We start from the raw sequence: 72,089 nt of genomic DNA, 5'->3' as shown, positions 1-72,089 counted from the left end.
AAAGATATGTTGCAAGGCTTGCTTAATCTCTTCGTCGAAATAGTAGGCTATTCCAAGACGTTGGATTGTGTCGATTAGTTTTAAGAGTTTTGTATGTTCCATTGGAACATATAAAGCTGCCAGTATATCTTTTCTCACTTCTTCCTTCAGATCACGGACTATTCGATTCATATCATCTTCCTCGGCTTGCTACATTCCATCATGAATCACCATTGATTAGATTGTAATAAACAAGCACATATAAAAAAAATTGTTTGTAATACATTACACACCTCTTCATAAATTAGAAACTGGTCTCCCCAAACACTAGGATGAAAGTTGCCCGTGGGACGAACAAGTTCCTCTTGCCTAAGAGGCATGCTATCATGTGACATGTTTATATGTTTGAATTTAGTTTGGGTTGGTGATAACATATAAGAGTTCATGGATATTTATAGTTTATCACACCATACACTTTAAATTAATTTGTAAAATCTACTTTAATAAATTAAGATCTATCATTTTTTTTTTGATATGGGAAATAATTTTATATTTTTCTACTCTTTTTGAAATTGTTCTTATGCAATTAGACAATTAGACATTTATATGATTATTTTAAATTATTTAATATTCATTACCTTTTTATTCACATGTTATCTAATAAATAACACCTTATAATAACTAATATTATTAAAATATTAATTATGTATATAATAACAACATTCTGTTTATGACTTCTTATATTTATTATGTATGCTTATCAATCTTAAAGACTTTCTGATTTATCATCTCTATTGTTTAACCAAAAGGAAATCAAAGAAATCATTTTATCTCACTGTATGTTAAATGGAATTAACTTTTAATTTTAATTTAGAATATTATTAATATCACCATTACCTCTCACACCGATACTAGTAATCATTTCCAGAATTTATTATCAATTTCATATTTAATAACATAAATTTAAAGTAACATCAATTGATTATTTTTTTTAATCAAGCCATATTGTACACAAATCTCACAATTAGAAATAAATTATTCATCTTTTACAAACTTTCATATTTAATTTTCTTAATTAACCCGTGTAATATATACATCTCACACCTAGTAATTTTAAAAAACCTACGTAACTACCCGATCCGATGTAATTAATACCATTGAAGCCTAACATAAATAAATTATTTCTTTTCTTCTATAGTTCTATACTCCATATCCGGATACAAGATTTAGGATTCAGATTTATATAGTCATTTTCTAAATTTACAGATATTTCGATATTTGATATTGGAAACATTTAGTTTTTAAATAAATAATAATTCAAAGTTTAATAGATAAGGAGAGTTAGGGGTTTGGATGTACTGTGATGACTTTATTTATGTCATTTCATTTATTTTTTAAGTTTTTATTTAAAATAATTTTTATAAAATATTATTTAATGTAATTTATTATATTTTAGAGAATTAATTTTTTTGAATGTTTAGTATTTTTCTATATTCGTATCTGGAATTTCAAATATTGAATTTTGAACACCCATGCACCCGCTTTACCATTAAGCGAATACGGAATTGCCAATATTATTTAGCTTATACACTTCGTTAGTAAAAAGCGAGAAAAAAATGAATAAGTTTGAACCCAAGACCTCAACCAAGCTAATCGTTTACCATAAAGTCAATGGTTATATATATATATATATATATATATATATATATATATATATATATATATATATATATATATATATATATACAATAAGCTTATAAAGTGTATTCAGGACCTATCAAACATATAAATGTACCACTAAGGCCCAATAACATGAGAGAGACAAAAATTTGCCCATTTGTTACATTTATTGCTTGTTTTAGTTCAAAATTTAACAAAATGGCATAAAAGCCCACTTTTTATAAAAATGACATTTTTTGCCCATGAAGTCAAAAATTTACAATTAAGGCCCAATTTTAGTAAAATTAACATTTTAGGCCCCTTTTTAAAACAAAACATACATTTAAGACTAGTTTTTGTAAAAATAACATTCTTAACTTACTTTTGTCAAAAATATCATTTTTGGCTTGATTTTAATAAAAAGTATATATTTTCGGCCCATTATAGGTAATTTCATCTTTTTGGCCTAAATTTTTATAATTTTACATCTTTAACCCTTCTTATCAAAAATTTACATTTTTGGCACAACTTTGTTGAAAATGACATTTAAGCCCATAAAAGAGCAAAATTTACAATTTTTGAGCCCATAACCGTGAGAAGCCTAAATAAGGCCCATTTATTAAAATGTTAACATTTTTAGTCCTTGTAAGGTCTCAAATGTCGACATTAGCCATGTTTAGCAAAGATTTCCTTTTGAACCCCTTACTAGCCGTGAGTTATATAAATAACCCATTCTTTTGTCAATTTGTCACCTTTAGCCCTTTTTATGAAGTTTGTCTTAGTTTTAAGTAACTTATATGTATTTTAAACCTTTTTCTTGTATGATAAGTTGAAATGAGTGTTATGTTATACCAATATCATCATTTTTTTTGTAGATCTTTAAGTTCATGAAGTTTACGACACATAAACACATATATAACTAGGAAAACACACAAAATCATGCATACACACATAGATCTACACAAAACAACTTGTATTCTCCCCCAAAACAAAGTAAAAATTGAAAATAGGGGGTATGAACTCACATTTCTTTGAAGATTTCGGTTCTTGTTGAAGATTAGAGGAGTTTTCGGCTTTACAAGCTCCCTTAAAGAGATTTTTTGAACTTAGGGTGTTCTAAGAGGCAAGAATCACGAAATAGAGTGTTTAAGAGTGTGAGCTTTAACATAAAATGAAATCAAATTAATTGAGAATGATGATAACTTACCAAACTTAATGATTCTTGAAGTAGAAGTCTTGATTTTCCCAAACACCACACGATTTTTAGAGTAAGTGGAAGGAAATTCTTTGTGTTCTTGAGAGGATTTCTAGTGTAATAGTAATGGAAATTGAGCGTGATGGTGATGTTCTCTTGGCCGAGATTTTAAGAAGGAAGAGAGAGAAGGATTAGGTTGGTTAACACATGAAGGATTTCGTCTAGAAGTATGGGAGGTATTAGCTTGGATTACCCCATATAAACATGAGTTGCCATCAATTTAATCCATTCAATATATATTTTTTTATAAAAGTTGGGCCGAGAATGAGGGAGAAGAAAAGAGAGAGGAAAACTTTGGGCCATACTAGCTCATGTTTGCCATTTTGAGGCCCAAGTTGAGAATTTTCGGCCCATTGGGCCCTTATGAGGGTTCACGGCCCAATAGTGATAAGGAAAAGGGTTTACGGCCCAATAAAGCCCAAGAAGATAGTTTATGGCCCATTAGGGCTTATGAAACCATTTACGGCCCATCATGGCCCATGAGAAATAAGACGAGTCATTCTAGGCCCACATGACCCAAAATACTTTAGTTTCATGAATGTGGGTCCAATTAGAGCCCAAATAGGGTTCCTTGGCCCAACATACCTAACTTGAAAGTTTATTGGCCCATCAGGCCCAATATGAGGATCCTAGTCCATAATAAACTTGAACCAAGATTTTTAGGGTTATCAACCCATAGTTGAATATATGAGATGTATTGTATTAGGTTTTGAACTCCACTCAGGAGTTTTGATTCAAATGGATGATTTCAATTTAGCATATAGTATAATATTCACTTAGAGTACAAGTCTTACAATAGTTGATGTTTACATGAAAATAGAATTTCCTAGCTAAAAATGCTAGTTGTTACAATATTTTATAAACTTAGGTTTTATAAATTATAAGATATATATATATATATATATATATATATATATATATGCGGAAAGAGAATATACCCTTAATAGTATATAAGTTTAGGTACCCAAACCCACCGTAATACATCGTTTTATTTGATATTCATTATAAAGTTCTTAAACTCTAATTCCTAACTTCATTTAATTTCAAGATTTTCAAAATTTCACTATTATCTTTCTCTTAAATCACATCTTTTTACCGAACACCTACTAGGCTATATTTATTATAGTTGAAAATGAAAATTATGTAGAGGAAGATAAATGTGAAATTTATGAAAATCATGGAAGTAAATCAAGTTAGAAGTTGAATTATAAGAATATTGGACAATTGCAATTTATATATATGAGACAAAACAACGTATTATGGTGAGTTTGGGTACCTAGGCTTATATACCCTTATATATACATTTATATATATATATATATATATATATATGTATATATATATATATATGTGTGTATATATATATATATATATGTATATATATATATATATGTATATATATATATATATATCTATATGTGTATATATATATATATATATATATATATATATATATATATATATATATATATATATATGGGCAAAACTCTTTTAGATAAGAGAGTTATGGTCTTTTGATTTGTTTATTAAAAAGAAATGGGTAAGGTGCAAGCATGGGGAGACAAGTATGATTAGGTGCATGGATTGCTTAATGGGTTAAGGACTTGTGGGTAATATTCTTGCTTTATGAAGGCTTTAGAGGTTTACATTTGCTATATACTCTCTTGCATCATCTTTGACAGAAATCCTCTCATCCCTCTCACTCTCTTACCTTCTTGCAAGTATTGTAGAGTTAGAAGTTACTTGCATTCTCTCTTTAAGTCATGCCTTTGTTTTGACTTACAACTTAAGAGTTGTAACTAGCATTATATTTATTTGATCAATTGTTGGTGTCCTACAGTTCATCCATGTTCTTCAATATTCAAGCCTCCCCTAGAGGATCCAAAGCTCATGAAAGGTTGTTTCTTCTTCTTCTCCATTCTATGGTTGTGCTTTAAATCTTTCTATTACTTGCAAGATGATCATTGGTGGGTGATAAAATGTTTATGTTATTTATAAAACTCTAAGTCTTCCATTAGCCATTATTTGTAGTTTTTGAAAGTAGTTTTTAAATAAAACCCAACAATTGGTATCAAGACCCACCTTGCAAGTTTGGTTAGATTTTTTTTATTTATTTATGGAAATCTTAGTTTTTGGAGAATATGGATAACTAGTTTTTTTTTTTATAAAAACAAGTTCATACATATTTTCTTTGACAACTTTATAATTGTTATTTTATGTGAAAAAAAATTACATGCATTTTTTGTCATTTAAAGTTGTCTTAGAAGAAGAAAGGTTTTATGTTTATATGGGTTTTAGAGTGCATAAACAAGCCTCGGACCATTTGTGTTGTTGTTTGTATGATTTGGTTAAAATTGTTTGTAATATTCTTTTATTCGTAAAGTATGAAATAAAAGTAGCTAGTTTTTATTCTTGTTATTTTTTATGTAATATATTAGTTTTAGACTGGATTTATTTTATAAAAAAATGTAACAAGATGAAGATGGAGGCAATTTCTTGAAAAACCATGGAGACCCACAGTTTTATAAAGATTTTATAAAAGGTCATAACTTTTATAAAGTTTTAATAAAATTGCAACAAAATTGGTTGTCAGTGCAAGTGCGATCTTGAAGATCACATGAAGAACAAGTTGTAATATTTGGTCTCTTTGTCCCTTACGAAGGACTTAACACTTTTGTGTTGGCTCACAAAAGTATTATATAGTTTAAGGCTTGTTTATGTCAAATGCATTCTTGTGTTGTTTATTTTGTAAGTAAATATTTTGTGTGGTTGATAATTGTGACAACCCGATATTTCGAGACAATGTAATGTAAAACCAATCAAATTTAGGTCAAAATATAACTTTCCTAAAATCTTATTTGGGTTAAATAAAGTAGTAGGAATCATATCAAGGTTTTCGTACATATAAAGAACCCTAAAATCCGAGTTATAACGAAGAAGTTATGACCAACCGAAGATTCTCGGCAAAACCGGCAACACCGATTAAACGAAAAACGCGAAGTTTCAATACAATAGTTTATAGCCTTAAGTATCTAAATGAAAGTTATAGATAACCTCAAACCGTGAGCGTACATAAAAAGAACGTCCAAATCTGACTTCGTATGAGGAAGTTATGATTTTTCCAAGATTCGGGTATAGCAGTAGACAGCTAAAAACTCGAAATAGAGCTCGAGATACTTTTGAGCAAAACAACCTAAATGAGAATCTAAGGTCTCAACATTAGTAGCGCAATGGCGAAAAGTCTGACGAAAACGGACATCGGATGAAGAAGTTATGGAATTTTAACGGACTTTTCGTGTCCCGGCCCGTTAAAAATAAATAATTAAAAATAAAGTCAGAATTTGCCGATGAAGTCTAAATGAGAGTTGTAGATCATGTTTTTAGCTACGCGTGCATATAAAGAACGTCGAAAACGGAGCTCGTACGCGAAAGTTATGGATTTTACAAGTTCGGGGTCCAAAATCCGAGGCTGTCAGGCCCCACGACGTGGCACAAGCTTGCCGCGACCCGGCCAGTGACTGAGGGCGTCCAATCAATGGAAGAGGATAGGTTTGACTCCCCACGATGTGGCACACCCCAAAAATGCCCCTATAAATAGATTTCAAGGGCTCTGAGTTCCATTGCTCAGTCCCTTTCTTTCTCGCGCCGAAACTCTGCGTTTAAGCCCCCGAGACCCTCCCAAAGCCCCGGTTTTCACCTTCAAGTCCCGAAGGAAGGTTTTGTGTTCTCGAGATTCCCGAGATTCCCGAGAATCCCAAGATTTTCCCGCGTTTTCAACTCTTCCTGTCGAAGTTCTGCTCGATTCTTCTCTCGACTACTTTAAATCAACCACTTCAATCAAGTGAGTTCATACCCCTAATCAATATTTTAAATGCTTTTTAAATGCTTTAATGGGAGGGGGGATACAAGTAGAAACAAACATGTTATATTCTTATATACGTATTTTATAACTATGTTTGTCATTTAACGGATTTCACATGCTACAAAATGTGATGCATGAAAGGGTTTTCAATCTTAAAAACACATTGTTATCAAATGTTTTACCTTTGAAATGTATATTAAAATGACATCAAGTCATTGTTAATTATTGTTCAAAACACATAAGATGTCTTACAAAACCATTTTACATTCTTGAACTAATGCATGTACACTTATATTCTTATACATGTATTGATGTTATAGTTTACAACTTTCATTTAATTTCTCACACCCTTGAGTAGTAAGAGTGTATAAACCTACATGATCATCCAGTTATATTACAGTAGATTATCATAGGGATAATTTGAAGATATCAAACATTACTTCTATTACAAGGAATCACACAAGAGTCAGTTCATTCATGAGTCTATACTAGTACATTACCTGATACATGAGTACTTACAGATGTTTACCTGATACATGAATATGTTTACATATACTTACCTGTTACATGGACACACATACATGAATGCCATCCAGGAACACTTTTACATAGATGCATTATCCTGTATTCACTTACCTGGATACTTGTACTTAGGACTACGAGGATGATTTATTAGTACTTTCTGTGTAAATTATCTTTCCTATCCCGGTTCAATGGGATATCTAGGCGGGACTTACCATTCCGAACTCCACTGATTAGCACCAGTGGTCGATGACCATCTACGGAGGTCTAAGGTTACTACTTATATTAGGAAGATCGATTTGGGACTAACCCTTCCGCCCACCTGCTGCTGCTACAGAGGAAAATTGGACAATCTTCGGATGTTCATTAGGTTATACATTTCGCTTAATGCGATGTTGTGTTGGTCCTAGTACCTAGTGACAACACATACAGTATTACATTTTTCCTGTTTACTTTATTTTGTGATACAATTCACATAAACGATGAGTTAGACTAAGCACTTTTAGTACTAATGAAAACAAAGGAAAAACTATCATTTTACAAACAGAACATTCGGGTCTTGGTAGAAGACTACACGTCATACTTACAAAACATTCGGGTCTTGGTAGAAGACTACACTTCATACTTACAAAACATTCTGGTCTTGGTAGAAGACTACACTTCTTACTTACAAAACATTCGGGTCTTGGTAGAAGACTACACTTCATACTTACAAAACATTTGGGTCTTGGTAGAAGACTACACCTCATACGTACAGAACATTCGGGTCTTGGTAGAAGACTACATTTCATACTTATAGAAAATAAGGGTTTTTCTAGGGATTTCATACTTACCTCAACATTTTCATTTAAAGGTTTACATGGCTTTCATAACAGATTTTCACAAACAAGGCAATGACACTTATATACTTATGAATTCACCAGCTTTAAAGCTGATACTCGCTTTCAAAATTACTTGTATCCTCAGGTCATCATAGACAGGTACCGATGCAAGGAGAAAGGAAGATGGAGCTTGTTCAAGACTTATCTTTCATTTTGATTTAGGCTTTAGTGTTTATCAAAATTTGACAGAATACAATTGTATAATAATTATTTTATTAATGCAATGGATGATGTTGTTGCTTGTTTACTACTTTACATTGTTGTTGATATTATACATGACGTCCTCCGCCCCAGAACGTTTCCGCCGTTCTCGGTTTTGGGGTGTGACAGATTGGTATCAGAGCATTGTTTATAGTGAATTAAGTATATCAACCCATAAAAGATATACTAACTATAAATACATAAGGGATTAAAAATACTCTGACCAAGAGTTTATACTTTAAATAGTAAAATGTTTAAGTAAGTATACGTGCTGCATTCATACTAAAATCAGTGTCACTAGGACAGTACAAAAGAATTACGATTGTTGGGCAACACAAGTGGGCTTAGAGACATATGGTCAAAACTGGGAAGATATAGCCTGATCGCCTATATTATCCGAGGGTTGACTAGCATGTGCCTAAGTTTAAGTGTGTGGTTGCAACAATGCTAAAATCTTACCAACCCTACCACAATGAGAACAATAGAACATAACATTAAAATTAAAATACTATAGGAGTATTTGGTGTTACTATAAGTACTTTATACTTGAGAATTAAAACGGGATCCTCATTACTAAGTTGATAGTTGCTAAGTGGATACACTAAGGCTACATGTAATTAGGATGTTATAGACTTAGAATCAGTGATAATTTTGCCTTACCCCTATTATGTGTGAATTTGGAAATAAGGTCACTTATTCGAAGGTCTATCCTATTTAGATTACACATAGCTGGTATGCACTTCACAAATAGTGATGTAACTAATGAGGGTTTTCTAAATAATTATCTAGATAGTTCGTCTAATAATTATCCACTTACCCTAAATTCTCGCATAGAAATCATAGTTGGACTCCATCCCCTTGACAACCAGTATCTTCCGAATGAAGTCATAGCTGGTTGGTTTGGAGAAGAACCAGAGAATGATCATCCTATCCCCTTGGATGATCACCGTCATGAAGACTTTTCGTATGATGCTAACTCCGAACCAGAGGTTGAGAACCTACCCCGAGCAACTCCCTTTCCAATTCCTAACCCTCGTCTTGCTTTTCATGGCCCGACGCCGGTGTCGGTGGAAAGCTTGGAAACATGGAGCCAAGAACAAGATCAGCCCATGCCATTTATTGGCGACCGAAACTTTTACGACCTTAGCAATGGGGGCTCAGCATGCAGAATCGTGCCAATCTTGGTCCGCAGAGTGGCCCGAAATGAGATTCAAGGCATGACAGCCCTACATCAGATTGCCGAAGTTGTCGCGGATGCAATAATGCATACCCTCCGCACCATTCATCTAGAAGATGCTCGCGAGAGATCAAAGAGAAACCATGAGAACCTGCTGCAAGCACTAGCTGAAAACCCGAGCCAAAGTCATAGAGCTCCAAGTACGCCAGAGAGTGTACGAAAGACACCTACTTGACATGGAACGTCAATTGGTTGAACTAAGAGTTCACCAGAGGAATGACCGTCGCCAGTAGTAGACGCTTTACTTTATTTCCTTATAAAGAGGAATCGTATTTTTCTGTCTATGCCTGATGTGGCATTTTCTATGAAATTATCTTGTACCGTAAGTACTTTAGTTAGGTCTGTATGCTGTCAGGAACTATCTCCTATGGATATGATGTAAGACCTTTACAGGGTCATTTTCCTGAACCTTTACGTCGTAAATATCCAAGATATTGACAGCCGGCTAACTTTTGTGTCATTTCCTTCATTCAAGTACTCTTATCATACTCTCATTGGAGTCTATCTGAAACCTGTGTTAGTTAAGTCATTGGAGCATAGCAAGTTAGATACGGAGACATTTCCAAGTCTCTTTCAGTGGTTGGATATTGTTATTCACCAACCCACAATACCTCAACTTGTACAACAAACGTCTTGAGACCATTCTACGAACTTACCTCTACTCATTACTAGGACTGCATCATAGGGATGTAGGTCAAACCTATGACAACCCCAAATCTATTGCCGTTACAAATTCCATCATCACTAACGGAATACGTCGCTATATGTATGTTTTCTGTAATATTTGGAGTCGTCACTAAACAATTATCTAATTATTTATATGTCTTGATATAATCATAGTAAATATAACTTGTATGTGTTAACCCCGTTTAACCAAATAGAGTTATATTACTTTTCAACCACTTCACCCGGGTAAAAAGTTTTAACCCCGTTAAACTTTAGCATCGGGTAGCCATGTATCGGGTGCAATACCCGAGACATATATAAACAAATGGGCACTACATTTAAGCTCTTTTACCACACCTTCACTCTCTCTCACTACTTTCTCTCTCTAGACCCGAACCCAACGCCAAAACCGCAAATTCCGGCCTCCAAACGTAAGGATTTATTCCCTATCTTATTCTAAACATACTTCATTGTAATTAGAGGCCAAAAATCATAGAAAACAAGCATCAAAAGGGAGTTTACGGCCTAAGAAGCCCCTTAGGCCGTAAACACCTAAAAACTTGCCAAAAGTCCCGTTTTTCCTTCCTTTAAGCTCATGTACTAATTAAGGGATTTACCTAGGGGAGTTTGGACATTAAAACATAAAGAATTGTGGCCTAAATAGGAGTTTACGGCCCAAGCTTATGCTTAGGCCGTAAACACCCAAAAATCTTGGATTTAAGTCCCAAAAACTCATCTAGGGTGTTTAGTAATTTAGCCTTGACACTAGGAAATGTTGAAGTACATCAAACAACACCATTTGAGGACAAAATGAGGAGTTTACGGCCTAGCCTAAGCTTGGGCCGTAAACACCCAAAAATTTGTGTCAAACAAGTCCCAAAACTTGTTTAAGGCATGTAAGGAAATTAGCTAAGGCCCTAGGAAGTGTGTTGTACCATTAAACATCTCATTTTGATGCCAAATGAAGAGTTTACGGCCAAGGCTATGCTTGGGCCGTAAACTCCCCAATATTTATGCCAAAATGTCCCAAAACTCCTTATAAGGCCTTCTAGTATTTATCTAAGATGAAGGAAGGGGTGTTGTACCATTTAAACAACCATTTTGATGGATTAAATGGAGTTTACGGCCTAAGAACAAACCTTGGCCGTAAACTCCCCAAAATGTCACAAAATGAGAGATTAAACCCTTCATATTAGTTCAAGACACTTGCTAGTAAATTAGGGAAGTGAAATAAGGCATTAAACTTACATTTTGGAGGACCACATGAGTTTACGGCCAAGCCTAGGGGGCTTACGGCCGTAAACTCCCAAGGAGTGGCCTTTGGGCCGTAAACTCCAAGGGAGTGAGCTCATGGGCCCTCCCGTAAATCATTCTTGGCCTTGTACCACTCCCGGGAACCCCCTTCTAGGCCCTAAAACCCCGAAACGATGCTAGAATGTCCAAATTCTATAATGAAAAGCATAAGATGATTAACTTCTTGTAAAATACATATTTCATATGACATTAGGGTCCTAAAAGGTGCTCAATTCTTTATTTGGTACCAAACGCTCAACCGACACTTTTACCCGATTTACCCGATTCACCCGATTTACGCGATTTCAGGTGAGTTCATACCCCTTTAATGAACCTTTCAAATGTTTTAAATGTTTTAGGGGGGAGATACAAGTTACTTATATATGTTTATGGAAAGTTTTACAGAATGATTTTCCACGTTACGAGGATTAATCACATGTGATTCACTATCCTTAGTTCAAATCACATGTGATTTATCACTATGCCTTATAAACAGGTTTTTACATTTTCAAAACTATTTTTGGACAGCAAGCCAGATTTTAAAAGTTCTTTTGGAAAATACTTTTATTAAATCAATTTACTTATAAAATGTAACCACTCTGATATATTTATATAAGTAAGACTTGGAGGACTTAGGACCGATATCTCGCCTTATTTCCTGTTCTTGTTTGATTGTGGGCTTAGGGTAGTAGTTATCTGTCCGACTGTCGTTGATTTCTTAGTTATATAGCTTGTATATTAGTATGGGATACGAATAATCCTCTTTCACTAAAATACTAAAGTCACTAACCTGTCAAGAACCATCGACACTAAGATAACTATAGTAGGTATAGTTAATGTTGCTACTGCTACTACTCGCTAAAGTCACTACTCTCTACACTATAATAATCACTATTACTAGACAATACACTAGTAAGAGAATACACTATGATCAATACTAAAAGATTTCTACACTATAACAGAAGAGAAAACACTAAACAAACAATAATACACTAATCCGCTACGAGATACTCTATTCGCTACCCACTACGCCCGGAGGTTTCCGGCAAGAAGACGACACTACATGTATAGATCTATACGGGGCAGATGCTATTACATCCCGACTGATAATTTCAGTCCGCGCCGTGCAAGCCCAGGGATGCCACTACTTCACTATACTGTGCATGACTGGAAAGGTCATGGGATCCGCTATTATCCACACTAGTAGAAATATACAAGGAATACACTATAACTACACTAAAATATTACACTAAACGCTAAACTACATCCCGAAGTAAGTAAGTATCTATCACTAAAGGAAGCTTTCACCACTATCAATGATTACAGGCTTAACCTATTATATCACATTACTATTTGGAGATTTGCTAATATACTTTTACAATAAACTGTTTTCAAAAAGGAAGAATGCATACTTTTAACAGATTTTCACTTACAATGTATTTGCTAGCACAATTGGGATTTTCTAGGTTTCTACTGCTTAGGAATAAATGGCGCATTTTTCGCACTATTGCTTGTATACAAAAACTCACACTAAACTCTTATGAACTCACCAGCTTTATGCTGATATTCGTTTTCAAAATAACTTGTATCTTCAGGTCAAAGATAGACAGGTACAGACGCAACATTTTTGGAGAAGGTGGAGCACACAAGACCCATCCCTTATTTTTGATTTACTTTTGGGTGATTGTTAAACATTACAAAACACACTTGTAATTAAATTCACCATGTAAATGAAATGGTTGTATGTTTCCTTGTGTTTACTATTATGCAATTGTGATGATACTGTACATGACGTCCTCCACCCCGAAACGTATTCCGCCTTTATCGGTTTTGGGGTGTGACAGATTGGTATCAGAGCCATTGTTTATAGTGAATCAAGTATATCAACCTATAAAAAGATATACGAACTATAAATACTTCGGGACTAAAACACTCTGACCAAAAATATATACTGTTAAGTATCTAAAAGATCTAACTAAGTATATATATATATACACATCACTATAAAACACCGAAGTCAGTATCATCCTAGAACAAAACGAAAGTATTAAGATTGTTGGACAGCACAATTGGGTTTAGAGACATATAGTCACATTTAGGGTGATGTAGCCTGATCAACTACATTTTCCTGAGAGTGACTAGCATGTGCCTAAGTTTGGTTGTGATATTGCAACAAGTCTAAAACTTACCAACAATATCATAATAACGCTACCATAAGAATACTATAGGAGTATTCTGTATCTCTAGATTATACGTATGTGATAACAAAAAGGGGTCGTTACTAGTAGGACCAACGAGGCTCTGCAGCATCAGCTGGCTGCATCCCGAGCTGAAGTTAGGGAACTCCGAGCACGCCAAAGGACTCATGAGCGACACCTTCAAGAAGTTATGCGTCAACTAGCGGATCTGAGGATTCGCCCAACAAGAAACCGTCGCCAGTAGAAGACGTCTAGTTACCTCACTCTTTTGTTTAAAAGGATTAGCCTTTTATCTCTATGTTCCGTAGGTCTCTTGTCTGTAAACATTCCTAGTTTAAAAGTACTCTAGTTGAACCTCTAAACTGCCAACATTTTCTCCATGGTATGATGTAAGACCTATTGCTAGGTCAATTTTCATGAACTTGTGTTGCATCATTAATACCAGTATATTGGCAGTTGATTTCTCTCTTGCTATGACTCTCATACTGATCTTGGATTATGTTGATTTAATCCATGAAACACTCTGTTCATATTCGCAATAGGCTCTTACTATTGCTATCATTTCTATGGTTTTCCAGCGAAGGATGCCTCCTAGAAAGCGTCCAAACCGAGGAAGACCAGCTACTCAAACCCCTCCCCCACCACCTCCTCCACCTCAGTTCGATCCGGTGTTGTTCCAAACGGCTGTGACTGCGGCTGTAACAGCAGCCATGGCCCAAATGAACTCGGGTGATGCGAGCGGTGGGAATTCTAGATTTGGTGAAGTCCACCAACGAGTGCAGGGATGCACTTATAAGGACTTCATGAATTGTAAACCTGCTTTCTTCGATGGTACCGGAGGAATTCTGGCATTGTCCTAATGGTTCAAAAGAACCGAAGCTGTATTTGAGATGTGCTCTTGCCCCGAAGAGAGCAAAATCAAGTTCGCTACTGCTACCCTCACTAACAGGGCCTTGTCATGGTGGAACGGCCATGTCAGTGCACTCTCCTTGGTCACAGCCAATGCCATGGGCTGGGACACCCTAAAAGATCTTATGAGAGGAGAGTACTGCCCTAGGGGCGAAGTTCAGAAGCTTGAGGAAGAACTCTGGAACCTCAAGATGAAGGGGACCGACATAACGGCTTACACTGCCAGGTTTTGCGACTTGGCGGCTATGTGTCCCAATATGATTCCGTCCGAAAGCAAGAAAATTAAACGGTACATCTGGGGTTTAGTGCCCCCGTATCGAGGAAATGTTCTGGCTTCACGCCCTACCACTTTCGACAGCGCCAAGGAATTGGCCCAGAGTCTGATCAACCATGAAATCTCCTCCACTCCAGCAACAACAACCACAACAACCACTGCACCATCCGGATCATCTGACAGAAAAAGGAAACGATGGGATAAAAAGAAATGCAAGAAAACTCAAACCGCCTACAAGGACCAGCAAATTGTGGCGGTCCATGCTGCCACCACCCCAGACACACCAGCTGCTCCAGCCCCGCCAAAGGATTACAGTGGAAACTTGCCTAAGTGTCCCAAGTGCCCTTTTCACCACAACGGTCCTTGCCGTGAATTGCAGTGTTCCAACTGCGGACGAAAGGGCCATACTGTCCGATTTTGCAAGGCCCATCCCAAACCTATCACACAGGTTCCTGGTACGGGAGTGACCCCAACTTGTTATGGCTGCTATGAAGCAGGCCATTTTAAGAAGAACTGTCCGAAGGCTGCAAATGCTGGGGGAACTGGAAGGTTACTCGCTATCGGTCACAATGAAGCAGTAGCTGATCCCACGGTGGTCACGGGTACGTTTCTTCTCAACAACTCTTATGCCTGTGTCTTATTCGATAGTGGTGCAGAAAGAAGCTTCATAAATCAAAACTTTAAACACTTACTCAAACAAACCCCTCAACCACTAAAAGAAACATTCGTTGTAGAAATGGCTAATGGGAAGACAGAAAGCTCTAATGAAATCTATATAGGTTGCACTATCACGTTAGATGATCACCCCTTTTTAATCGATCTTATACCAGTGTCAATAAAAAATTTCGATGTCATTGTTGGTATGGATTGGTTAAGTCTTCACTACGCCGATATCCTATGCTCCGACAAAGCCATTCGCCTGAACCTTCCGAATCGCGAAACCCTATTGATATACGGAGATAAGCAAAGTACGAGCCTTCGTATCATCTCTAGTATCCAGGCTCAGAAATACTTGCGCAAGGAATATCGCGCCTTTCTTGCTCACGTTGTCGACACTAACCAGAAATTGAAAGATCCAAAAGACATTCCAGTAGTATGCGATTTCCCTGATGTCTTCCCGGAGGATCTTCCAGGCCTACCTCCCAAACGACAGGTTGAATTCAGAATCGACCTAATCCCAGGAGCTACCCCCGTAGCGAAGTCGCCCTACCGTCTAGCGCCCGCCGAAATGCAAGAACTCTCCGGTCAACTCAACGAACTGCTCAGTAAGGGCTTTATAAGACCGAGCTTCTCACCTTGGGGAGCTCCGGTCTTATTCGTGAAGAAAAAGGATGGATCGTTTCGGATGTGCATCGATTATAGGGAACTCAATAAACTCACGATCAAAAATCGCTATCCTCTCCCTTGTATCGACGACCTATTCGACCAACTCCAAGGAGCAAGTTACTTCTCCAAGATTGATCTTAGATCGGAGTATCATCAGTTACGGGTGCTTGAGGAAGATGTTCCAATGACAGCCTTCCGAACCCGCTACGGGCATTTTGAGTTCGTAGTGATGCCCTTTGGACTGACTAACGCCCCCGCAGTATTCATGGACTTGATGAATAGGGTATGTCGTCCATATCTAGATCAGTTCGTCATCGTCTTTATTGATGACATACTTGTCTACTCCCGGAGCAAGGAAGAGCACAAAAATCATTTACGATTAGTCCTGGAAACACTGCGATCCGAGAAGTTGTATGCGAAGTTCTCTAAGTGAGAGTTTTGGATCCGAAGAGTGGAATTCTTAGGGCACGTGGTCAGTGAAGACGGAATCCACGTGGACCCCTCCAAAATTAAAGCTATTGAGAACTGGTCAGCACCGAAGACGCCTACAGAAATTCGTCAATTTCTAGGCCTCGCTGGCTACTACCGCAGATTCATCCAAAATTTCTCTCGAATTGCGAAGCCTCTCACTATGCTAACTCAGAAGGGTGTATCATTCGACTGGGAAGAGAAACAGGAGAAGGCATTTCAGACCCTGAAGCGAGCCCTATGCACCGCACCAGTATTATCCCTTCCCGAAGGGACAGAAGATTTCGTCGTATACTGTGATGCATCCAATCAGGAGCTCGGTTGTGTCTTGATGCAATGAGGCAAGGTTATCGCCTATGCCTCGAGATAGCTAAAGAACCATGAAGTGAACTACACTACTCACGACCTCGAGTTAGGAGCGGTCGTCTTTGCACTAAAAATCTGGAGACACTACTTGTATGGGACGAAGAGCGTGGTGTACACAGATCATAAAAGCCTCCAACATATACTGAACCAAAAAGAACTCAACATGAGACAGCGTCGATGGGTCGAGCTACTTAACGATTACGACTGTGAAATTAGATATCATCCGGGGAAAGCCAACATAGTAGCTGACGCCCTGAGTAGAAAGGAATATTCCGGTCGGAGGACCAAGTCGTTGACAATGACTATCCATTCGCATCTATCCACCCAGATCAAAGAGGCTCAGCTAGAAGCCTTGAAGCCCGAGAACGTGATAGGAGAATCCCTGCGCGGAATGGATAAAAATCTGGAGGTTAAGGGTGACGGAGCCTACTACTTCATGGACCGAATCTGGACTCCACGCCATGGAGGTTTCAGAGACTTGGTTATGAGGGAAGCACACAACACTCGTTACTCCGTTCACCCGGGTTCACATAAGATGTATCTGGATCTCAAAAAGCTATACTGGTGGCCGAACATGAAAGCGGAGATCGCTACCTTTATAAGTAAGTGCCTTACTTGCGCGAAGGTCAAAGTCGAATATCAAAAGCCATCAGGACTCCTCCAACAACCGGAGGTACCAGAATGGAAGTGGGAGCGAATCACAATGGACTTTATCACCAAGTTGCCCAAGACAGCAGGTGGATTAGATACCATTTGGGTCATCGTTGACAGGTTGACCAAGTCTGCACACTTTCTACCCATCAAGGAGACGGACAAGATGGAGAAGCTCACCAGAACATATATAAAGGAAATAGTGCGCCTGCATGGCGTCCCTATATCTATTATATCAGACAGAGATAGTAGATTCACCTCTAGATTTTGGCAATCATTGCAAAAGGCACTAGGGACGAGGCTGGACATGAGTACAGCCTACCATCCGCAGACTGACGGACAAAGTGAGAGGACGATCCAAACCTTAGAAGACATGCTGCGAGCTTGTGTGATCGACTTTGGGAAATCGTGGGATACACACTTGCCTCTTGTGGAGTTTTCCTACAACAATAGTTATCATACGAGCATCAAGGCAGCTCCATTCGAAGCCCTCTACGGCCGGAAGTGCAGATCCCCTTTGTGCTGGGCTGAGGTGGGAGACACTCAGTTAGCTAAAGGACGAGTTCCTGACAGCGCCCTCACTGGTCCGGAGATCATTCGAGAGACAACCGAGAAGATTGTGCAGATACGTGAACGACTAAAAGCCGCTAGGGATCGGCAGAAAAGCTACGCCGACAAACGAAGAAAACCCTTGGAATTCCAAGTGGGAGACCGAGTCCTTTTGAAGGTCTCGCCCTGGAAAGGCACTATACGCTTCGGAAAGCGTGGAAAGTTAAACCCAAGGTACATAGGGCCTTTTGAGATTCTTTCCAGAATCGGCCCTGTAGCTTACAAACTAAACTTACCCCGCGAACTAAGTAACATACATCCTACCTTCCACGTCTCAAACTTGAAGAAATGTCTGTCTGACGAGACTCTCGTGATTCCCCTCAACGAGATCGAGATCAATGAGAGCCTCAACTTCGTGGAAGAGCCTGTGGAGATTTTGGATCGTGAAGTAAAACGACGAAACAAAGCCGCATCCCAATTGTGAAGGTTCGGTGGAACGCCAAGCGAGGACCGGAATTCACTTGGGAGCGCGAGGACCAAATGAAACTCAAATATCCCCATCTCTTCGCTTAGTAGTATTGTAATTCCTATCTGTATGAATTCTAAATTTCGGGACGAAATTCCCCTAACGGGGGGATGATGTGACAACCCCAAATCTATTGTCGTTACAAATTCCATCATCACTAACGGAATACGTCGCTATATGTATGTTTTCTGTAATATTTTGTCACAACTGTAAATTTTGAGCCATGTAATCTATATATTCAAGTTAATGTGAATCAAAAACTTCAATCAAATACATCATGCAAGTACCACAAATAGTCATCAAACAATTGAAGACCCTAGAAGTTCTTATTAAGTCTATTTTAGACTAGAACTTCCTTATTGGATCCCAATGGACCAATAAGCTTCCAATTGGACTATCATGGGCTTAGAACCCTAATTGGGCTCTAATTGGACCCACACTAAATTATTTCAACATTTTGGGCCATGTTGGGCCTAGAATGAAATAAATCACAAGCTTTGATCCATAATTTAACCTAACCTAGCTTAATAAAGCATAAAAATCACAATTTTATTTTATAAGGCCAATGAACACCCAAACTACCTCAAATATTGGGCTTAAGGGCAAAAAGCCCAAAAATCTTTTTTTCCCCACCATTCTCGGCCCAAGGCCCAAACTCAAGAGGATAAGAAGAGAAGTTGACTTTGGTTGCCACCTCACTATTACCCATAGGACTTCCATGCATTATTTCCCATTCTTCCATGCATATCACTTCAAGATCACATCTCTTCTTCTCTCCTCTCTCACTCTCGGCCATACTCACACACACAAACTCACAAAAAAATCTCTCAACTCTCTCAAGAACTCTCCTTCCTCCCCTCTCCAAAAATCTCGAAAATTAGGGACTTTCAAGAGGATCTTGCAAGTAAATCATCATCTAAGGTAAGATTATGCATAGATCTATGGTTTAAATTCTTTTGTTATCAAAATCCTTTCCTAATCTATGCAAAAATCGTGATCTTGCACCCTAGAACCATCTCAAAACTCGAGATCTTCATCAAAGGGAGCCAAGGCCAAAAACACTTCATTTTCCTTCCATTTTTCCTTGCAAAACCGAATCAACACCCCAAGGTGAGCTTCATACCCCCTATTTTCTGTTTTTATGAGTTTTGTGGGGGGGAATACAAGTGAAAGTGTAGATCTATATATGTTTTGTATGCCTTGTATGATTTCCATGCTTATATGTATGCTTTTATGTGTTTTTATGTTGGATCTAGCCTTAAAACCCATCAAAACCGAGATATATCTTGTATTAAATGATTTTAGCTTCAAATATATTTCTAAACACAAAGTGTTTCAAGAAAAATGGCTAAGTGGTTTAGTAATAATTTTCTTTGGGTTAAAAACACAAATTTTGGGCCTAAAATGTGAAAAATGCAAAAATAAGGGCCCAAATTGACATTTCACAGATTCTGATGGATGAAGTGTGCCAAAACAGTTTCCATAAATAAATTTCTGGAAATATACTCATTTAGGGGATTAAAAACATAAATTCCAAGCTTAATGGGCTAAAAATGAAAATTTCGGCCCAATAAGGCCCATTATGCGAATTTTTCTGTTTTGGAGGGCCAAAACTGTAACTTTCTGTAAAACAGTGGACTATAAGTGTTCCAAATCCTTTTCAAAGGTTTAAAATGCTTTCCAAATTTAAAAAGGACCAAAGTTGCAAAAGTTTCACAATTTGGGCCAAAATTGTTAAAGTTGCGAAAAGAAGGGGCTAAAACCGAGATAATTGCATTTTCAGGGACCTAAACTGTTTTCTATGAAAAATATGCTGAAAAATATTAATTTCAATAATTTTTGGTGTTAAAATGTCAAGAAAAATAGTTTAAGGACCAAACCGAGAAGTATTTAATAAAAAGGGTTGAAAATGTAAATTTTACAAATAATGAGGGGCTGAAAACAGGAATATTTCAAGGCTAGTTCAATGTACACAATTTGATCAAATAATGGCACCGCGACTATCGACGAAATACAATACATTACAATACCCAAAAGTCGTTGTTAAACGAATTGGCTCGGTCTCGAGCCAATAGAAATCTACAACTACTAACACTACGACACTACGATTCATACAAGTAACGTTTGGTAATACATATACATGCGAGTGTGCACAGACGTCTACGCACCATCTTTGGGCCCCACAAGTGTAAAATCTTGTTCGTTGAGCCTAGCTAGCCCAATGACCTGATCTTAAGGCCCGAAGACATTTTTTTTTTTTACGGTGTGTTGGGTTTTACCGATCCGACACAACGTAAATGGACTTTCAATGGCTTGTATACCACCGGTCCCCAAGGGTCCTTTGGTATTGCTAGTAAAGTCTACATTTCATGCGAGGCGGGTCGGGGACCCCTCGTACATTTTATCCCCAACCGGCTAATGGAGTTACCGGGGTCTTCGTGACCTCTTTATCTTCGGATGTGGGACTACACCTAGTCAGGGCGATTGGATAACGCGATTAGTACTGACGACGCCTTCGGAGTCGTTAGTATAACTATAAACTGGGCGTTTGTGTAACGCGGGTTTGTAGTAAATAATCCTGCTCGAGAACCTTCCAACGTCGCCCGGGACTGACACTATACGCTATGCAATGGTTTCAATGTAATTTCATGCAACTCCAGGAACTAGGAGAACATCGGGTTTTCCTAGGGTTTTCAATACATACAAATTTGAAATGCATACAACTTCAATGAACATTTTTTTTACAAGTATAGAAACAAACAAGCATACCTATGGATCTTCACAAACGTTTTCAAAAGCTTTTCTTTTCAGAAAATATCGGATTTTCTGGTGGTTTTTCAAACAATACAAACATTCGATTTCAAACATTACTTATGAACTCACCAACATTTCATATGTTGACGTTTTTCAAAATACTTGTATTCTCAGGGAACCAGTGAATCAAGGGAAATCATATTCAGTGACGGTTGCAGTTTATTTTTGTATGAATTGAACAAATTAATTTTTGGGAAATGTAATGTTTAAACAATGTATGATATGTAAACACTACTGGTTGTACTATGTTGATGAATGGTGACGAATGTTGTTATGTTTCATATATATTCAATGTCATGGTATTCAATTGAGTCACGACAGCCCCCGGACGTTTCCGCCGTCTGGTTCGGGGGTGTGACAGGTTGGTATCAGAGCTTTGTTTATAGTGAACTAGCATGTCGAGCCATACATTGATATGCAACTATAAACCAAAAAGAGGGACTAACATAACTCTGAACAGAACAAGTAAATAAAACACACTTGCTTGTATTAGGAATAAAGATCTAACGCTGAATCAAACACAATAACACTGGTATCTCGGTTAATTCGGGACTGTTCTTAGTGATACCAAGGAGTGAATGTAGCCTGATCAACTACATTCTCTCCAAGGTAAAATTAACACACGTCTTGATGAGATCGGGATAGCCAGGGAACCTAAAACTATACCCTTTATCACCCAAAAAGAGAATGTTTGCTTAGTCTGTACAATAGTCATAGCATCCTAGGATAATGTTAGCATATTTACGTGCTCGCGCAGACAGCATGGCTGGCTTTCATCACCCGGGAGACCCCTACTTCCCTAATCAGGGAAACAACGGGTGGCTAGAGGAGGAGGAGGATTACTAAGACAACAACCCCAGAAGCTAAATGAAACCTATACGGTGGAAATGGCCAATGGGAAAACCGAATCCACTAGGGAAATCTACACTGGATGTACCCTAACCCTTAACCAACACGTATTACGAATAGATCTGATGCCAGTGTCAATTAGGAGTTTCGATGTGATTATCGGCATGGATTGGTTAAGCCCCCACCATGCTGAGATTATGTGCCACGAGAAGGCCGTTCGCCTTCGTCTCCCGAATCACGAAACCCTAGTAATTTACGGAGACAAACCTAGCACGAATCTTCGTCTTATCTCGTGCATCAAAGCACAAAAACATCTGCGAAAGAACAACTTAGCGTTCTTGGCCCACATAGTGGACAAGGCCAAAGAAGAAATTAACATCCAAGACATTCCGGTAGCGTGTGAATTCCCGGACGTGTTTCCTGAAGATCTTCCAGGAGTACCCCCAGAGAGACAGGTTGAGTTCCGAATCGACCTCGTCCCAGGAGCAACTCCTCTCGCTAAATCACCATATCGATTGGCACCTGCTGAAATGCAGGAATTGTCCAGCCAACTCAGTGAGCTTCTGGACAAGGGATTTATCCGACCTAGCTACTCGCCATGGGGAGCTCCGGTGCTCTTTGTCAAGAAGAAGGACGGATCTTTCAGAATGTGCATCGATTACAGAGAATTGAATAAACTCACTGTTAAAAACCGCTACCCACTCCCACGAATCGATGATCTATTCGACCAGCTCCAAGGAGCTAGCTATTTTTCTAAAATAGATCTACGGTCCGGATACCATCAACTCAAGGTCCGAGAAGAAGATATTCCTAAAACCGCTTTCCGAACCCGCTATGGACATTATGAATTCGTCGTAATGCCCTTCGGTCTAACAAATGCACCCGCCGCATTTATGGACCTAATGAACCGAATCTGTCGACCGTTCTTGGACAACTTCGTCATTGTGTTTATCGATGACATCCTCATCTATTCTCGAAGCAAAGAGGAGCATGGCCAACATCTCCGACAAGTCCTAGAGACGCTGCGATCGGAAAGGCTTTACGCCAAACTCTCTAAGTGTGAGTTTTGGCTACGGAGCGTGAACTTTCTCGGTCACGTAGTTAGCCAAGATGGAATTCATGTGGATCCCTCTAAGGTCAAAGCTGTGGAAGGATGGGCAACTCCGACTACGCCCACCGAAATTCGCCAGTTCTTAGGCCTAGCAGGCTACTATAGGAGATTCATCCAAAACTTCTCAAAAATCGCCAAGCCACTCACCTTACTTACGCAAAAGAGTGTGCCATTCAAGTGGACAGACCGACAAGAGATTGCGTTTCGAGCCTTGAAGCAAGCTCTTTGTAGCGCTCCTGTACTATCTCTACCTGAAGGAACGGAAGATTTTGTAGTTTACTGTGACGCGTCAAATCAAGGCTTAGGTTGCGTTCTCATGCAACGTGGAAGAGTGATAGCATATGCGTCCCGTCAACTAAAGACGCACGAAGTAAATTACACAACCCATGACCTAGAACTGGGAGTTGTGGTCTTCGCCCTAAAAATTTGGAGGCACTACCTGTACGGTACAAAGTGCACCATCTTCACAGACCACAAAAGCCTCCAGCACATCTTGAATCAGAAGGAGCTGAACATGAGACAACGAAGATGGGTGGAGTTGTTAAACGACTACGAATGCGAGATCAAGTACCATCCAGGCAAGGCCAACGTGGTAGCTGACGCATTAAGTCGGAAGGAGTACACAAACCGCCGTACGAAAACGCACTCGATAACCATTCAGTCTCATCTGACCGCTCAAATTGCATCAGTCCAGGCAGAGGCTATGAAAGCGGAAAATAGAACTAGCGAGGCATTACGCGGAATGGAGAAGAACCTGGAAGTCAAAGAGAATGGGGTATACTACTTCATGAACCGTATTTGGGTTCCAAAAATCGGAGGATTCAGGGAGATCGTTATGAAGGAAGCCCACAAGACACGATACTCCATTCATCCTGGTTCGGACAAGATGTATTTGGACATTAAGCAGCACTATTGGTGGCCTAACATGAAGGCGGAAATCGCAACTTATGTTAGTAAGTGCCTTACGTGTGCCAAAGTAAAAGTGGAATACCAGAAACCTTCCGGATTGTTACAGCAACCGGCAATCCCTGAGTGGAAATGGGAGGGGATTTCTATGGACTTCGTGACCAAGCTGCCCAAGACGTCGGACGGTCTGGACACCATATGGGTAATAATCGACCGACTGACGAAATCTGCCCATTTCCTGCCGATCAAAGATTCCTACAAGATGGAGAGGCTGACGCGTCTGTACCTACGAGAGATTGTAAGACCGCATGGAGTGCCAAAATCTATCATCTCGGATAGGGACAGTAGGTTCACGTCACGCTTTTGGCAGTCGCTCCACAAGGCCATGGGAACTCATCTTGATATGAGCACCGCGTATCACCCACAAACGGACGGTCAAAGCGAACGAACCATTCAGACGCTTGAAGACATGCTTCGTGCATGTGTGATAGACTTCGGAAAGTCTTGGGATACCCACCTACCGTTGATCGAGTTTTCATATAACAATAGTTATCATTCGAGCATTAAGGTGGCCCCTTTCGAAGCACTGTACGGGCGTAAATGTAGATCACCGTTATGTTGGGCTGAAGTAGGTGACACCCAGCTAGCAAGAACACATACGTCGGATAGGGCAATGACAGGACCGGAAATCATTCGCGAGACCACAGAAAAGATTGTCCAGATCAAAGCTCGATTACAGGCATCGCGTGACCGGCAAAAGAGCTACGCTGATAAACGGCGAAAGCCCTTAGAATTCCAGGTCGGTGATCGAGTATTGTTAAAGGTCTCACCCTGGAAAGGGGTTATACGTTTCGGAAAACGGGGAAAGCTGAACCCGCGATACATTGGACCTTTCGAAATCGTCGCCCGAATAGGCCCAGTAGCATACAGACTACAACTACCCGCAGAGCTAAACGGTGTACACCCCGTGTTTCATGTTTCTAATCTGAAAAAGTGCCTATCAGATGAAACCCTTGTCATTCCTCTTGACGAAATCGAAATCAATGAGAATCTCCTGTTCGTCGAAGAGCCAATCGAAATCATGGACAGGGAGGTGAAGCGTACTAAGCAGAGTCGCATCCCGATCGTGAAGGTACGGTGGAACGCAAAGCGTGGGCCAGAATTCACGTGGGAACGCGAAGATCAAATGAAGCAAAAGTACCCTCACCTATTCTAGCATTCTCAAATCTAGCTTTCAAATAGAATTTCGGGACGAAATTCCCTCTAACGGGGGGATGATGTCACAACTGTAAATTTTGAGCCATGTAATCTATATATTCAAGTTAATGTGAATCAAAAACTTCAATCAAATACATCATGCAAGTACCACAAATAGTCATCAAACAATTGAAGACCCTAGAAGTTCTTATTAAGTCTATTTTAGACTAGAACTTCCTTATTGGATCCCAATGGACCAATAAGCTTCCAATTGGACTATCATGGGCTTAGAACCCTAATTGGGCTCTAATTGGACCCACACTAAATTATTTCAACATTTTGGGCCATGTTGGGCCTAGAATGAAATAAATCACAAGCTTTGATCCATAATTTAACCTAACCTAGCTTAATAAAGCATAAAAATCACAATTTTATTTTATAAGGCCAATGAACACCCAAACTACCTCAAATATTGGGCTTAAGGGCAAAAAGCCCAAAAATCTTTTTTTCCCCACCATTCTCGGCCCAAGGCCCAAACTCAAGAGGATAAGAAGAGAAGTTGACTTTGGTTGCCACCTCACTATTACCCATAGGACTTCCATGCATTATTTCCCATTCTTCCATGCATATCACTTCAAGATCACATCTCTTCTTCTCTCCTCTCTCACTCTCGGCCATACTCACACACACAAACTCACAAAAAAATCTCTCAACTCTCTCAAGAACTCTCCTTCCTCCCCTCTCCAAAAATCTCGAAAATTAGGGACTTTCAAGAGGATCTTGCAAGTAAATCATCATCTAAGGTAAGATTATGCATAGATCTATGGTTTAAATTCTTTTGTTATCAAAATCCTTTCCTAATCTATGCAAAAATCGTGATCTTGCACCCTAGAACCATCTCAAAACTCGAGATCTTCATCAAAGGGAGCCAAGGCCAAAAACACTTCATTTTCCTTCCATTTTTCCTTGCAAAACCGAATCAACACCCCAAGGTGAGCTTCATACCCCCTATTTTCTGTTTTTATGAGTTTTGTGGGGGGGGGGGGGGGGGGAATACAAGTGAAAGTGTAGATCTATATGTGTTTTGTATGCCTTGTATGATTTCCATGCTTATATGTATGCTTTTATGTGTTTTTATGTTGGATCTAGCCTTAAAACCCATCAAAACCGAGATATATCTTGTATTAAATGATTTTAGCTTCAAATATATTTCTAAACACAAAGTGTTTCAAGAAAAATGGCTAAGTGGTTTAGTAATAATTTTCTTTGGGTTAAAAACACAAATTTTGGGCCTAAAATGTGAAAAATGCAAAAATAAGGGCCCAAATTGACATTTCACAGATTCTGATGGATGAAGTGTGCCAAAACAGTTTCCATAATTAAATTTCTGGAAATATACTCATTTAGGGGATTAAAAACATAAATTCCAAGCTTAATGGGCTAAAAATGAAAATTTCGGCCCAATAAGGCCCATTATGCGAATTTTTCTGTTTTGGAGGGCCAAAACTGTAACTTTCTGTAAAACAGTGGACTATAAGTGTTCCAAATCCTTTTCAAAGGTTTAAAATGCTTTCCAAATTTAAAAAGGACCAAAGTTGCAAAAGTTTCACAATTTGGGCCAAAATTGTTAAAGTTGCGAAAAGAAGGGGCTAAAACCGAGATAATTGCATTTTCAGGGACCTAAACTGTTTTCTATGAAAAATATGCTGAAAAATATTAATTTCAATAATTTTTGGTGTTAAAATGTCAAGAAAAATAGTTTAAGGACCAAACCGAGAAGTATTTAATAAAAAGGGTTGAAAATGTAAATTTTACAAATAATGAGGGGCTGAAAACAGGAATATTTCAAGGCTAGTTCAATGTACACAATTTGATCAAATAATGGCACCGCGACTATCGACGAAATACAATACATTACAATACCCAAAAGTCGTTGTTAAACGAATTGGCTCGGTCTCGAGCCAATAGAAATCTACAACTACTAACACTACGACACTACGATTCATACAAGTAACGTTTGGTAATACATATACATGCGAGTGTGCACAGACGTCTACGCACCATCTTTGGGCCCCACAAGTGTAAAATCTTGTTCGTTGAGCCTAGCTAGCCCAATGACCTGATCTTAAGGCCCGAAGACATTTTTTTTTTTTTACGGTGTGTTGGGTTTTACCGATCCGACACAACGTAAATGGACTTTCAATGGCTTGTATACCACCGGTCCCCAAGGGTCCTTTGGTATTGCTAGTAAAGTCTACATTTCATGCGAGGCGGGTCGGGGACCCCTCGTACATTTTATCCCCAACCGGCTAATGGAGTTACCGGGGTCTTCGTGACCTCTTTCTCTTCGGATGTGGGACTACACCTAGTCAGGGCGATTGGATAACGCGATTAGTACTGACGACGCCTTCGGAGTCGTTAGTATAACTATAAACTGGGCGTTTGTGTAACGCGGGTTTGTAGTAAATAATCCTGCTCGAGAACCTTCCAACGTCGCCCGGGACTGACACTATACGCTATGCAATGGTTTCAATGTAATTTCATGCAACTCCAGGAACTAGGAGAACATCGGGTTTTCCTAGGGTTTTCAATACATACAAATTTGAAATGCATACAACTTCAATGAACATTTTTTTTTACAAGTATAGAAACAAACAAGCATACCTATGGATCTTCACAAACGTTTTCAAAAGCTTTTCTTTTCAGAAAATATCGGATTTTCTGGTGGTTTTTCAAACAATACAAACATTCGATTTCAAACACTACTTATGAACTCACCAACATTTCATATGTTGACGTTTTTCAAAATACTTGTATTCTCAGGGAACCAGTGAATCAAGGGAAATCATATTCAGTGACGGTTGCAGTTTATTTTTGTATGAATTGAACAAATTAATTTTTGGGAAATGTAATGTTTAAACAATGTATGATATGTAAACACTACTGGTTGTACTATGTTGATGAATGGTGACGAATGTTGTTATGTTTCATATATATTCAATGTCATGGTATTCAATTGAGTCACGACAGCCCCCGGACGTTTCCGCCGTCTGGTTCGGGGGTGTGACATATTTGGAGTCGTCACTAAACAATTATCTAATTATTTATATGTCTTGATATAATCATAGTAAATATAACTTGTATGTGTTAACCCCGTTTAACCAAATAGAGTTATATTACTTTTCAACCACTTCACCCGGGTAAAAAGTTTTAACCCCGTTAAACTTTAGCATCGGGTAGCCGTGTATCGGGTGCAATACTCGAGACATATATAAACAAATGGGCACTACATTTAAGCTCTTTTACCACACCTTCACTCTCTCTCACTACATTCTCTCTCTAGACCCGAACCCAACGCCAAAACCGCAAATTCCGGCCTCCAAACGTAAGGATTTATTCCCTATCTTATTCTAAACATACTTCATTGTAATTAGAGGCCAAAAATCATAGAAAACAAGCATCAAAAGGGAGTTTACGGCCTAAGAAGCCCCTTAGGCCGTAAAAACCTAAAAACTTGCCAAAAGTCCCGTTTTTCCTTCCTTTAAGCTCATGTACTAATTAAGGGATTTACCTAAGGGAGTTTGGACATTAAAACATAAAGAATTGTGGCCTAAAGAGGAGTTTACGGCCCAAGCTTATGCTTAGGCCGTAAACACCCAAAAATCTTGGATTTAAGTCCCAAAAACTCATCTAGGGTGTTTAGTAATTTAGCCTTGACACTAGGAAATGTTGAAGTACATCAAACAACACCATTTGAGGACAAAATGAGGAGTTTACGACCTAGCCTAAGCTTGGGTCGTAAACACCCAAAAATTTGTGTCAAACAAGTCCCAAAACTTGTTTAGGGCATGTAAGGAAATTAGCTAAGGCCCTAGGAAGTGTGTTGTACCATTAAACATCTCATTTTGATGCCAAATGAAGAGTTTACGGCCAAGGCTATGCTTGGGCCGTAAACTCCCCAATATTTATGCCAAAATGTCCCAAAACTCCTTATAAGGCCTTCTAGTATTTATCTAAGATGAAGGAAGGGGTGTTGTACCATTTAAACAACCATTTTGATGGATTAAATGGAGTTTACGGCCTAAGAACAAACCTTGGCCGTAAACTCCCCAAAATGTCACCAAATGAGAGATTAAACCCTTCATATTAGTTGAAGACACTTGCTAGTAAATTAGGGAAGTGAAATAAGGCATTAAACTTACATTTTGGAGGACCACATGAGTTTACGGCCAAGCCTAGGGGGCTTACGGCCGTAAACTCCCAAGGGAGTGAGCTCATGGGCCCTCCCGTAAATCATTCTTGGCCTTGTACCACTCCCGGGAACCCCCTTCTAGGCCCTAAAACCCCGAAACGATGCTAGAATGTCCAAATTCTATAATGAAAAGCATAAGATGATTAACTTCTTTTCAAATACATATTTCATATGACATTAGGGTCCTAAAAGGTGCTCAAGTCGTTATTTGGTACCAAACGCTCAACCGACACTTTTACCCGATTTACCCGATTCACCCGATTTACACGATTTCAGGTGAGTTCATACCCCTTTAATGAACCTTTCAAATGTTTTAAATGTTTTAGGGGGGAGATACAAGTTACTTATATATGTTTATGGAAAGTTTTACAGAATGATTTTCCACGTTACGAGGATTAATCACATGTGATTCACTATCCTTAGTTCAAATCACATGTGATTTATCACTATGCCTTATAAACAGGTTTTTACATTTTCAAAACTATTTTTGGACAGCAAGCCAGATTTTAAAAGTTCTTTTGGAAATTACTTTTATTAAATCAATTTACTTATAAAATGTAACCACTCTGATATATTTATATAAGTAAGACTTGGAGGACTTAGGACCGATATCTCGCCTTATTTCCTGTTCTTGTTTGATTGTGGGCTTAGGGTAGTAGTTATCTGTCCGACTGTCGTTGATTTCTTAGTTATATAGCTTGTATATTAGTATGGGATACGAATAATCCTCTTTCACTAAAATACTAAAGTCACTAACCTGTCAAGAACCATCGACACTAAGATAACTATAGTAGGTATAGTTAATGTTGCTACTGCTACTACTTGCTAAAGTCACTACTCTCTACACTATAATACTCACTATTACTAGACAATACACTAGTAAGAGAATACACTATGATCAATACTAAAAGATTTCTACACTATAACAGAAGAGAAAACACTAAACAAACAATAATACACTAATCCGCTACGAGATACTCTATTCGCTACCCACTACGCCCGGAGGTTTCCGGCAAGAAGACGACACTACATGTATAGATCTATACGGGGCAGATGCTATTACATCCCGACTGATAATTTCAGTCCGCGCCGTGCAGGCCCAGGGATGCCACTACTTCACTATACTGTGCATGACTGGAAAGGTCATGGGATCCGCTATTATCCACACTAGTAGAAATATACAAGGAATACACTATAACTACACTAAAATATTACACTAAACGCTAAACTACATCCCGAAGTAAGTAAGTATCTATCACTAAAGGAAGCTTTCACCACTATCAATGATTACAGGCTTAACCTATTATATCACATTACTATTTGGAGATTTGCTAATATACTTTTACAATAAACTGTTTTCAAAAAGGAAGAATGCATACTTTTAACAGATTTTCACTTACAATGTATTTGCTAGCACAATTGGGATTTTCTAGGTTTCTACTGCTTAGGAATAAATGGCGCATTTTTCGCACTATTTCTTGTATACAAAAACTCACACTAAACTCTTATGAACTCACCAGCTTTATGCTGATATTCGTTTTCAAACTAACTTGTATCTTCAGGTCAAAGATAGACAGGTACAGACGCAGCATTTTTGGAGAAGGTGGAGCACACAAGACCCATCCCTTATTTTTGATTTACTTTTGGGTGATTGTTAAACATTACAAAACACACTTGTAATTAAATTCACTATGTAAATGAAATGGTTGTATGTTTCCTTGTGTTTACTATTATGCAATTGTGATGATACTGTACATGACGTCCTCCACCCCGAAACGTATTCCGCCTTTATCGGTTTTGGGGTGTGACAGATTGGTATCAGAGCCATTGTTTATAGTGAATCAAGTATATCAACCTATAAAAGATATACGAACTATAAATACTTCGGGACTAAAACACTCTGACCAAAAATATATACTGTTAAGTATCTAAAAGATCTAACTAAGTATATATATGTATACACATCACTATAAAACACCGAAGTCAGTATCATCCTAGAACAAAACGAAAGTATTAAGATTGTTGGACAGCACAATTGGGTTTAGAGACATATAGTCACATTTAGGGTGATGTAGCCTGATCAACTACGTTTTCCTGAGAGTGACTAGCATGTGCCTAAGTTTGGTTGTGATATTGCAACAAGTCTAAAACTTACCAACAATATCATAATAACGCTACCATAAGAATACTATAGGAGTATTCTGTATCTCTAGATTATACGTATGTGATAACAAAAAGGGGTCGTTACTAGTAGGACCAACGAGGCTCTGCAGCATCAGCTGGCTGCATCCCGAGCTGAAGTTAGGGAACTCCGAGCACGCCAAAGGACTCATGAGCGACACCTTCAAGAAGTTATGCGTCAACTAGCGGATCTGAGGATTTGCCCAACAAGAAACCGTCGCCAGTAGAAGACGTCTAGTTACCTCACTCTTTTGTTTAAAAGGATTAGCCTTTTATCTCTATGTTCCGTAGGTCTCTTGTCTGTAAACATTCCTAGTTTAAAAGTACTCTAGTTGAACCTCTAAACTGCCAACATTTTCTCCATGGTATGATGTAAGACCTACTGCTAGGTCAATTTTCATGAACTTGTGTTGCATCATTAATACCAGTATATTGGCAGTTGATTTCTCTCTTGCTATGACTCTCATACTGATCTTGGATTATGTTGATTTAATCCATGAAACACTCTGTTCATATTCGCAATAGGCTCTTACTATTGCTATCATTTCTATGGTTTTCCAGCGAAGGATGCCTCCTAGAAAGCGTCCAAACCGAGGAAGACCAGCTACTCAAACCCCTCCCCCACCACCTCCTCCACCTCAGTTCGATCCGGTGTTGTTCCAAACGGCTGTGACTGCGGCTGTAACAGCAGCCATGCCCCAAATGAACTCGGGTGATGCGAGCGGTGGGAATTCTAGATTTGGTGAAGTCTACCAACGAATGCAGGGATGCACTTATAAGGACTTCATGAATTGTAAACCTGCTTTCTTCGATGGTACCGGAGGAATTCTGGCATTGTCCCAATGGTTCGAAAGAACCGAAGCTGTATTTGAGATGTGCTCTTGCCCCGAAGAGAGCAAAATCAAGTTCGCTACTGCTACCCTCACTAACAGGGCCTTGTCATGGTGGAACGGCCATGTCAGTGCACTCTCCTTGGTCACAGCCAATGCCATGGGTTGGGACACCCTAAAAGATCTTATGAGAGGAGAGTACTGCCCTAGGGGCGAAGTTCAGAAGCTTGAGGAAGAACTCTGGAACCTCAAGATGAAGGGGACCGACATAACGGCTTACACTGCCAGGTTTTGCGACTTGGCGGCTATGTGTCCCAATATGATTCCGTCCGAAAGCAAGAAAATTGAACGGTACATCTGGGGTTTAGTGCCCCCGTATCGAGGAAATGTTCTGGCTTCACGCCCTACCACTTTCGACAGCGCCAAGGAATTGGCCCAGAGTCTGATCAACCATGAAATCTCCTCCACTCCAGCAACAACAACCACAACAACCACTGCACCATCCGGATCATCTGACAGAAAAAGGAAACGATGGGATAAAAAGAAATGCAAGAAAACTCAAACCGCCTACAAGGACCAGCAAATTGTGGCGGTCCATGCTGCCACCACCCCAGACACACCAGCTGCTCCAGCCCCGCCAAAGGATTACAGTGGAAACTTGCCTAAGTGTCCCAAGTGCCCTTTTCACCACAACGGTCCTTGCCGTGAATTGCAGTGTTCCAACTGCGGACGAAAGGGCCATACTGTCCGATTTTGCAAGGCCCATCCCAAACCTATCACACAGGTGCCTGGTACGGGAGTGACCCCAACTTGTTATGGTTGCTATGAAGCAGGCCATTTTAAGAAGAACTGTCCGAAGGCTGCAAATGTTGGGGGAACTGGAAGGTTACTCGCTATCGGTCACAATGAAGCAGTAGCTGATCCCACGGTGGTCACGGGTACGTTTCTTCTCAACAACTCTTATGCCTGTGTCTTATTCGATAGTGGTGCAGAAAGAAGCTTCATAAATCAAAACTTTAAACACTTACTCAAACAAACCCCTCAACCACTAAAAGAAACATTCGTTGTAGAAATGGCTAATGGGAAGACAGAAAGCTCTAATGAAATCTATATAGGTTGCACTATCACGTTAGATGATCACCCCTTTTTAATCGATCTTATACCAGTGTCAATAAAAAATTTCGATGTCATTGTTGGTATGGATTGGTTAAGTCTTCACTACGCCGATATCCTATGCTCCGACAAAGCCATTTGCCTAAACCTTCCGAATCGCGAAACCCTATTGATATACGGAGATAAGCAAAGTACGAGCCTTCGTATCATCTCTAGTATCCAGGCTCAGAAATACTTGCGCAAGGAATATCGCGCCTTTTTTGCTGACGTTGTCGACACTAACCAGAAATCGAAAGATCCAAAAGACATTCCGGTAGTATGCGATTTCCCTGATGTCTTCCCGGAGGATCTTCCAGGCCTACCTCCCAAACGACAGGTTGAATTTAGAATCGACCTAATCCCAGGAGCTACCCCCGTAGCAAAGTCGCCCTACCGTCTAGCGCCCGCCGAAATGCAAGAACTCTCCGGTCAACTCAACGAACTGCTCAGTAAGGGCTTTATAAGACCGAGCTTCTCACCTTGGGGAGCTCCGGTCTTATTCGTGAAGAAAAAGGATGGATCGTTTCGGATGTGCATCGATTATAGGGAACTCAATAAACTCACGATCAAAAATTGCTATCCTCTCCCTCGTATCGACGACCTATTCGACCAACTCTAAGGAGCAAGTTACTTCTCCAAGATTGATCTTAGATCGGGGTATCATCAGTTACGGGTGCTTGAGGAAGATGTTCCAAAGACAGCCTTCCGAACCCGCTACGGGCATTTTGAGTTCGTAGTGATGCCCTTTGGACTGACTAACGCCCCCGCAGTATTCATGGACTTGATGAATAGGGTATGTCGTCCATATCTAGATCAGTTCGTCATCGTCTTTATTGATGACATACTTGTCTACTCCCGGAGCAAGGAAGAGCACAGAAATCATTTACGATTAGTCCTGGAAACACTGCGATCCGAGAATTTGTATGCGAAGTTCTCTAAGTGCGAGTTTTGGATCCGAAGAGTGGAATTCTTAGGGCACGTGGTCAGTGAAGACGGAATCCACGTGGACCCCTCCAAAATTAAAGCTATTGAGAACTGGTCAGCACCGAAGACGCCTACATAAATTCGTCAATTTCTAGGCCTCGCTGGCTACTACCGCAGATTCATCCAAAATTTCTCTCGAATTGCGAAGCCTCTCACTATGCTAACTCAGAAGGGTGTATCATTCGACTGGGAAGAGAAACAGGAGAAGGCATTTCAGACCCTGAAGCGAGCCCTATGCACCGCACCAGTATTATCCCTTCCCGAAGGGACAGAAGATTTCGTCGTATACTGTGATGCATCCAATCAGGGGCTCGGTTGTGTCTTGATGCAACGAGGCAAGGTTATCGCCTATGCCTCGAGACAGCTAAAGAACCATGAAGTGAACTACACTACTCATGACCTCGAGTTAGGAGCGGTCGTCTTTGCACTAAAAATCTGGAGACACTACTTGTATGGGACGAAGAGCGTGGTGTACACAGATCATAAAAGCCTCCAACATATACTGAACCAAAAAGAACTCAACATGAGACAGTGTCGATGGGTCGAGCTACTTAACGATTACGACTGTGAAATTAGATATCATCCGGGGAAAGCCAACATAGTAGCTGACGCCCTGAGTAGAAAGGAATATTCCGGTCGGAGGACCAAGTCGTTGACAATGACTATCCATTCGCATCTATCCACCCAGATCAAAGAGGCTCAGCTAGAAGCCTTGAAGCCCGAGAACGTGATAGGAGAATCCCTGCGCGGAATGGATAAAAATCTGGAGGTTAAGGGTGACGGAGCCTACTACTTCATGGACCAAATCTGGACTCCACGCTATGGAGGTTTCAGAGACTTGGTTATGAGGGAAGCACACAACACTCGTTACTCCGTTCACTCGGGTTCAGATAAGATGTATATGGATCTCAAAAAGCTATATTGGTGGCCGAACATGAAAGCGGAGATCGCTACCTTTATAAGTAAGTGCCTTACTTGCGCGATGGTCAAAGTCGAATATCAAAAGCCATCAGGACTCCTCCAACAACCGGAGGTACCAGAATGGAAGTGGGAGCGAATCACAATGGACTTTATCACCAAGCTGCCCAAGACAGCAGGTGGATTAGATACCATTTGGGTCATCGTTGACAGGTTGACCAAGTCTGCACACTTTCTACCCATCAAGGAGACGGACAAGATGGAGAAGCTCACCAGAACATATATAAAGGAAATAGTGCGACTGCATGGCGTCCCTATATCTATTATATCAGACAGAGATAGTAGATTCACCTCTAGATTTTGGCAATCATTGCAAAAGGCACTAGGGACGAGGCTGGACATGAGTACAGCCTACCATCCGCAGACTGACGGACAAAGTGAGAGGACGATCCAAACCTTAGAAGACATGCTGCGAGCTTGTGTGATCGACTTCGGGAAATCGTGGGATACACACTTGCCTCTTGTGGAGTTTTCCTACAACAATAGTTATCATACGAGCATCAAGTCAGCTCCATTCGAAGCCCTCTACGGCCGGAAGTGCAGATCCCCTTTCTGCTGGGCTGAGGTGGGAGACACTCAGTTAGCTAAAGGACGAGTTCCTGACAGCGCCCTCACTGGTCCGGAGATCATTCGAGAGACAACCGAGAAGATTGTGCAGATACGTGAACGACTAAAAGCCGCTAGGGATCGGCAGAAAAGCTACGCCGACAAACGAAGAAAACCCTTGGAATTCCAGGTGGGAGACCGAGTCCTTTTGAAGGTCTCGCCCTGGAAAGGCACTATACGCTTCGGAAAGCGTGGAAAGTTAAACCCAAGGTACATAGGGCCTTTTGAGATTCTTGCCAGAACCCCTGTAGCTTACAAACTAAACTTACCCCGCGAACTAAGTAACATACATCCTACCTTCCACGTCTCAAACTTGAAGAAATGTCTGTCTGACGAGACTCTCGTGATTCCCCTCGACAAGATCGAGATCAATGAGAGCCTCAACTTCGTGGAAGAGCCTGTGGAGATTTTGGATCGTGAAGTAAAACGGACGAAACAAAGCCGCATCCCAATTGTGAAGGTTCGGTGGAACGCCAAGCGAGGACCGGAATTCACTTGGGAGCGCGAGGACCAAATGAAACTCAAATATCCCCATCTCTTCGCTTAGTAGTATTGTAATTCCTATCTGTATGAATTCTAAATTTCGGGACGAAATTCCCCTAACGGGGGGATGATGTGACAACCCCAAATCTATTGCCGTTACAAATTCCATCATCACTAACGGAATACGTCGCTATATGTATGTTTTCTGTAATATTTGGAGTCGTCACTAAACAATTATCTAATTATTTATATGTCTTGATATAATCATAGTAAATATAACTTGTATGTGTTAACCCCGTTTAACCAAATAGAGTTATATTACTTTTCAACCACTTCACCCGGGTAAAAGGTTTTAACCCCGTTAAACTTTAGCATCGGGTAGCCGTGTATCGGGTGCAATACCCGAGACATATATAAACAAATGGGCACTACATTTAAGCTCTTTTACCACACCTTCACTCTCTCTCACTACTTTCTCTCTCTAGACCCGAACCCAACACCAAAACCGCAAATTCCGGCCTCCAAACGTAAGGATTTATTCCCTATCTTATTCTAAACATACTTCATTGTAATTAGAGGCCAAAAATCATAGAAAACAAGCATCAAAAGGGAGTTTACAGCCTAAGAAGCCCCTTAGGCCGTAAACACCTAAAAACTTGCCAAAAGTCCCGTTTTTCCTTCCTTTAAGCTCATGTACTAATTAAGGGATTTACCTAGGGGAGTTTGGACATTAAAACATAAAGAATTGTGGCCTAAAGAGGAGTTTACGGCCCAAGCTTATGCTTAGGCTGTAAACACCCAAAAATCTTGGATTTAAGTCCCAAAAACTCATCTAGGGTGTTTAGTAATTTAGCCTTGACACTTGGAAATGTTGAAGTACATCAAACAACACCATTTGAGGACAAAATGAGGAGTTTATGGCCTAGCCTAAGCTTGGGCCGTAAACACCCAAAAATTTGTGTCAAACAAGTCCCAAAACTTGTTTAGGGCATGTAAGGAAATTAGCTAAGGCCCTAGGAAGTGTGTTGTACAATTAAACATCTCATTTTGATGCCAAATGAAGAGTTTATGGCCAAGGCTATGCTTGGGCCGTAAACTCCCCAATATTTATGCCAAAATGTCCCAAAACTCCTTATAAGGCCTTCTAGTATTTATCTAAGATGAAGGAAGGGGTGTTGTACCATTTAAACAACCATTTTGATGGATTAAATGGAGTTTACGGCCTAAGAACAAACCTTCGCCGTAAACTCCTCAAAATGTCACCAAATGAGAGATTAAACCCTTCATATTAGTTCAAGAAACTTGCTAGTAAATTAGGGAAGTGAAATAAGGCATTAAACTTACATTTTGGAGGACCACATGAGTTTACGGCCAAGCCTAGGGGGCTTACGGCCGTAAACTCCCAAGGAGTGGCCTTTGGGCTGTAAACTCCAAGGGAGTGAGCTCATGGGCCCTCCCGTAAATCATTCTTGGCCTTGTACCACTCCCGGGAACCCCTTCTAGGCCCTAAAACCCCGAAACGATGCTAGAATGTCCAAATTCTATAATGAAAAGCATAAGATGATTAACTTCTTGTAAAAAACATATTTCATATGACATTAGGGTCCTAAAAGGTGCTCAAGTCGTTATTTGGTACCAAACGCTCAACCGACACTTTTACCCGATTTACCCGATTCACCCGATTTACGCGATTTCAGGTGAGTTCATACCCCTTTAATGAACCTTTCAAATGTTTTAAATGTTTTAGGGGGGAGATACAAGTTACTTATATATGTTTATGGAAAGTTTTACAGAATGATTTTCCACGTTACGAGGATTAATCACATGTGATTCACTATCCTTAGTTCAAATCACATGTGATTTATCACTATGCCTTATAAACAGGTTTTTACATTTTCAAAACTATTTTTGGACAGCAAGCCAGATTTTAAAAGTTCTTTTGGAAAATACTTTTATTAAATCAATTTACTTATAAAACGTAACCACTCTGATATATTTATATAAGTAAGACTTGGAGGACTTAGGACCGATATCTCGCCTTATATCCTGTTCTTGTTTGATTGTGGGCTTAGGGTAGTAGTTATTTGTCCGCTACGAGATACTCTATTCGCTACCCACTACGCCCGGAGTTTTCCGGCAAGAAGACGACACTACATGTATAGATCTATACGGGGCAGACGCTATTACATCCCGACTGAAAATTTCAGTCCGCGCCGTGCAGGCCCAGGGATGCCACTACTTCACTATACTGTGCATGACTGGAAAGGTCATGGGATCTGCTATTATCCACATTAGTAGAAATATACAAGGAATACACTATAACTACACTAAAATATTACACTAAACGCTAAACTACATCCCGAAGTAAGTAAGTATCTATCACTAAAGGAAGCTTTCACCACTATCAATGATACAGGCTTAACCTATTATATCACATTACTATTTGGAGATTTGCTAATATACTTTTACAATAAACTGTTTTCAAAAAGGAAGAATGCATACTTTTAACAGATTTTCACTTACAATGTATTTGCTAGCACAATTGGGATTTTCTAGGTTTCTACTGCTTATGAATAAATGGCGCATTTTTCGCACTATTGCTTGTATACAAAAACTCACACTAAACTCTTATGAACTCACCAGCTTTATGCTGATATTCGTTTTCAAAATAACTTGTATCTTCAGGTCAAAGATAGACAGGTATAGACGCAACATTTTTGGAGAAGGTGGAGCACACAAGACCCATCTCTTATTTTTGATTTACTTTTGGGTGATTGTTAAACATTACAAAACAAACTTGTAAGTAAATTGACTATGTAAATGAAATGGTTGTATGTTTCCTTGTTTTTACTATTATGCAATTGTGATGATACTGTATATGACGTCCTCCACCCCGAAACGTATTCCGCCGTTATCGGTTTTGGGGTGTGACAAAACCTTCGCGAACATACTTTCATTATGTACTAGGACTGCATCATAGGGATGTAGGTCAAACTTTCGAGAACATCGTCGTACTCTTTTCATGAACAATCTAAATTCTCAGGATCACAGCTGCAGGAGAGCCTACTCCGGAACCACGTTAAATGTAATTTGGGCGTTTCGTTGTAACAGACTTATAAACTATCTAGAACTAGTGCAACTAGAGTCTTATCTTTTGCGAGATCCTGTTTGTATAGGAATTCTCGTGCTGCGTATACTGGTCTTTTGTAGTATATCTTATTCGCAGCAATAGTCTTGTGGTAAATCTATAGTACTGTAACTCTGTTGATGGTTGCACAGTTGTGTTTTGTCTGTAATCGTCTATGTTTAATTCTAATGTCTTTAAAGTTTCTGTATGATTCCGACATTATCATACAATCAGATTCAATTTGATCGACGCCAAAACAGCTTCATACGTACATCTCTTTCTTCTAGATCGTTTTTCCAACGAAGCCGTCATATCAGAACACCGTAGTACTCATGCCAGGAGTACCACTTAGTTATTTTCTTTCCGAAGAAATCCCCGAAGTACCACTCGTGCAGTACGTCAAGTTCAATCCAAGGATTTATACGATTGATCTATCACTGAGAAATGTATGCATAAGAGTGATATATAATCATGGTTCTACAGGTTTAGAATTGATGATTCCACTTTAACTTCTTTTCCCGGATGGGATGTGAGGGTAAGGAAGAATCAGTTATTCGACTACCTTTTCAATCTTAATTATATACGACTCGTATACACGAGATTGTGATCGTGAAGCCCTGTATAAATTCTAAAATGGACTTCAGGACGGAGAACTGCCTAAGTATACGAGTCATCACATCGTCATGTGAACAAACTTAGAACCCGGTACGACTCCCGAAAACAGATCGCCCTATAGTTTAAAGACCCTCGAAGATACCAGAACAGTACAAACCGCTAGACGAACTACACAGAAAGAGAATTAGAAGACTAGGTTTCTTACCCTAGAGAACCCCGGTCATATTCTCGCGGAGATCGACGGATTGCAACGTATGTGCCTCGGATATCGAGGACTCCGTCAAGATTTTCATAGAAATCGTTATCTCTGCCTCGCATAGACAAAATGGTTGAGCAAACTCAAGGAAAGAAAGTACTTCCAGGAATGGATCTGGAATCCGAATATCACCAGTTCGAGTGTTAGGGGAGGATGTCCGGAAGACTATCTCCTGAACTCGATGCGGACACTTTGAGTTCATAGTGATACCTTTCGGATAGGACCAATACGCCCATAGTTTTCATGAGCTAAATAAATAGAGTTACGTCTTTCTTATTGGGATCAGTCATCATTTCTCCATATAATGACTTACTTATCTACCCTCGTAGTAAGAAGAAAGCCCATGGTAACATTCGTACAGAGGAACTTTTAGCAAAGTTCTCTAGGCACGAGTTTTGAAATTGAAGAGTCAAATTTCTAAGACACACTGTTAATAATGTGAGAAATTTTGAGTACTCTTTCAATTTGTCAAAACCGTTGAGCATTTATCGACACCAGAGACGCCGACAGTTTTTCGCCAGACTCTAGGTCTTACCGACCTACCGCCTTAGTTCATTCAGAACTCCTCGCAAGCCACAGAAACTCGTACGACTTTGACCCAGCAAGGGGTGGCCTTTGACTGGGAAGTTACGGAAGAAAAGGAACCTTTGAGAATCCAAGTGAGTGACCAAGTTCTTTAGGATAACTCACTCTGGGAATGGCTTAATACGCTTTGTAAAGCGTGGAGAGCTAAATCCAAGTTAGACAGGACCTCCGAGATTCTTATCAGAATCGGTCCTGTGCCTCACACAAACAAGACCTACTCCGCGAACTCAGTAACATACTTTCTACTCTTCACATCTCGATCGTGAAACCATACCTTTCCGTTAGGACTCTTGCAAGTCCACTCGTCGAGATCCACGCCTTCGTATTAGAACCATAGTGACCCTCGACCGAGAGGTCAAGCGGACGAAGAAACGCCATCGCCAGTTAGTGAAGGTTCGTTGGAATGCCAACCGACAACCCGTGATCACTTAGGTGCAGTAGTACCAATCGATTAGGAAGTTTCCTCCTGACGACTCGATCATTCGTGCATACTTCCTTGCTTAAATTCTAATTTCGGGACGAAATTCCTTCTAACGGGGGGATGATGTGACAACCCGATATTTCGAGACAATGTAATGTAAAACCAATCAAATTTAGGTCAAAATATAACTTTCCTAAAATCTTATTTGGGTTAAATAAAGTAGTAGGAATCATATCAAGGTTTTCGTACATATAAAGAACCCTAAAATCCGAGTTATAACGAAGAAGTTATGACCAACCGAAGATTCTCGGCAAAACCGGCAACACCGATTAAACGAAAAACGCGAAGTTTCAATACAATAGTTTATAGCCTGAAGTATCTAAATGAAAGTTATAGATAACCTCAAACCGTGAGCGTACATAAAAAGAACGTCCAAATCTGACTTCGTATGAGGAAGTTATGATTTTTCCAAGATTCGGGTATAGCAGTAGACAGCTAAAAACTCGAAATAGAGCTCGAGATACTTTTGAGCAAAACAACCTAAATGAGAATCTAAGGTCTCAACAATAGTAGCGCAATGGCGAAAAGTCTGACGAAAACGGACATCGGATGAAGAAGTTATGGAATTTTAACGGACTTTTCGTGTCCCGGCCCGTTAAAAATAAATAATTAAAAATAAATTCAGAATTTGCCGATGAAGTCTAAACGAGAGTTGTAGATCATGTTTATAGCTACGCGTGCATATAAAGAACGTCGAAAACGGAGCTCGTACGCGAAAGTTATGGATTTTACAAGTTCGGGGTCCAAAATTCGAGGCTGTCAGGCCCCACGACGTGGCACAAGCTTGCCGCGACCCAGCCAGTGACTGAGCGCGTCCAATCAATGGAAGAGGATAGGTTTTACTCCCCACGACATGGCCATCACTTGCCATGACGTGGCACACCCCAAAAATGCCCCTATAAATAGATTTCAAGGGCTCCGAGTTCCATTGCTCAATCCCTTTCTTTCTCGCGCCGAAACTCTGCGTTTAAGCCCCCGACCCTCCCAAAGCCCCGGTTTTCACCTTCAAGTCCCGGAGGAAGGTTTTTTGTTCTCGAGATTCCCGAGATTCCTGAGAATCCCAAGATTTTCCCGCGTTTTCAACTCTTCCTGTCGAAGTTCTGCTCGATTCTTCTCTCGACTAATTTAAATCAACCACTTCAATCAAATGAGTTCATACCCCTAATCAATATTTTAAATGCTTTTTAAATGCTTTAATGGGGGGGGGGGGGAATACAAGTAGAAACAAACATGTTATATTCTTATATACGTATTTTATAACTATGTTTGTCATTTAACGGATTTCACATGCTACAAAATGTGATGCATGAAAGGGTTTTAAATCTTAAAAACACATTGTTATCAAATGTTTTACCTTTGAAATGTATATTAAAATGACATCAAGTCATTGTTAATTATTGTTCAAAACACATAAGATGTCTTACAAAACCATTTTACATTCTTGAACTAATGCATGTACACTTATATTCTTATACATGTATTGATGTTATAGTTTACAACTTTCATTTAATTTCTCACACCCTTGAGTAGTAAGAGTGTATAAACCTACATGATCATCTAGTTATATTACAGTAGATTATCATAGGGATAATTTGAAGATATCAAACATTACTTCTATTACAAGGAATCACACAAGAGTCAGTTCATTCATGAGTCTATACTAGTACATTACCTGATACATGAGTACTTACAGATGTATACCTGATACATGAATATGTTTACATATACTTACCTGTTACATGGACACACATACATGAATGCCATCCAGGAACACTTTTACATAGATGCATTATCCTGTATTCACTTACCTGGATACTTGTACTTAGGACTACGAGGATGATTTATTAGTACTTTCTGTGTAAATTATCTTTCCTATCCCGGTTCAATGGGATATCTAGGCGGGACTTACCATTCCGAACTCCACTGATTAGCACCAGTGGTCGATGACCATCTACGGAGGTCTAAGGTTAGTACTTATATTAGGAAGATCGATTTGGGACTAACCCTTCCGCCCACCTGCTGCTGCTACAGAGGACAATTGGACAATCTTCGGATGTTCATTAGGTTATACATTTCGTTTAATGCGATGTTGTGTTGGTCCTAGTACCCAGTGACAACACATACAATATTACATTTTTCCTGTTTACTTTATTTTGTGATACAATTCACATAAACGATGAGTTAGACTAAGCACTTTTAGTACTAGTGAAAACAAAGGAAAAACTATCATTTTACAAACAGAACATTCGGGTCCTGGTAGAAGACTACACGTCATACTTACAAAACATTCAGGTCTTGGTAGAAGACTACACTTCATACTTACAAAACATTCTGGTCTTGGTAGCAGACTACACTTCTTACTTACAAAACATTCGGGTCTTGGTAGAAGACTACACTTCATACTTACAAAACATTTGCGTCTTGGTAGAAGACTACACCTCATACGTATAGAACATTCGGGTCTTGGTAGAAGACTACATTTTATACTTATAGAAAATAAGGGTTTTTCTAGGGATTTCATACTTACCTCAACATTTTCATTTAAAGGTTTACATGGCTTTCATAACAGATTTTCACAAACAAGGCAATGACACTTATATACTTATGAATTCACCAGCTTTAAAGCTGATACTCGCTTTCAAAATTACTTGTATCCTCAGGTCATCATAGACAGGTACCGATGCAAGGAGAAAGGAAGATGGAGCTTGTTCAAGACTTATCTTTCATTTTGATTTATGCTTTAGTGTTTATCAAAATTTGACAGAATACAATTGTATAATAATTATTTTATTAATGCAATGGATGATGTTGTTGCTTGTTTACTACTTTACATTGTTGTTGATATTATACATGACGTCCTCCGCCCCAGAACGTTTCTGCCGTTCTCGGTTTTGGGGTGTGACAATAATTTAGCTTTTGACAAACCCAAAATATTTTTTGGACATAATAAACATCACATGGAGTTTGGATATCAAAATGTAAAATATGGACATTGGATGTAACATATTTTTAGCCATAAAATAAAAACTGGTTTTATAAAGATGTTAATTAAGGCAACTTTTGAGATATTGAATTATAAGTGCGAAAATCATGTTTTTGTAACTTATTCAAACTCTAAAGTATTATTTAATAAAATGAAGTTTTATTAAATAATATTAAAACGTTCTACATGGCTCAAACACAAACTTAATACTAGGTATTAATTTTAAAATTGAACCAAGTCGAAATATAAAAACCGGGTTTTTTTTATAAGAACCTTAAAAGTGATTTTTAGAAAAATGATACCATGACATATTGGATGCATGTAATTGTCATGACATCAAATATTTTAAATAGAATAATAAAACATTCAAATACCTTCCTCAAAATGCAAGTTTATGCCATCCAACTTTGGAAACAATTTGCACATCACTTGTATAATGCTAGTGGGATAAAGGATACCTAACCATTACTATCATCTTTTGGTGGCCAAATTATTTTTGCGATTTCTATAACCAAGTTATAGGCCAATTATACAAGTTTCTCTAATTGGATGACTTGATTGGAAACCTCTTGTGATAAAGCTCACCTAATAAAGAGTGTTCCAAGGCATAGATGAGACCAAACATGTCAAATTAACAAATGGATTGTTAAGGGTCTCATACATCTAGGAATTACAAATGGTGTAATTAATAAAAGTTATTTACCTTATTAAAATTGAGTAAATGGGATAAATGATACCTAACCATTTAATTGATTTGAAACTTGGATCATAGACTTTAAATAAATAATGTTTTTGGAAACTAAAGGGTATTATTTTTAATGAATTAAAAACTAAATGAAAACTTTGTTAAACTTTTGTAGATGGCTCCACCAATTACTGTAACACACCACCACCTAATGAACATTCGGCCAATTCTTGAAAAAGAAAAACTCAACTACTCCAACTTTTTGGATTGACACAGAAATTGAAGAATCGTTTTGAAACAAGAAAAGGAAGACTATGTCCTTGAAAAACAAACCCCTAATGAACCACTTGCTCTCCCAAAGGTTGGACACAATGCATGGCTAAATAATATATATGATTAAATTGATGTTTCATGTCTTATGCTTGCCTCTATCATTCCTGGTCTTTAGTGGGATTTGGAACTCTTTACTATCTTTTACATTATTGAACATCTCAAGCAGATGTTTGGTTAGCAAGCTAGAACCGAAAGGTTCAAAACTATGAGAGCACTCCATGGTATGAAAGTAGAGGAGAGTGGAAATGTGAGTACACATGTTCTCAAGATGAAAAACTATCTGGATTAATTAGAGAGATTGGGATCTCCATATCCACAAGACTTGGCCACAGACTTAATTATGAACTCATTGCCAAAGTCTTATGATACCTTCATCATGAACTACAACATGAATGGGTGGGAGAAACATATCTCTGAGTTGCACGACATGCTAAAAAATGCAGAGAAGAATATGATGGGTTTTGAGCATAACAACATCCTATGTGTTCATGCAACCCTAATAGCTTTAGATTTAAGTGTTTCACTAATTGAACACGAAAAAGAAATTCCAAAGAAATAACCCTAGATCTAGCATATATAATTCCAAATTCACATATGAAAAGGGCTAAGAATATTACCTTGCTTGTTATATTGCAATAACAAGAATTCCTAGCTTGATCTTGAGCTTTGAAAGCTTACTGCCCCAAATGTTGCACCTCTAATGGCTCAAAAACACTTGTAGCAAGAGGATGAGAAGGAGAGAGAGGAGGGATAATGGAAAATTTTGGCTAGGGTTTCTTCAATGAAGCAGTGGCCGAAAATCCTTGGTAAAGGGGTCCTTAAATAGCTGAGGCTGCTAGGGTTTTCAGGTGGAAACCCTAATCTCTTGCTTAGGCCCTAAGTAGTCCATGGACTTCCCCTTCTAGAGGCCTTGGACGAAATCTATAGGGCCTCTCTATAGATTTCGCCCACTCCATCCAAAAGGAGTCCAGCAGACCAGTTTTGCAAGTATCAATGATTTGCAAAACTGCACTTGTTCTTTTAATTAGTTCCTTTAATCCCTAAATTAATTTAAAATTAATTTATGATTAAATTCTAATTAAATAATATGATTTCTAATTAATATATGGTTCTCATAATATATTAATAAATCATTTATTAACCTCGCTCTCCATAAATCATCCTGTCAAGTTGCGAAAGTTAAGGCAACCCAAAAGGGCCATGCTACTATTAAATAAAGTTCATACCAATTATAGTTCTGAGCTTAGACACCTAATCCAATGGTCTCCTACTTGGATAAGTCTAATAACTATAATTGCAAGTATGACTTCAGAATCTGATTAGCAGTCATAGCTCTCAAAAGCCACTGTCGAACACTAACGCAGTCAGTCATGTCCTTAAGATAAGGGATCATATAATCCTCCGTTCTGCAAGATATCATGTGGAAAAAGACATGGAAAAGAATTATTCTCATTGTCCAACAATTTGTTTCCAGATTTCTGATTTGTATGACAACGAAGTTAATTGAACACATCAATTCAGTCCTGACTGGGCTCGACACATAAGTCAACGCCAAATCATCGAGGGGCTTAAGATATCACTTTTACCCCTTAAGATAAAAGGAATAGATAAACTTTGACTTATATGATTGTACTATTTACTCATCAAATCATGCACATCAATATGTTTTATTACATCAAGTTACTAATGCATTTACGCATTATCAATGCACAACTAACTCGTAAACATCAACTCATATATCTCGGTTTAAAGACTATACAATATTATTGTCTCACTATTACTCGTGATAAATTCCATGAAGTAACTCAAATCAGCGTAAGTTTAATCCAATACTCAATCCCCATTTCAGAAGTACTCATGAATGTTGCAACAAACTATTGTTATGTCTAACCACTTAGACAATCTACAATCCAATTCATGACAGTCTTGATTCACTACTTACTTCCGAAGTATGATCGACTGTGGATAATTTGAATAATCCAATTATTTTGGAAGTAAGACATGCAAATTTGAAAGACAAAATAACATTTGAGAAAAGATAGTAAACAATACTCATATATAAATCTCCATTATATAATCACCAAATGTCAATTACATTTATTTATTACAAGTTTGTAAAATATCTGTCTAATCACTAAAACTAATATTGTTCTTCAGACCAATGATCCTCACATGCTGAATGTGCTTAGTCCGACTCAGAGCCTTTGTGAGGGGATCTGTAGGATTCTCTTATGATGATACCCTCTTGACGACGATGAGTCCTTCTACCCGATGTCTGATGAAGTGATATTTCATGTCGATATGTCTGGATCTTCCATGATCCCTTGGTTCCTTGGTTAAGGAAACCGCTCCTTCATTATCTCAGAAAATCTCCATAGGCTCCTTTATGGCTGGCACAAGTCCAAGGTTTCCAATGAAGTTCTTCAACCATATAGCCTCCTTTGACTCTTCGCTCATGGCTATATACTCTGACTCACACATTGAATCAGCCACGGTCTCCTGTTTGGAACTTTTCCAAGTTACAGCTCTTTCGTTGAGTGTAGACATCCAACCAGACTGAGAAAGTGTTGAATCATAAAAAGTGACCCTCTTGAACTTCAGCTATCGCAGCCTCCAACATGCCATAGTAGTCAAGCCGCTTCATCAGCAATCATCAACCGAAGTCTCTATCTACCGCAGTCTCTATCTAGATTACGTTACTTTGTCTTTTCTGTAATCTACTCTATTGTCCAGTATGCCTTGCATGGCTACTCTTAGAGTAGTAATCTAGTCATCTTTGTGAGTGTCTATAAATAGAGCTCATTCTCATGTATGCAAGAAGAGTATCGCATCTAATTCTAATACATATCTCATAATTTATCTTTCTTATTCACTCTTCTTACTCTTATAATCAATCACAAGCTGTCTTCGGAGCAAGTCTTTTGTGACTTAATCACTAAGTTTGATCTCACTTATTGACTTGGTTTGAATGCATTCCTCGTTATGAATCAGTTTAAGGTTATACTTGATATAATAGTTGTTGTCATTTACATTTCTTTACTTTTCCGCAACTAACACTCTAACATCTAACTCTAAATATTATTGTTGAGCTTTTAGATCCTTCAAGATTAACTATTCCAAAATATACTTGCTCTAATGTTTGTTCAAGTGTGTCTCAAAGTTTTTCTCTCAACAATTGGTATCAGAGCGATAGTGGTTGCTTTTTGAAAAACGGAACTCTGATTTTTCGAAAAGCCTTCTATACCACTGAAGCTCATTTCTAAAACAAAAAATATGGCACAATCGTTATCTCTGAATGTTTCCAACAGTGTTAGTGGTTCTAATCGAGCCCCAATACCGTTTGCAAATGAATATCATCACTGGTCACAAAGAATGGAAAGATACTTAAGGAGACTTGTTAGAGATGTATGGTGATCCGTAGAAGAAGGACCACATGTCCCAGTCCTTACACTAGTCGAAACTGACGGAGCCACAACAAGACTAGGAGGAGGTCAACCATCTTTGAACCGTCCCACCAAGGATGATCTCGATAAGATGGAAAATGATGTTGTTGCTTTTTATGAAATCTCATGTGGAGTTGCTCCTGACAACTTCGATATTATCATAAATTGCAAATCAGTGAAACAAATATGGGATGTTCTGATGAATCTGTACGAAGGCTCAGAGCTAGCTGAAGACAAGAAGCTCACAAATGCACTCAATGAGTTCAACAACTTCAAAGCTCACACTGGCGAAAGTTTGGAAGACTCCTTCAAAAGATTCAACCTGATTGTCACCAAGCTATCCATTGCGAGCACTATCCGCAGTAACCATGAAACAAATCTACAGTTCCTTAATGGCTTGGGAAGACATTGGACTACGGCCAAAATGATAGTCCAAGGTGATAGAAAGATTCATTCCTTGTCACTCTACAAACTCTATGCGGAACTTCAAGCACAGGAATCCACCGTACTGAAAGATTGTGCTGATTGTGGTGGACCTCTTGCAGTCATAGCACAAACCTCACATAATCAATCTTACCCTTCCTCGTGTGACACCTCACTGCAGTCATATGAAGCTAATTCAGAGTACGATGATGAAGAAGAATTTCAAAAGGCAATCGCTCTCGTCAGCAAACAATTCAATCGACTACCACCTCACTCCTCTCGTAAAAATCAACAATTCAACAAAACACCCTTCAATCGTAACTTCAACCAACAAACAAATCACTCACATTACCCTAAAAGTTCTCATGCACCACCGTAATCTCACAATGCTTAACCTAAGGAAGCACTGCAGCCTACTCAAAACTCTGACTTCGGTACTCCCACAGATGACAAGACTGATGTTGTAGTTTGTCACAAATGCAACAAAGAAAATCATTTTGCAAGAGATTGTAAGTCCAATGTAGTTAAAAACACAGCATTCTACCTTATAATGGCTCAAGAGATGGAAGAAAAGGAGAAAGCAAGGGCATACATAGCCGATGTCAAAAGAAACCATCAAGTCTGGTCATCCGGAGATGAAGATGAAGCCATCAGCAGTGTAAATGGCAAAGGGAAAATCTGGATGTTGGTAACTGCGAATGATGATGGGTCTACAAAGATGTACAAAAACTACTGCTACATGACAAAGGATGGAAATCTAAGCAACGTTGAACAGGTAAAACTCATGATCCAAACTCTAAACTATAACATGCATGATTGTCAACCTTACATAGATAATCTTAATGACACATGTGCTGCCGTCCTTAGAGACTATAACAAAGCCCTAGATGAGAAGAACATTGCGTCCCAGGAGATGTTCCATGTGAGAGGACGACTGGAAAACAAAAGAATCAAAATGGCTATGTTAGAAAGAGATTTAGAGTTAGATAAAGATGCAGAAATGTTGAGTGAAACCCAATTAGAGATAGATTTGAACCAGAGAGATTTAGCTCAAACTGAAATATTATGTTTAAATCTTTTAATCAAAAAATTGTTCAATGAAAGTGAAGCTATTGAAATTTGGTAAACAATGGAACCGTGGACAATACATACAATTGGAGTTGGTAAAATGGATATCTTACCGCAATGGATTCCTTACCCCGGTTCAACAAAGACAGACTATATGTCCCTCCAGACCGAGAATTTCATTTCCAAGTCAATGACAATACTTTTCTCGAAGATATCAAAAGTTACTTCGGTAGACTGCACAATCTAAGCAACAATTGTGTCATTGAGGAAATTGTGCCTGAGGCTTCGGGTGACACAAGTGATCAAACTCCTCTCAGTGGCACTACTTTCCCAAATTCTCAAAACTCATTCGTAGTCGATGAAGAAATGGTCATTGAGGACACCAAAGTCTCTAAAGACTTTCCATCTCTATCCTCAGACGTCAGTGTCCCTGACTGTAGTCAAAAGTCCCACATAAGTCCCACTGAAGTCCCTACTATGACATACTCTGTAGTAGTCAAGTCATCCTTACCGCAGTCTTCGAATAAAAATTCTGCCACCCTTCAAATAATTCATCATGAATTACCCTTAGTAAACTTTGAAGTGGGTCAATGTTCTCAAATCCCAGAATCTTCAAGTTCAGATGACTCTAGCCCATATTTTCACAAAATTTCAAAGGATTCTAGGAAACCGCAGCTGAATAACAGAGATTGCGGTTCATCAAAATCCTTAGTTAAAAAGGCTTTCAGAGAAGAAATTCGCTCCTGAGGGACAAATAGACAAATGTTTTCAAAAAACAAAAGGAATGTTGGATCTCAAAAATCCAAAAGTATAGAAAAATTTGTTTTCTCTCACTACTTTTCAAAAAACCCTACTCCCAAGAAAATATCCAAAAAGGAATGTATAGTTTCAACAGTCATTCCTAATTCAACCGACTCAATTCAAAAGACTGCAAAGTCTTTTCAAAACGGTGTTTTTCAAATCTATTCCTCAGATGATCCGAAATGGAAAGGTATTTTACCCACTCCAACACATCTAAATTCATGTCAAAATTTTCACAAATGGAAGGGTATTTTACCAAATCCAACAATAAAGACACAAAGATTTACACCTGCTAAACCTATTTCAAAACAAATTTTTCAGAAAAATCACAACACTCAGTCAGATCTTTTCAACCTCGGTCTAGTCAAAAGCCAAACAACTCTTCCTTTAGACCAACGACCAAACGTGGAGTCAAAACAAAAGACAAAGTCTCAACCTGTAAGTGTCAGTGTAGTCAAAATCAGAAACCTCGTAACTTTACAAAAACACACAGCACTCCAAAATTTCACAAACACCCAGGACTAGGTTTAAAAGTTGACACGAAACCAGTCCCTGCAACCTCGGTTCATACATCACTCAGAAACTCACCTATTGCTCCAGGCTCCAAACTAGTTTGGATGCCTAATGTAACAGTGTAATTCTCAGGCTTTGTGCAAGGAGGAACAAGAAGATGAATGGTTAATTGACAGTGCCTGCTCCTTACACATGACCGGAAGGTTAGAATACCTTCGGGATTTTAGGCCTATTTTCAATGGTGGAAATGTTACATTCAGCAACAATGTGAATGGAATCATCCGAGGTTACAGTGTACTCACTACGGGGAACTTCTCAATTCAAAAGGTTGCTTATGTAGAAAGCCTTAAACACAATCTCATCAATGTTTGCCACCTATGTAATGCAGGCCATCGAGTTGAATTCGATGATCAATTATGTTACATAATGACATGTGATAGGAGAACCTGCTTGATCAAGTCACGATCCGAGGGTACCATGTATCGTCTGGATGTCTCTCTCATCATTGGCAAACCATAACTGTGTTTCCTTTCCAAAGCTGTATCCGAAGTCAGCTGGCTATGGCACCGCAAGCTCACTTATCTCAACTTCAGATACATCAACACCTTGGTCACTAGAGAGCTAGTCAGAGGACTACCTATTCTCAAGTTCAGCAATCACAGTCTATGTCTTGCTTGTGAATGTGGTAAGCAGTCCAAAGCAAGTCACCCCATGGTGATTGACTCTTATATATCTAAACCACTTGAGCTTCTACACATTGATCTCTACGGTTCATCAATTGTAGTCAGTCTCCATTATAAAAAGTATATACTTGTTATAGTAGATGACTTCACTCTATTCATATGGGTTTTCTTCCACAGACTCAAATCCGAAACACCACAAATTCTCATCAACTTCATCAAAGAAATAGAACTTCAGATCAAGTTTCCAGTAAGACGCATCCGTAGTGATAATGGAACCGAATTCACTAATCATCCTCTCAGCAACTTCTTGGTGTCAAAAGGTATCTCTCACAACATTTCAGATCCTTATACACCCCAACAAAATGGAGTAGTGGAGAGAAGGAACCGTACTCTAGTCGAGGCAGCCAGATCCATGCTCAACTTCGCACATCTTCCTCTATACTTCTGGGCTGAAGATGTAGCAACCACATGCTTTGTTCAAAATCGAAGCATTGTGTGCAAACGCCTCAATAAGACACCATATGAGGGCCTCAACAACCACAAACCAAATGTTCGCTTCTTTCATATCTTTGGGTGTAGATGTTTTGTGATCAACAACAGAGATAAGCTCAACAAATTTGCACCGAAGTCTGATGAAGGCATCTTTCTTGGCTACTCTACGAATAAGGTTGCTTATCGGGTTCTCATCAGACGTACAAGGCTAATCATTGAAAGTTTCGATGTTAAATTCAATGACTCTTACATTCGTAATGCCCCTCCATCTACTGAAACCACTGCAATCATGGAAAGTGACATTCCTGCTTCTTTAGGTCCTCTAAATCTGGTTGGAGTCAATTATGATGATCTTTTTGACCCTGTTGAAACGGAAAAGCTATCCGAAGTTCTTGTGTCACCGGCTGCTCAACAAGAACATGCTGATTTTTCTGGTCTATCTCTATCCGAAGTGGTATCTCTCAATACTTTCACCTCGCCGGTTTAGGGGGGAAGCTCTACTCTGTATCAAACAACAACCATCGAGGTTCCAGTACTTGATGATGCTCAAGTTCCTATCCTCAGAAAATCATTACCATCAAACGTATCTTTGGATTCCGATGATGAACTCATAGAGAACATTGACACTACAACCGATTCAGGGATCGTTATTCTCCCATCAGCAGTTCAGGGGGAACCTTGTTAGGTTCCATAGGAACTTCCATCAGCAATCCAGGGGGAACCTCTCCAAACTACTCAAGAAAATGTCATTCTCGCTCCAACAAGCCAAGATGATTCCGCAGGCTGTTCTCAAATCTAGGGGGAACTGCCATCTCCAACCGAAGAAACTTCTGATATTGAGGACATTCCTTCTACCACAGCTACTGATCATCTGATGCCTCGTCTACATGTATGGATGAAGGATCACCCACCAGGTCAAATTATTAGTAACCCATCCGTAGGTATCCAGACTCGATCTGTCAAGGATTTATCTGATCATTGTCACTACGCAACATTTATGTCCGCAGTTGACCCACAATCGATCAAAGAAGCATTATTGGAACCGGATTGGATTTCTGCAATGCAAGAAGAACTAGAAGAATTCAAAAGGAACAAAGTGTGGCAACTCGTTCCCATACCTCAAGGCCATACTATAGTTGGAACAAGATGTGTGTTCAAGAACAAGTAAGATGAATCTGGTGCGGTTATAAGAAATAAGGCAAGACTGGTTGCAAAGGGGTACAGTCAATTGGAAGGTGTTGACTACGATGAAACATTTGCTCCGGTGGCTAGAATGGAAGCCATCCGAATCTTTTTAGCATATGTTGCCCACAAAAATATCAAAGTACACCAAATGGATGTTAAGAGTGCTTTTCTCAATGAGGAATTGAAAGAAGAGGTTTATCTTCAACAACCTCCCGGCTTTGAAAGTATTGAATTCCCTGACCACGGCTACAAGCTTCAAAAAGCAGTCTACGGTCAGAAGCAAGCCCCTAGAGCTTGGTTTGAGACTCTTTCTGAATTTCTAGTCTCTTCAGGCTACAAAAGAGGAGTGATTGATCCCACGCTATTTAGAAAAGCAAACGGTGATCACCTTATGCTTGTACAAATATACGTGGATGAGATTTGCTAAGCTCATGACCAACAAATTTCAAATGCGCATGAATAGAGAGATTAATTTTTTTCTATGTCTTCAAGTCAAAGAAATTCAGCAAGGGATATTCATTCATCAAGAGAAATACACCATTAAACTATTGAAGAAATACTCTATGGACAACTGCTCCTCGGCTAAGGTCCCCATGACCTTCGGATATAAGATCTCTGCTAATCCTTCTGGGGAATCTGTGGATCACAAGACTTATAGAGGTATCATTGGCTCTCTAATGTACCTCACTACAAGCCGACCGAACATTGTCTTTGCAACTGGTGTATGTGCAAGGTATCAGGCTGACCCAAAAGTGTCACATATGACTGTAGCCAAACAAATTCTCCGGTACCTGAAAGGAAGTAAATCTCTTGGTCTATGGTACCCCGCAGGCAATTACTTAAGTCTACAATCATTTACCGATGCGGATCATGCCGGATGCAAACTTGATCGAAAAAGTACATCTGGTGGATGTCAATTTTTGGGAGATAGACTCGTCAGCTGGTCTTCAAGAAAACAAAGCAGTGTTTCATTATCTACGGCAGAAGCTGAATATGTGGCCGCAGCCAGATGTTGTTCCCAAGTTCTATGGATGAAGACACAACTGTTAGACTACAGATACATAATGTTGCAGATACCAATGTACTATGATTCTGAAAGTGCCATAGCGATCTCTCATAATCCTATTCAGCACTCCAAGACAAAACATTTTGAACTATGGTATCACTTCATCAAAGACCACATTCTGAAAGGTAATATTGAACTCATCTTTGTCGCTACTCATGAAGAGATTGCTGATGTATTTACAAAAGCACTTGACTCTACAAAACTCAATGCGTTCTTACAAATGTTAGGAATGATTAATAATATTATTTGATTAGTTTGATCAAGAATTAATTTGGAATTAATTAAGTGATCAAAGGATAACTAATTAAATATATGGGTTGATTATGTAAATCATCCATATCTTGTATAGTGGGCTAAGAGGCTCCATGGATTATCAAGTTGGGTTCTACCCATAGTATGCTCCATGGATGCTCCATGGGAGTTACAAACCCATGGGTCATGGAAATGAAGAGTCATGACACATTAGGGTTTACATGGTGTAACCCTAGATGTGTCAACACTATATAAGGATCATATTCTCCACCAAAATCGGCTAGAAAAAGAAACTAGAGGGCTTGGCCGATTTTGACAAGTGTGTGTTATCTCAAGAGTCTTTCCAAGAGCATTTGGTGTTGTGTGAAGCATTTGAGGCATCACACTTGGGGTGCTAGGCTCACAAGGTTTCAAGGAACACAAGCAACAACAAGGTAAGTTATTCTATCTATGATTCAAGTTGAAATTGTTCCCCATGTATGCTAGATAGGAATATAACCTTGGAATTCAACTTTGCATGATAATTAGACAAACATAGATCCAAGGTTATTAGGGTTGCATGTACACTTAGGAAGTGTTAGAATGCTCAAAACCCATCAGTGGTATCAGAGCCTAGGCTTGTTTGTTTGTTATTTGTGCTTAAAAGTTGAAGAAAGTCGAAAATCTTGCTGTCTGACTGATGGACTCGGCGAGTCCATGGGGAGGACTCGTCGAGTTCATGTGTATCTTCAACCTACTCGGCGAGTAGGTTTATGCACTCGGCGAGTAGGGTCGACAGAGTGCAGAATTTCGACTTGAGTTGCTGGAAATGGATTAGAATCATTACCCTAAAATGTTTTGGTACTTGAAAACTTATTTTAGAAGGTGTAATGTCTTTTCTAACTCATTTACAACAACTAGTTATCAAAATTACAAAGATTAAATGTGATTTTGATTCTTGAAAGTGTTCATATTCATATTCTTGTTCTTATGATGTTTAGATGATCATAGGAATTATTTGTAACCTATGTGGTAGATTAATTCATGATCATAATGTGTTTTAATGGAGTCCATAACTTGTCCTCAAGTTATGGAAAACCAAAAGTCTCTTGGATTAAAAACCATTAAAAGAACACAAGAGTTAGGAAAAATGAAAAGTCCTCATTTTATTACTCTATTAAACTCATAAGTTACAAGAAATGAAAAGTTTTGAAAGTTTACAAAACTTGCCCTCAAGTTTTGGAACAAGTAAAGTTAAGTTAAAACTTTAGTTCCAACCCCTAGAATTTTAAAAGTTAAAATTCAACCCTTATACTTATATTATTATGATTTAATAATTATATATATATGTATAAGAACAAAGTCGTCTTACCGCTAGTACACCTCATTCACGAAGCCGGTCTATAAGGTGGGTATAAGGTTGTTGCCTATAAAATGGTGACTTAATGGGTGTCCACTCTCACCCACCGCTTGCTTGATCGGTAGAGGGTCGTTAGCCGAACGGGTAAGACAAGGACTTATTAATTCTCATTCAAAGTATGATGAATATTATAAAGTAACTAAATGTTTTATTAAATTCCCAATCTTAGTTACTTTAGGAAAAATGTGAATAAGGTGCTATTCCATGAAATTACACTTTACACTTTGATTAAGTCGTTGGTGGAGCGTGTGTGGTTAACCGGCACACTAACTTGGACTTAACAAGGTAGGTAAAGGGTGACTTAGGGTTTATTATAGTATCGATGGAGCGTGTGTGGTTAATCGGCACATCGATTGAGTGATAAACTTTAAGGGTACCAAGTGATTTGCATGGTTACTTCACACCTCATTTTGTGATCCTCGGTATCCCAGTCACAAAACTTGGAGGGCACACTCGAGATTGAAACATGCCTTTGAAAAGTTCATTGAATCTCAAAGAATCTAGGAATTTCTAAGAACCATTCAAAAACCTAATACTAAAATATTGCGGTTTTCGTGGTGGAAATTGGTGAATCGTCATTCACCTACCTTTCAAATATGATATAGCTTAGATTACGGCATACCTCTTCTAAGTTATATTATATTGTGATTGGATCCTAGCCGTAATATTACATTTGGGTGTTTTATTAAGGACTCTCTTATATCTAATCTAATCTTGTCCTCTTTCCTTCAGATGTCTTTCAACAATGCTTCTGGCTCTAATCCTAATGGCTCCTTTACCCTTATGAACTTGTGTGGGAAAGTCACCTTTGATGGATCCAACTTCAATGAGTGGATCAGAAACATCAGGATGATTACCCGCTACGAGGACAAAGAATATGTCCTTGACAAGGAGCTTAAGGAGATTAATGAGTCCACTGCAACTCCTCAGGAGATCGCTGAATTTCGGGCACATGAAAGGGATGCTACGAAAGTGGCTTGCATCATGACGGCCACGATGACAGCGGAACTCCAAAAGTCTTATGAAGATTTCTACCGTTATGACATGCACCAAGATTTGATGGAAAGATACCATCAAAGTGCAAGACAAGAGAGGTATGAGATCATCTGCTCCATGATAACAACCATGATGAAGGACGGGGAATCCGTCACGAGCCACGTGCAGAAAATGCAAAGGTATGTGGATCGTTTGCTGAAGCTTAATGTGAACTTCCCGGAGGATCTTGCAATAGATATTATTTTGCATTCCTTACCATCGTGCTATGATCAATTCCGCATGACATATCACATGAACAAGGAAGAAGTCACCCTCAGCAAACTTCAGGGACTTCTCAAGACCGCAGAATCAGGTCTTAAGGGGAAGTCGGTTGCTATCACTCCTACTCAAAACTCTACTCCGGTTTTGGCAATTGGGAAGAATCGATGGAGGAAGAGAAAGAGATCTTCGAAGGGTACCAAGGCTCGGACCCTTGATGGCTCTTCTTCAAGTGGAACCAAGAAAGGTTTCATTACTCCTTCTGACCCAAAAGAGGCTGAATGCTTCTATTGCCATGAAAAAGCTCATTGGAAGCGGAACTGCCCAAAATACCAGCAAGATGTGAAGGATGGGAAAGTTAAACCCAACCATGCAGGTATTTACACTATCATTTCTAATAACTCACCCCATTCTAATTCTTGGGTCCTTGATACCGGGTGTGGTATTCACATTTGTTGTGACTTGCAGGGACTAAGAAGAAGTGAGGATGTGGAGCAAGGAAGGATAAACTTGATCATGGGGAATAGGAAAGCTATACCTGTTACCAAGATTGGAGTTTATACTTTATCGCTAAGTAGTGGGTTTAGTTTAGATCTGAGTAAGTGTTGTTATTCGCCAGGAATGGCAAGAAATATTATTTCCTTCCATGCTTTGTACAAACAAGGGTTTACCTTTTCATTTAATAATGAAGTTGGTTCTATTGATGCTTTCTTTAATAATATTCTTTATTTTAAAGCATTACCTTGTGATGGTGTGTATAAAGCTGTATCTGTTGTTGATAACTTAGGAAATAATGTTTTGTGTATTGATTCTACTAATAATAACTTGGATAAAGCATCATTATGGCATTGTCGTCTTGGACATATAAGCAAGAAGCGCATAGGCCAACTCCAAAAAGATGGAGTCTTGGAGTCGTTTGACCTAAAGTCAGATGATAGTTGCGAATCATGCTTACTTGGAAAAATGACAAAGTCACCCTTCACAGGTTCGTGTGAGAGGGGTGAAGGTTTGTTGGACCTTATACACACGGATGTGTGTGGACCATTCAAACATGCCACAAGGGATGCTAATCGTTATTATTTGACTTTTACTGATGATTATAGTAGATATGGATATGTCTACTTGATCAAGCATAAGTCAGAGACTTTCGAGAGGTTTAAGGAATTTAAACAGGAAGTCGAGAATCAATTGGGCAGGAACATTAAGATGCTTCGATCCGATCGTGGTGGTGAGTATCTTAGTTCAAAGTTCCTCGACTATCTAAGGGAATGTGGGATAGTCTCACAATTGACACCTCCCAGGACACCATAGTTGAATGGTGTGGCTGAGAGGCGTAATCGAACCTTGTTAGATATGGTTCGTTCCATGATGAGTCGAGCTACGCTACCAATCTCATTCTAGGGGTATGCCTTAGAGACTGCCGCCCATATTCTTAATCTAGTCCCTACAAAGAAAGTTGCCAAAACTCCTCACGAGATGTGGACTGGTAAAGTACCTAAACTAGACCACATCAAGATTTGGGGTTGCGAGGCTTTCGTGAGACGCGAAACTCATGATAAGCTCGAACCTCGAAACGAGAGGTGTATTTTCATCGGTTACCCACAGCGATCCTTTGGTTACCTCTTCTACAGACCTAGTGACAATGTGGTCTTTGTAGCAAGAAGAGGAGTCTTTCGAGAGAGAGAATTTATAAGCCAAGGAGACAGTGGGAGGCAAATTGATCTTGAAGAAATTCAAGAATCAAGCGGTGAAGGAACTTCAAACTCTAGCCCTCAACTTGAGGAGGAAACTCCTGTTGAGCCAATTGACAAATCTGTACCTCTGAGACGTTCCACGAGAGTTAGGAGTGCACCTGAGCATTACTATGGATTCCATATTACTGCAGAAGGTGAGACACTTATTAGTGATGAAACACTAGTAAGTCAAGATGACCCTAACAGCTACGAGGAAGCCATGGCAGGCCCCGAGTCTGCTAAATGGAAAGAGGCTATGGATAGCGAGATACAATCCATGTATGACAATCAAGTTTGGAACTTGGTTGAAAATGTACCAGGTCGTAAGACAGTAGGGTGAAAATGGGTCTTCAAGAAGAAGACCGACATGGATGGTAAAGTACACACTTATAAGGCTAGACTGGTTGCAAAGGGCTTCTCTCAAATTCCTGGAGTGGATTATGATGAGACCTTTTCTCCGGTAGCCAAGATTAAGTCTATTCGGGTTCTGTTAGCCATAGCTGCATTTCATGACTATGAAATATGGCAGATGGATGTCAAAACCGCTTTCCTTAATGGAAAGTTGGCTGAAGATGTTTACATGAGTCAGCCAGAGGGTTTTGTCAGTAACGAGTACCCTAATAGAGTGTGTAAGCTTGAGAAATCCATTTATGGATTGAAGCAAGCACCTCGCAGATGGAATCTTTGCTTTGATGAAAAGGTCAAGGAATTTGGCTTTTCTAGGAGTGAAGATGAATCTTATGTGTATGTCAAGGCTAGTGGGAGTATAGTTAGCTTTTTGGTACTGTATGTGGATGACATACTACTCATAGGAAACGACATTCCAACCCTGCAGGAAGTTAAGTCCTGGCTTGGGAAGTGTTTCGCTATGAAGGACCTTGGTGAAGCTGCCTATATTCTAGGGATAAGAATCTTGAGAGATCGGAGTAAAAGACTAATTGGACTTAGTCAGAGTACCTACTTGGATAAGGTGCTGAAGAGATTCAGCATGCAGGATTCCAAGAAAGGAGAGTTACCCATCCAGAGTAACACCAGATTGAGTAAGACACAAAGCCCTAGCACTGAGGCTGAGATAGCAGAAATGAGTCGAACACCTTACGCTTCGGCTGTAGGATCGATCATGTATGCTATGACGTGTACTCGACCCGATGTAGCTTTTGCCTTGAGCATGGTTAGTAGGTATCAGGCAAACCCTGGCAAGGCACACTGGACTGCGGTAAAGAATATCCTCAAGTACCTGCGGAGGACTAAGGACTGGGTTCTTACCCTCGGTGGGAGTGATGACTTGAGAGTTGTTGGGTATAGTGATGCTAGCTTCCAGACTGATAGGGATAATTTCCGCTCTCAGTCGGGCTGGGTCTTTACCCTAAACGGAGGAGCAATTTCTTGGAAGAGTTCCAAGCAAGAGACAGTGGCAGATTCTACTTGTGAATCAGAGTATATTGCAGCTAGTGAAGCAGCAAAGGAGGCGATATGGCTGAAGAACTCCATTGGAGACCTTGGAGTTGTACCAGCTATTAAAGAGCCAATGGAAATTTTCTGTGATAGTGAAAGTGCTATTGCCTTAGCCAAGGAACCAAGGGATCACGGGAGATCCAGACACATCGACATAAAATACCATTTCATCAGACATCGGATCGAAGAAGGACTCCTCGTGGCAAAGAGGGTATCATCGGATGAGAACCCAGCAGATCCCCTCACGAAGGGACTGAGTAGGGTTAAGCATCTCCAGCATGCTCGGAGCATAGGGCTGAAGGATGATATAAGTTTTAGTAGTTAGATAACCCGGAAATTTGTAAAGTGTAATTGACATTTGATGATGAATAAAAGGTGTTTTATTTATGAGTAAAGTGTTGCTATCTCTTGTCAATCGTTTACTATATTTCTTTTGCATGTTTTGACTTCCAGAATAATTTTGTTTGGTATAACATATTATTCAAATCTCCACAGTCGGTCATATGTTGGAAGTAGATATAAATCAAGACTGTCATGTTTGGTTGTAGAGCTCTTGGACAAGGCTACAACAATCATGAGTGCTCATAAGTTCTGAGCATTGGACACAACCCACGCTCACTGGAATCACTTCATGGAATTTTATCTCGAGTGATCGTGAGACGGTAATATCATATAAGTCTTCAAACCTAGAGATATGATTTGTTACTTACAAGTTGGTTATGCATTGACTGTACGAAACCGCATTGGTAACTCGATGTTATAAAACGTACTTTTGTGTGTAATTGAATAAGTGGTAGAACAAACATATGAGTCGAAGTTTATCTGTTCCTTCTTGGATTAGAAGCTGGTATCTGGGCCCCTCGATGATTTTGTTTTGACCCATGTACCGGGCCCGGTCAGAACTAAGTTGATGTGTTCAATTATGTTCTATGTCAAACAAATCGGAAATCGGGAAACAAATGCTGGACAATAAGCAAGACAATGTTCCATGTATTTGTCCGGCTGATATCTAGAACAGAGGATTATATGATCACTTATCTTAAATGGCATATCATCATCTTCTCAGTTCCGAGAGACCTTGAAAGAGCTACGATTGCCGGTCGGTTCCTGAAGTACTAGAGATATAGTTATTAGACTTATCCAAGTGGGAGACTGTTGGATAAGGTGTCTAAGTCCATAACTATTTCGGGCTTGTACTTGACCCGACCCGGCATGGTCCATTTGGGTTGCATGGCACCATGCAATTGGTTAGACTAAATGAGAGAAATAACACTTGGAGATTATTAATATATTATAAGTTCTAATATATTAATAATATTATTTGATTAGTTTGATCAAGAATTAATTTGGAATTAATTAAGTGATCAAAGGATAACTAATTAAATATATGGGTTGATTATGTAAATCATCCATATCTTGTATAGTGGGCTAAGAGGCTCCATGGATTATCAAGTTGGGTTCTACCCATAGGATGCTCCATGGATGCTCCATGCGAGTTACAAACCCATGGGTCATGGAAATGAAGAGTCATGACACATTAGGGTTTACATGGTGTAACCCTAGATGTGTCAACACTATATAAGGATCATATTCTCCACCAAAATCGGCTAGAAAAAGAAACTAGAGGGCTTGGCCGATTTTGACAAGTGTGTGTTATCTCAAGAGTCTTTCCAAGAGCATTTGGTGTTGTGTGAAGCATTTGAGGCATCACACTTGGGGTGCTAGGCTCACAAGGTTTCAAGGAACACAAGCAACAACAAGGTAAGTTATTCTATCTATGATTCAAGTTAAAATTGTTCCCCATGTATGCTAGATAGGAATATAACCTTGGAATTCAACTTTGCATGATAATTAGACAAACATAGATCCAAGGTTATTAGGGTTGCATGTACACTTAGGAAGTGTTAGAATGCTCAAAACCCATCAGTGGTATCAGAGCCTAGGCTTGTTTGTTTGTTATTTGTGCTTAAAAGTTGAAGAAAGTCGAAAATCTTGCTGTCTGACTGATGGACTCGGCGAGTCCATGGGGAGGACTCGTCGAGTTCATGTGTATCTTCAACCTACTCGGCGAGTAGGTTTATGCACTCGTCGAGTTCATGTGTATCTTCAACATGGTAGTGAACCCCTCCCATGTCACTGCCGTAGTTTCTGCCAAAGTGAAGTTCGCCGTCACGAACTTCCACCAGTCCTTCGCTCCCAGACGGAGCTGGTTCAAAGCGAACCGTACCCTCAGGTGCTCCGGGCATGAACAAGTGTAGAAGCACCCCTCTATATCTGCGATCCATCTCATCGCAGCAATCGGATCCTGCGTCCCATCGAACTCTGGTGGCTTCGTGTTGCTGAACTCTCGGAACAGCAACGAGTCACCCCCCTGTGGCCTAGCAGCGGCCACAGCTGCGGTAGCTGCAGCGGTTGCAGCCTCAGTCAATGCGGCGTACCGCTCATCGAACGTCTCCATCAGGGTGGTCTTAATAGACCCAAACATCTCCGGGATCTCAGCCCGGATCGCCGCCGCTACCTCCTCGTGAATCATTTGACGAATCTCCTCGTCACTCACACCGCTCGAACTTGCTCCGTGGCGTGGTCTAACCATGATGTCTCTGAAATACAACATAAAACTATCAGAGACTCCAGCGAGTGTAATCGCACTCGATAACGCAACCCTACTCAGTCTCCGATCTCCAGGGATTCTTACTTGGGCCTCCCCCTGACCCGGTGTCCTCGGTAGTACGGGCCCAATACTACCGACCACACCGCATCAGTGTTCATCACAAGTCTTCCTCCCCGAACTCCGGATAGTGAGTACTCTACTTCTGATACGCACTATCTACCCGCATACTAGCAAAGCATCTCATATAGGCAAACTTCCCTAGACTAAGGCATCACAAATCAGGCCACTCTAGTCCTATCATGATTACCTAGTCTTCTAGCATGCATAACAATTCATATCATGTAATATTGTAAGGTATTTTGGGGATCTTTACCGTTCGGGCGCTGACTGATCGTACACACTGCTTCTTTCTTGCTTACCACAAAACCATTTACAAAGTTTACGCCTTTATTTAAAAAGTTTCCCTTAAATCCTCGGTTTGAGTTCAGTTACTCCCGAAGGTGCACCCGAATCCCTCAAACCAAGGCTCTGATACCAATTGTAACAACGCAAATTTTCAAACAAAATTTTCATTTTTAAAATATAATTATTTCCATTCAAAACGAGGCATAAATAGTTTAAGTATTCTGTCAAATACAAATATCCAAAATCCCAAGATCATAAAAGCATTCTTCAGTGTGTATCGATCACGCCGGCGCCTTCCCACGGTCCTCGCTAGTACCTGAAACACATACGTAACAACTGTAAGCATAAATGCTTAGTGAGTTCCCCAATATACAACTTACGCACATACGCCTTTCCAGGCCCTGACCTTCCGGTCATCAACACCACGCCTTCCGGCCCATAACATATTGCCTTCCGGCCCACATAACATACATAGCACATATAACAAATATCTTACCACATATAGCATACATATCACATAACGTATCTGACCTTCCGGTCACACAGTCAAACCCTTCTGGGTACAGTATAGTGAGAAGACTCACCTCGTGAATGCTGAAAGCTAACAAATCCTGAAATCACTCGTGCACAATCCGACGAGCTACAACCTTCCTATAACATCACATATCTCATTAACACATATATCTTCTAAGTGTGACTATCCCTAAGAAGTCAGACTTAGGTCAACTCTGGTCAACGGTCAACGGTCAGCTCGACCGGACTCGGCGAGTACCATGGCGACTCGGCGAGTCTAGACGTCCTCCAACTCTCTGAGATTCCCTATCTACTCGTCGAGTATCCCCCTTGACTCGACAAGATCCACGTGGAAGAATCGCGGGGCCACCCCGACTCCACTCGCCGAGTCTGAAGAACAACTCGGCGAGTCCCAGTGAATCTTCAAGCTACTCGCCGAGTCTGAAGAACAACTCGGCGAGTCCCAGTAAATCTTCAAGCTACTCGCCGAGTCTGATCATTGGACTCGGCGAGCCCATGCCATGCAGACGAGCAACTGCTTCCTGAAACACGTATGGTCCCGAGATATACAATCATGGGACTTTCTGGACTTCTAAACATCTTATTACTGGGGTATAAACGTCTGGGTAATAACATAATAACCCACCTAATCACCAAATGGGTTTCATAAACCCTAGATTCGTATACACATCAAAATAACAGAAATGCTCCGAGTATTACCTGAAAACGCACTCTCTGTGTCCCCAAACCTCAGGACTCGATCCTCCTTGATATTCCTTTGGCCAAACTCTTCTTCTTCTTGCCTAACAAGTTCCTCCAAGCTCCAATAGCTTTCTCTCCTGCTCTAGACGTCCACAACGATTAGGGTTCTTCTCAATCGGCCAAAAGACGGACAATGACGACCTAAGAGGCGTTATATACGATCCAAAACCAAACGGCTAGGGTTTCTGCTGAACAGCGTCGACTCGCCGAGTCCATATCTGGACTCGTCGAGTCCAGTCGCGAACCCGCGACCAAGTTTGCGGTCCTACTCGGTGAGTCTGGCTCCAACTCGCCGAGTCCCTTCCTAAAATGCCCCCGAAAATAGTTTTAAAGCAATACCTGAAATTCCGGGCTGTTACATTAGGAACCGAAACCCCTCTTAGGAACCGAACCCTCCTGATGAAGAAGGCTGCTGATCCGAACCGAAGGTACTGTTCACTAACCGAACCGAAGGTACTGTTCACTACTGTTCACTACAGTCCGTTCGGTTCTGCCATTCTCGCCTCTTATCTCCGAACCGAAGCTTCCCTGCTGACCCTTCGGACCGAGCCTTCGGACCGAGCCTTCGGACCGGACCCTCGCCCTTCGCCTCTCGCTTCTGGCTCGCGCGTTTCGTTTCCGACTCAGCATCAGCATGGACCGAGCCTCGGCCTAGGGACCGAACCTCGGCCTAGGACCGAGAGGTCTCGCTGGGAGCTCATTTTCTCCCGGTTTTCGCATAGTTTTACGTTTAAGGCCCGTTTTTAATTATTTTAACGCGGGGTTTTCACCCAAAATCATATTTTAACATAATAAACCCTAAATATTCACAATTTAATCATATTTTCATAAAAATCTTTATTTAAATAATAAAAGCAAGTGGGTAAAGTACAAAGAGGTGGAGTGTTGACTTTGCTTTACTTTATGACACTAGTAACCACTCCCACACCCACTCTATGACCAACACCCACTCTATGACCGGCCACACCTCCCCACCTTACCTTGGTCACATCAATGTCCTTTCCACTCAATCATCACTCCTTCCCACGTTATTGAGAGTTGTATATTCATCCTCTCTCCTCATTTCTCTCATTTTCTCTCTTTTCACCAAAAAGAGCAAACTCTTTTCTCTCTCATTTTCCCTCTCTAGAACTCGAGATTTGAGGGCTGATTCTTTGGATTTCCTCCACATTTGGTAAGAATAATCCATTCAATTTATGATTATCTCAATTATTTCCACACAAATCATGGATATCTTACACAAACTCCATTATAATTGTGTTAGATCTTCGAATCTTCAAGTGATTCTTCAAGTGTTCTTGGGTTGAACACTTGTCTTCTTCAACACTTACCTACTGAAATCACTTAAGGTGAGTTCATACCCCTATATTTTCATGTTTTCTCAAGTTTTTACGGGGGGAATACAAGTTAAAACACCAAGAACATAACTAAATTTTTCTAACAGCCTTCATCAGAAAAGTTCAACCCCATTCACGGACTGTTTTGGACAACTTAAACATTTTAGTTTTCAAAACTGTTTTAGGTGCATGTAGTTCCACTCCTTAGCTTTAAAATGACTACTTTCACATCTCCATACGATTTTTGTACAATTTATGGTGATTTTTACAAAACTGCCTATCATTTCAAACATCAATCCGGACCAGTCTGTGATTATGGACTTTTTCACATAAGTAAGAAGTCATTAAAAATTATAATAAAAATTATGAACAAACTAGACTCATTTTCCAAACTCTCAGAAGTTACAGAACTTGATTTGGACATTTTATGATTTTTCTAACAGTTACAGAAAATGTTATTAACAGAAAAACACTATAAATTTCATTTCACCTTGTAACATGTTGAGCAAGGTATACATCATTATGTGATTATGTGTGGTTGCAATATATGACAATTTTGTATTCTTATATAGACATACATCAGAAAACAAATGGATTTACATCTCCACAAGTATGGTAAATATATAAATGATATTACAAGGCTATATCCATTAAAATATAAACATTGGTAAATTATGACAAGTAAGGCCTATGCTCACTACCCACACAAATAATTGATAAACTATAATAGGTATAGTTTAGGGTTATTTATATAACAAACACATTATTAAAGGTTTTACACATACAAAAGAGTTATTGCCACTATGGAGAATTATGATAAACTATAATAAGTATAGTTAAGCCATTATACCCCCACAAACGAACACGCTAGTTAAAATCGGTATAGTTATGGTAAATATATATTACAAACAAAGTGATAAACTATAATAGGTATAGTTTATGTTTCATCTACCCTAGGAACTTAATTACAAGAAAGGAATTCACCATCACCACCACTTTCGATAAGCTATAATATGCATAGTTCAGGTTCACTAATCACTATTACTCTCCGGTGAACTATGATATGTATAGGTTATATTCACCATCACCATCACTTTTGATAAGCTATAATATGCATAGTTCAGGTTCTCTAATCACTATTACTCTCCGGTGAACTATGATATGTATAGGTTATATTCACCATCACCATCACTTTTGATAAGCTATAATATGCATAGTTCAGGTTCTCTAATCACTATTACTCTCCGGTGAACTATGATATGTATAGGTTATATTCACCATCACCACCACTTTAGGTAAACTATGGTATGCATAGTTTATATTCACAGTCACTATTTCTATTCCGTGCACTACACCAGGATTGGTTCCGGTTATTGGGTTTAAGTCCGCATTCACTTTCGCATTGTTAGTTTTCAGCTATAATTTCTAAGTGTATATGATAGAGTTATATAGAATCTAGTCGTGATTGGCTTAGAATTGGTGGGCCCGCCTCATCTCCTGTTCCTTGTTTGGTTGTGGACCTAGGGCGGACCCATTATATTCGACGTTTTATCTAACCTAAATCTTATATAAGTTATATACGCTGGACGATTATAGGGGAAATCTACGGGTCAATCTAGGATTCATCAACACATCATATAGGAATATTCTGTTTACACTTAACTAAGAAAATATTGGATTTTCTGGAGATCAAACTCTATCGATTTTAAAAGGAAAACGGTTTCTACTCCAAACAAAACTCTTATGAACTCACCAACTTAATTGTTGACACTCTTTCAAAACTACTTGTATTCTCAGGAAATCAGTGAAACAGGAAAAACTTCAGCGCTTTGAGGATGGGACGTTAAACCGTCAACAATTTATTTTTGTCATCATAATGTAATTGATTTTGAAACATGTAAACATATACTTTGGTGTAACTTTTTCAATTATATTTATGATGGTTGTATTTACTTTGAGCACTATTATACACGTTGTTGTGATACTATACATGAAGTCCTCCACCCCTGGACGTTTCCGCCATCCTTGGTTTGGGGGTGTGACATTACGGCCGTAAACTATTTTCTGTCGTAGTTCCCTATATATAGAGAGGGTTAGCCAGTCGTATTTTGTTGTTGATGCCTAATTTTTCACGGTCGTATATCGAGTTGTACCAGACGTTTTCAGCAATAGAACGTGTGTAAGCTTGATTTGTTTTCTTTTCTACTCTTATTCTCGTTTCTATGATTGTGTTTGCTATTGATCACTGGTAAGATCCATTCTCAGGACCTTACAATTGTATTAGAGCGAGACCAGCGTCAAAGGCACTCTACAATCGATCTTGGAGCGAGTTTTCATTGATTTGAGACTAAATTTCGTAATTGCGGCAAAAAGGGTTTCTATCTAGTCGAAAACTGCAATATTCAAGTTTTCGGCCTGAGCTTATGGCCGTAATCACTGTTTATGGCCGCAAACTCTTTAAGATTCTTGAACCGTAAAATCACATTCTTGAGCCGTGAATAAGATATAATCATCAACCGAAAACTGTTTACTCTTGGACCGTAAGCTTCATACCGTGAACCTCTTTCGACCGTAAACTCGAAGTTTACGGCCGTAATCTATCGCTTAACCGTAAACATCGTTTACGGCAGTAAGTTGCCCTTGACCAGAAGCTTAATTAATCATAAATATTTAATTTATGTCTCATGTTAATTAAATAAAACAATTATAATGGATTCTCAAAGTCAAACAAATCATCACGAGCTGGATTTAGTAATGGGCACAACCACCCGGATTCGTAGACTTTTATCCGCTGAAGGCTTCCCATAATGGAAATACAGAATTGAGAAATACATAAAAATGAAAGACATCAAAATCTGGAAATCCATAATCAAAGATCCAGTCAGAATGACCACTACAATTGCAGGGAAAGTGGTTGACAAGAAGATAGAAAACTACACTGATGAAGACTTCGAGAAAGTTAAAGAGTAGGAGAAGGCTTTTGCCACTTTGACCATGGCCCTGTCTCCAGATATTGCTTAAGGTTTCAGGGAGTATACCTCTGCTAAGGCTTTGTGGGAAGCCTTAACTGACGTCTATGAGGGGAACGAAGACATGCGGGAGAGTCGCCAAGATATCCTGCGACAACGGTTCAATATGTTCAACTATGTTCCTAGAGAGACTCTTGAAGCACAGCTACAGCGGTTCACATCTCTCAATACTGAAATGATTGTCGCTAGGGTTTTCTACACAAAGTCAGGAATAAACAAGAAGCTACTGCATGCTCTCCCAAAATCTTAGGACATGAATGTAGCTGTCATCAAGAAGACTAAGGATCTTAGCCGTCTCTCTCTTGCTGGAGTGATGGCTGTCATCAAGGCTTGTGATATTGATGACAAGCAGTGGGAGATCAACCATGTGAACTCATACACAGCTGCGAACCTTGGCATCTCTACTAACAATGCTCTTTCATCCATTTATGCTTCATTTCCTTCTGCAGGTCAATCACTTACTACTCTGCAAGCTCGGATTCAGACTTTTCCCACTCCATCAGCTTCCTCTACATCAGCCATGTCTTTCTCATAGAATCAATCGTTCGTGGCTTCTTAAGCTGCTTCATCCTTAACTGGGGCTTCTTCTTCAAAGGGAAAGGAGGGTGATGAAAATCTTGCATTTGCTTCAGGGCTTGTTAATTGCTACAATGCACTCGTTGACGGGGATCTTCCACCCTAACTATCATTTGCTGATCTTGATCAGATTCACCCTGAAGACGTTGAGGAGATGGATATTACATGGCAAATTGCCATGGTAGTTTTTAGGGCGAAACACTTTGCCAAACAGACTGGAAAGAACAACTGGGGGATGAGTGCTGACAAGAAAGTTGGGTTCAACAATGGAAAGCTGCGATGTTTCAACTGCCACGAGCCATGGCATTTTGCTCGTGATTGTCCACAGTCAGACAGAAGATTAAATAATGATAAGACAATAGTTGCAGTTGGAAACAATCGAAGTGGTGCTCAGATAAACAACGAGAAGGCTATGGTTGCACAATCATTCGACTAGGAGGATCAGATGCAGGCCTTGAACTTGTTTGGATCTGAAAATTCCCACCTGGCGCAGGTGTGTGATGATGCTCCGGCAGAGACTGTGGCAGCTGAAGACAAAATGATGGAGCTGCAGTTTGCGTTGATGGTATCTTCTTCTCATGAACCCAATACAACCAAGTTTAGTCTACCATCATGCTCTCAAGCCTGTATTGATTATGTTAAAATTCTGCATGAGAAAATTGAGACATTAGGTAGAGAAGTAGAAGGCCTTAAGATTCACCGTGAACTTAATGACTCACTTAAAAGGGAATTAGAAGACCTTAGATATGAAGGTTACCAGCTCAGAAAAGGTCAAAAACCACTTAAAGCCCAATTGGAATCCAAAATAAAGGACTTTAGGAGACTTCAGGAAGACTATAGTAATAAATGCGAAAATTAT

General features: G+C 39.5%; 1 protein-coding gene across 1 annotated transcript in view; it reads right to left on the bottom strand.

Moving 5' to 3' along the window:
- Nucleotides 1–359, bottom strand: part of LOC111891777 (E-beta-caryophyllene synthase) — a 2,830-nt gene extending 2,471 nt beyond the window's left edge. Inside the window, exons 1-2 of the mRNA XM_052764465.1 lie at nucleotides 273–359; nucleotides 1–189 (exon numbers count right to left, since the gene is read on the bottom strand). The exon at nucleotides 1–189 is cut by the window's left edge and continues 85 nt beyond it. Coding sequence (XP_052620425.1) covers nucleotides 1–189; nucleotides 273–359 — 276 coding nt within the window. The remainder of the gene's footprint in view (nucleotides 190–272) is intronic.
- Between the last annotated feature and the right edge of the window lie 71,730 nt (nucleotides 360–72,089).

The sequence above is a fragment of the Lactuca sativa genome, chromosome 6, assembly GCF_002870075.4.
Source record: "Lactuca sativa cultivar Salinas chromosome 6, Lsat_Salinas_v11, whole genome shotgun sequence".
Lineage (NCBI taxonomy): Eukaryota > Viridiplantae > Streptophyta > Magnoliopsida > Asterales > Asteraceae > Lactuca > Lactuca sativa.
Note: the sequence above shows the minus strand (reverse complement) of the source record. Positions and strands in the feature narration are given on the sequence as shown.